The sequence below is a fragment of the Homalodisca vitripennis genome, chromosome 1, assembly GCF_021130785.1.
Source record: "Homalodisca vitripennis isolate AUS2020 chromosome 1, UT_GWSS_2.1, whole genome shotgun sequence".
Classification (NCBI taxonomy): Eukaryota; Metazoa; Arthropoda; class Insecta; order Hemiptera; family Cicadellidae; genus Homalodisca; species Homalodisca vitripennis.
Window position 1 is genome coordinate 251,439,107 of NC_060207.1, and position 72,089 is coordinate 251,511,195.

The window sequence follows — 72,089 nt, forward strand, 5'->3', positions numbered from 1 at the left end:
TGGCCTACACACCGCAGATAAGCTCATCCTCGACCCTTAACACAACACAAGAGTGTTCTACATGTACAACTGTATCTGATACCTGGTGGCCTACACACCGCAGATAAGCTCATCCTTCGACCCTTAACACAACACAAGAGTGTTCTACCTGTACAACTGTATCTGATACCTGGTGGCCTACACACCGCAGATAAGCTCATCCTTCGACCCTTAACACAACACAAGAGTGTTCTACCTGTACAACTGTATCTGATACCTGGTGGCCTACACACCGCAGATAAGCTCATCCTCGACCCTTAACACAACACAAGAGTGTTCTACATGTACAACTGTATCTGATACCTGGTGGCCTACACACCGCAGATAAGCTCATCCTTCGACCCTTAACACAACACAAGAGTGTTCTACCTGTACAACTGTCTCTGATACCTGGTGGCCTACACACCGCAGATAAGCTCATCCTCGACCCTTAACACAACACAAGAGTGTTCTACATGTACAACTGTCTCTGATACCTGGTGGCCTACACACCGCAGATAAGCTCATCCTTCGACCCTTAACACAACACAAGAGTGTTCTACATGTACAACTGTATCTGATACCTGGTGGCCTACACACCGCAGATAAGCTCATCCTCGACCCTTAACACAACACAAGAGTGTTCTACCTGTACAACTGTCTCTGATACCTGGTGGCCTACACACCGCAGATAAGCTCATCCTCGACCCTTAACACAACACAAGAGTGTTCTACCTGTACAACTGTCTCTGATACCTGGTGGCCTACACACCGCAGATAAGCTCATCCTCGACCCTTAACACAACACAAGAGTGTTCTACATGTACAACTGTATCTGATACCTGGTGGCCTACACACCGCAGATAAGCTCATCCTTCGACCCTTAACACAACACAAGAGTGTTCTACATGTACAACTTGGTTAATAGCCTGACAGAGTATACCGCTGTGAGATAACATTGTTTATACAGAAACTCCACCACCGGCCATACATATTTGACTGTTAATACTCCTATCAGTTCGTAGGAATGACTAGCCTGTTATAGGAGTAATATAATAGTAATAAGGGTCTTAGTATGAAGCCAAATCTCTGTGATTCCGAACATATGTAACTAATAACCTGACAGAGTATACCGCTGTGAGATAACATTGTTTATACAGAAAATTTGTACCGGCCATACTTATTTGACTGTTAATACTCCTATCAGTTCGTAGGAATGACTAGCCTGTTATACGAGTAATATAATAGTAATAAGGGTCTTAGTATGAAGCCAAACCTCTGTGATTCCGAACATTTCTAACTAATAATCTGTCAGAATCGAACACACTTAGATAATCAGGTTCTAGGAGTACTGACGCCGGTTCAAGGAACGCATGCTTAACTGAGTGACCTTGAGTTCCCTTCTGTAGAAAACATTCAGTTGATGATCTCAATACAATCGTGTATATTATTACGGTGCAATAAGTTATTTACTTTTATGTTTGAATAGTAATCTTTGATAAATCATGTGTTTAAAATAGACGATATAAAACCAAACATTACCTAGCTTCATAGTTAAATTTATTTGTGTAAAAATGTGACCATGTGTTTTTTTGCTAATAAAGCAATTTAAAATAGTGACATTGGAGGAGTTATTGCTATCGAGTGGCAGAGATGATGCTCGCTGTGGCAAACTCGATTGGTGATTTGCAGCAAGGGCGATGTCTTCATTTTTAGATTTTTCTTACTGAATTTTGATTTCTGTTGTATATTTTCAACCAGTATGATACAAAAATGAGACCATTCAATACATTTGTATGAATTTAGCTAATATGTATCTTTCCTTACCATAGCTACTTTATGTGTAGAAAACTTGGTTGCTCCACCGTGCTTAGATATCGTGTCAGAAACATCGTAGTATTTTGCATCTGATGAGACAATGAAAATATGTATCTTTCCTTACCATAGCTACTTTATGTGTAGAAAACTTGGTTGCTCCACCGTGCTTAGATATCGTGTCAGAAACATCGTAGTATTTTGCATCTGATGAGACAATGGAAATGCCTGTTTACGTAGTTTACACTATTAAACTTGGTTGCTCCACCGTGCTTAGATATCGTGTCAGAAACATCGTAGTATTTTGCATCTGATGAGACAATGGAAATGCCTGTTTACGTAGTTTACACTATTAAACTTGTCATTTTGTAGTCTAGATGTCTCTGATATCAAAGCTATGTAGGGAGTTAACTTTTGTAGTTTATTTTTCGCTGATTTTTCCTAATCTCTTCAGACGCGCACGACTCCAGATTCCAAGATTTAAGTACGTGACAGCGTCATATTCAAGACGCTGCACTAAGAGAAATGTGTACTGGAGCTAAATCAAACGGTTACAGAGGAACAGAGGAACAACCCTTCCTAAAATTGGTAAGTTTTTAAGTTGTGCTTGAAAATATTATAAATAAGTTCTTTCTGTTTTACTTCTATACTAACATTAAAATACACTGCAAACGGCCTGTCACCTTATCTCCATAGCTCCTTTTGTACCTCAATCATACCATTAGCACTTACCCTAAAAAGTGAGTATGTTCAGACTAAAGAAGCTTATGACGTAAATATCTTAATTTTTAATATACAATTAAGGAAAAGGGAGAATTCTTTTACAGATGTTATGTTCCCTACGACTCCAGTGCATAAAACCATTAGATTAAGGATGTCAAATTATTACTTGTATAATTTTAATATCGACGTAGTATAAAACACATAATCTTTTTATATCTAGTGTCTAACACTACTGAGGAATAGACTTTCAAATCAAAACTTACTAGTTTGTCAATTTCAGTCAACGTCAGGGATTTTGACTTCTCTACAAAATCCCTGCAATTTTCGATAAGAGTCAGTTTTTCCTACCAATGGCGTTAATATGTCCAAGAGGACTTTAAGAGGAATTTAAGAAAGTTGAATCGGATCTTAGAAGCAGTGAATACTCCCAATCAGTAATAGATATGTGCAAACGAACGAGTCAGAAAAACAGAATAGTGATAAATTTGCGTTTAAGTCAATCCCTTATGTGTCGGAATTATCGGAGAAAATTAGAAGAGTTGGTAGGTACAACATTACAACATTAGAACCGAGTTTAAAACACACGATACTCTTAAACAAAGTCTCGTAAAAACAAAACCAAAAATTGGCACACAGAATTCCAAGAACTGTGTTTACTCTATAAAATGTAGTTGCAATAGGAAATACATAGGCGAGACAAAAAACCATTAAACGTAAGGATAAAAGAGCACAAAGAAAACACGAGAAAGGGCTACACAGAAAAGTAAAAAAAAAAAATGCACACCATTGTTGTTCCGAAGACCATCATATGAATTGGGATGAAGCCAACATAATACATCGGGAACCACATTTCTTCAAAAGGAAATTAATAGAGGCAACATACATTGAATTGGTAGACCGACCAATCAGTCAACCATCAGTCGAGATTAGGCCGCTTTGGTTGCCAATTCTAAAAAATGAACTAAAAAGGAAACCAAAAGTACCAAACGGATCAGATATTTGTACTAAAGCAATGCGGAGTCACAATTTGGGTTTAAGAAGTTCATTTAGCATGAACCAATAATAATAATAAAATAGGCCCATTTCTACCCTCCTCCCTTTTTATTTCCGCCATCTTGTTTCTTTCTGACTTCACGATTGCCATTTGACATTTGGCCTCTGGTCAGTTGGAGGTGGTTAGTAGAGGATGCAGACGTATTGTCTTCTGTAGTTCGGTTTTAATGATTAGTGTTGTGTATAGTTTTTTATTAAATGGATGTTTTCGAGTTAGTGAAGTTGACACACACAACATGGGGGTTGTGATTCCTGACTTAGGTGTTCCACATCCCTTTGGTAAGATTAGTTTATTTGAACCTAGTTTGTAATTATGTATTAGGTTAGTTCTTTCCTGAAGAAGAGATCAGATTGCAGATCTCGAAACGTAGTGCTACTACTGATTTCTTCTTTCACTGAACGATGGCAAATGTCCGGGAAATCCTGTTTCCTTTTCATTTATCCAACTTCCCAAATTATTATGCACAAATTAAAATGTTTGAAATTACATTTTTCATTAAAATTATTAGATTACAATACAATTATATATAAAAACATTATATGTAGCAATATTGTCAGAGTTAATTTACTGATATATTAGTTCACAAATAATATTTTATTTTATTATAAATATAACATATATACCCAATTTCTAAAATTATTAGGCAAGAAATAAAACATTTAAATAACTTTTTTAATACAAATTATTAAATTGAAATGGAATCATGTATAATAAAATTAGTTCTGCCAATACTGTAAGAGTTAGTTCAGAAAAAGATTTCTATTTTATTATAAATATTGATGAATCTGTACACGTATACTGGTATAATGTAATGTATAATCTTATTTGAGTACTCGTTTTAAAATTTGAAAACGCTCTGTTAAAAATTAAGAGTTTGCTGTACTGGTAGCTGTCTTTGTGTTTTGCTCAATAATAAAAACGTTAAATGTCAAATACTTTAGGAAGTGTACTTTTAAAATAAATTATAATAACTAAATGCTAAGAATTGTCTTGGATGTTTTTGAACTAGCATAAATATGATGTACACGAATTCTGGCTCAAAATTAAGTGCAGTTATTGAACATGAATGAGATACTTCAATATAAGTAGTTGGAAAAATAAATATCCCAATAAAATGTAATAATGCTACTTAACGTGATTATTGAATTTAATCCAACTTAAGACACGAAGTTTTACAGATTAAGCAAGAGCTCGGCAAACTTTAGAATTCAATTAGCGTTTAGTGCTTGAACATCATCAGAGAGCAAATAGGCGAGATATTTGTTTGACCTGCGTGGAATGTTGCTACATGATAATATCTCTCTCATCAATGATATGCATCTTAGTAAGCAAGTTTATTCTAGTACTAGTTCTCCACTCTATTTGGTTTTATTAGTAATAGTGTATCTTTATCATTCCCTCAGAATTTCCACATTTTAGGGTAGACACTCTGATCAGGTTCAATACTCCCGATTATGATCCAATTATCTTTATACTCTTTATCTCGAGACCACATTATTTCGTTCTTCTATTTTGATTGTAACCTGATCACCCTCTTTGTGTGACCCTTGGGAAGGACTTTTGGAAGATGCTTTTGATGTTGTCAGTGAGATTATTAGATTTTTGCATGTGTTTCTGAGTCCAGCAAACCCGTTCATTTCTGTGTTTGAGGAAGATATCATTCAATTTTTCAACACTTCATAGGCTTGCCTCAAAGCATATTGCAAAACCACTGACCGTATTAGTTAATCTTTTTAAAGCAGTAATCTTTCTCTCTGTCCTAAAAGTTGAAAAAGTAAAATGTAAGAAGTAATCATCAATCTCCATTGCTCTTTATTCTGAGCTAAATATAAACAATTGTTGTCAAGATTGCTTATTTCTTCAAAAAACAAAACCGGTTTTTAAAAGACCAATTTAGTATCAGGAAAAAATCAACATATAACGCAATAGTGATTTTAGATATAATCATAATTTAAACGAATCCAGGTAGAAATAAATAATACAAATGTGTGTTCATCAGTTCGTTTCATAGCAATTCATCTACAAATAACATACTCATCTGTTGTATGTACGGGCTAATTGTTTAATTCATTACTTCAACAATATTGATTTTATACGAAAAAGGTAAAAAAATGTATACTTCATGGTTTGTTATATCATGACACCGGCATGAAGATTTTGTGAAAATTATTCATAATCGTAAGCCAAGAGTAACATTCAAACATAGATTAAAATTTTATAAATTTCACAATTTGAGTATTTATTTTATTATTGTATTAATATACTAAGTCAAGTATGATTGAAGTTTAAAAAGTAATTAGGGGATAGATTATATGTATTTGTTGTTCCAAAGTTTTTACCACCGATTATGAAACCAGTGTTATGAAAAATTAAATAACCTTTAACGTTTAAAGGCAATGCCTCAATTGACAATGTATTGCATTTAGGTTATTTCTTAGAGAGCCATAAATATTAATTACTGAAGGTTAAGTTCTCTTGTATGGCTTATAATGATTGCGTGGCTCCCTCCCTTTTTATATTTGTTTTTTCTAACGCCTTTATGAGTGAATCGCAGTTGAATCAATTGTAATGCAAATGGAAGCATTTAAATTATAAACCTATACTTTACTCTACTTTACTAATTGAAAGAATTTGTATTTAATTTTACGATGGTTAAGTTACGGTTCAAATAGTGAAATATTTAAATAAAAATTTAGAGCAATAAATACTGTAAAACTTTATCTAAACATGATGATTCTAGGTTCAAAATGATTCTTAAGTAAACTGGTAATGCCTATATCATACTCATAAAACATATTACATAAACTTATATCGTGTCTTTTCTAATATAATTATACGGAGTAAACAGTATGTGAAGTAAAGGGCCCTACAAACTTTTAACAAAAAATCCACTTTCTAAATTTACCCATTCAACTTCAGAGTCTATGAGACGATGTAAAAAAGTAATCAATAGAGAAATTTCTAGAAAGTTTATCATGTCAAACCCCATTCTACCTCCAACATATTTACTTTTTAAACCAGATTTAAAGAGCTAACACAATTCTCTTTATTTACAAAAAAAAAACAGATATGAATTTTTAAATTTACCAAAAAATATTAAATTAAAGATGATGAACACTTAGTATCTTTTGATGTTACTTCTTTATATCTTAACGTACTCATGGAGACTCCGAATCTTTTAATGCAAGATTGGCTTCAGTCTATACATTTAGCAAGTAAAGAAGTTGAAGAGTTCATGCTTGTAATTAATCTACATATGAATCAAAATTAATTTAAATTCAAAAACTTATTTTATTTTCAAACTGATGGAAAAAGCAATCGGAAATCCCTTATCTTTCTTCATTGCAAATATTTTCACGAGTCACTTCGAAATTTTAGTTAAAGAATCTCTACAATACTTTCCAAGAATTTGGATTCGATATGTGGACGATATATTTGCTGTGTTCAAAAAAATGAAAACCTTGATAACTTTATTAATCAATTGAATTCATATTACCCCAGCATTAAAGTTACTCACGAAATTTAATGCAACAACTCACTTCTATTTTTAGATATATTAGTAATCATAAACACAATTTCAAAGCGATTAGAGTTCGATATATATCGAAAACCAACCCACATTGATCGTTTTATAACAAATGACTCAAATCATCCTCCAGCACAAAAACGAGCAGTCTTCCATTCATTGATATATAGATTATTAAACACTCCTCTATCACAAGAAACATTTAAAAAAGAACTTCAGTATATAACAGATGTTGCTGTTTGTAATGGATATAAAACCGATTTAGTCGAATATATATTTAAAAAAGCTAAAAATAAACATGACAAAAAGTCAAAGACAACACTTTTGTCCATTAAAGACACAAACACAAATTGAATTTGTACTAAATGGACAAATATAACAAAAATTATTCAAAAACATACAAAAAAATGTCACTTATAAAACAACAAGGCACTTGAAGAATAAATTGAAAAATACAAAAAATGACGAAGAAATTATTAATAAATCAGGCATATACCAAATATATTGGACTGACAAGAAGAAAAATTCATGCACGATATAAAGAGCATTGCTCCCACATTAAATTGAACAGAAAAGAATAATCGGACGTCGAATACCACTGTATCAATACTGGACACACTGTATCACAGGAAAACCTAAAACTATTAAAACACGTTAACGCACTAAGATATTTAAATGCATGGGATTCATATTACATAAATCAAACAAATACAGAAGATTTATTTATTAAATCAAGAAGATGGACTTCAGTATTACAAAATTCAATATTACTTTCACGAAGGTTACAAAAAAAATATTTAAAGTTCATATAGTATAATTCCAGTAATGATTTGGTTTTAGTTACACACTACGCCACACAGGACAAATTAATATTATAATCACATATTAAAATCAAATTTACTTTTTTGATTTACTTTTGTGATGTGTCTGACGAAGATACCCTTGCTATCAAAAGGCTTCACAAAAATAAAAGTTTTAAATAATGGTTTATTTGTTTGAATGTAAATAAGTTAACAAAGGTTATGTTAAAAAATACAGTTTGTTTAATAATAACTCATGCTAATTTTCAAATCCAGCAAAATACAATAGAGTTAACGCCATGTTTGGTTTCTCTCACCAAAAAACAGTAACTTAATGAAGAGAAATATTCACATAACACGAACAAATAAGAAGTGCTGGAAATAGACAAATTTTTCAGGTAAAATGTGCATCATTATAATTTTGAGGGTGGATTCTGGTATTATTTATCTATGGATTTTGAACTGTAATATCAATATTCAGTTAAGAAAACGTGGCTTCCCAAACTCACAGTCTTAGATCAGCTGGTTAGACTTTAATAAGTGGCCTGACTCGTTATTCTGTTATTTTTATCGAATAAATTAATTGCTGTTATCAGAATGAATAACTCGATGTTACAATTTATTTAACGTAACATATGATCTTAACTTGTGAGTTACGGTAACTGTTTACGCAGATAATGAACATCAAGAAGGAACTAATATTTTCAGACTAAAACGGCGATAAATTTGAGGAGCTTATTTGATATATATCTCACGACTGAGGATATTTGTTTAAGGTGCTTAAAAATTTCGGTTCGGCTCCAAATAGTCCATAGAGAGAAATATTTTCTCCATTTCACAAAAGCGGTTATTCACTGCTACGACCTTTTTTTTAAAGGAGAAGCTAATCCCCTTTTTAGCCTTAATCTGCCCGTCCTCATGGGCCACTGGCCGGTGAGAGGATCTTGTCAAACAGAATAAAGGGGAGAGTCAATACAGAACAAAGTCGATGGTACTGATAAAAAGTGCAAGGGTCACAGACAGGATTCGAACCTGCGCTATCTCTAACTCAGATTCTAAGTCCAACGTCAATTTATAAAATTTTGAATTAGTTACTAACAGTTATTATCTTTACTTTTATATCTAGAAAGTTTAAAAATGAGTTTGAGCTGGATGGATTTGAAACAGTTACGGAATAGTCTAGACTGTACACATGTTTTGGGTAATTGCGTTAAGAATGTGTAGCACGACAAAACAAACAAGCCTAACAAACAAGAAGGCAGAGTTCTATAATCCGCTCAAGGCACATCTCGTACTGTGGCTGTTTAAGTCTTTGTGGGGCTTTGACTTGTAACTGATGTTTCACATACAAGAATAGACGGTCTGTCTGCTGTGTCTAAAACTTACCATCCTAGGACCACATCATAACCAGGGAACATACATCACACCTCACTTATTAAATTTTAAGTTTAATATATTATAAACTTATTGCAGTATGTAATATTTTATGTTGTAAGCAGTCATGTTCAATAATTGTGATTATGTGCCATTGATTTTATTATTACTTTTATAATTCAACTACGAATAGGTCCAGTTACGGTTTCAAAAACATTATATTTAAGTAATAAACTGAAGAAGGGTTTTAAACATACCTAACCTAAAAATACAAATTTATCATTATTAAACTGACAGGAAAAAAGATCCCAATTTGAAAATGTCAGTGAGCTTAAGTTTAAGCTCTAAGCTTTTATAAAGATAAGTTCGATTACAAAGTAAATATATTAGAGTGTAGGCGATCACGAGGAAGTTCGGCGTTTATAAATTCTCTAGACTGTCAACAGAAATATGAATCCCACGTAATGGTTACCATAAATACCATCGGTTCAATCACAGTAGAATGGACATAAATCTTTTTGCCATCACTAAGCTGAAATACATATAGAAAAAATAATGGTCGGTTCAGTCACAGTAGAATAGACATACATACATATTTTTCAGATTAGCCACATTGAACTGAAGAAGAGATCAGATTGCAGATCTCGAAACGTAGTGTTACTGTTTTCTTGTTTCACTGAACGATGGCAAATGTCCGGAAAAATCCTGTTTCCTTCACAATCCTTCTATCGTCAAAAATAACCTTTAAACAAAGGACATACATACATATTTTTCAGATTTGCCATCAACTAAGCTGAAATACATATAGCAAATAATAATGGTCGGTTCAGTCACAGTAGAATGGACATACATAAATATTTTTCAGATTAGCCACATTAAACTGAAATACATATAGAAAAAAATAATAGTCGGTTCAGTTACAGTAGAATGGACATACATACATATTTTTCAGATTTACCACCACTAAGCTGAAATACTTATAGAATAAAATAATGGTCACCAAACCCTAGTTTTACATTATCAAGAGGAGATATCAGTAAGAAATCTACAAGAATGCTATAACGCATTATAACGGAATACTACAACATTTTAAAGGAACAATAATGTTTCATAGAAGTAATGTTATTCGATCACAATATAAGTAAATTTCTCTAATTATCTTTGCTGATTACGACCAGATTTTGAAGTTTGTACCTTGATATAGCCATTCTCCCATGTATATATTCAAGTTTAATTATTATAATATATTAGTACTATAAATATATAAAGATATCTTGACTTGATGTTTACTGATCTTAAAACATTACCAGTGTCTTTTTGGACAAACATTTTAAGGAGACGAGCTACATTTTAAACGTAAAAACAATAAGACTGATAGGAAAAATCCCTATATGTTTATTATATTATGAAATCTTTAATTAAAGTTCATATCCTAAAGACAGTAGGTAGATTTTTTCTCTCGTTATATAACGTCAATTTCCATTTATCGTTATATACTCGTATCGTAAACAATTAATCTATATTAATTGTCGTCCTAATGAAGTAGTACATTTTACAAAAATTACGTTTTATTGTACTACTATCGTTAATCCCTCTCAAGGAAATTCATTATAAAGTATAGATAAAAAGTAAAATAATATCTAAATTGAAATAATTAAAATAACAATGAATTATTTAGGAGATAAGGTAATGTTATGAAACTGTCAACAAAGAAAAAGCAAATAAACCCGAATAATTTAATATTGTTACATATTTTTGTGATAATCAGTGTACCCGTGTTTCACTTACAGTGTAGGACGAATGTGTATCATAATTTAAATTTTAAATATAATAATTATATTACCAGTGACTATTTGTAGCAATACGAGTAATGATTGTAATTTTCCTGAGCACTGCACGTAGCTCTCATTCCATATAGTGATTATAACATTCCTTTTCAACCCTCTTTTCATGCGATAGTAAATTAAATCTACCAAAGCCTGGATGATGGATACAAACTATATACTACTACACTCCACCATTTAAACGTTACTTCAGGATATGCCTTTGGAATAGACCCAGATTATAGTTTCCTCATTATGTCTGTTTAACGTACCATTCTTCAAATTCCTCTACATTTATACAGGTTGTTTCACAGCAGATTAAAAACTATTTCAGAAATTGAATTAGTACATGGAAACAAGACAACTGTTCAATTTACAAAGAGTGTAACTAAAAATATGTTTTATTTTCCTACTAATTGAAGCTGACAGTATAACTTTGATACAAATGTCAATAACCTAGTTTTATTTAATGATACAAAACATAAAACATTATTTTATCTTTTATAAATGCCATTATTCTAAATATTAACGTCAAATTTTATGAATAGTTTAATATTTCACTACTACATTTATATTGGTACAATGTACAAACTTATAGTAAACAATAATTGATGAAACATCAGTATAAAGCTCAATATATTTTAAACAATAAGCTCAACACTGCTTATACTCCCAATAATAAATAAAATAATACTAAAAGTTAAGGTAAATCTGTACATATTCTGTACATAGCTAGGTAAGCTATGTTATATTTTAAACAATAAGCTCAACACTGCTTATACTCCCAATAATAAATAAAATAATACTAAAAGTTAAGGTAAATGTGTACATATTCTGTACATAGCTAGGTAAGCTATGTTATATTTTAAACAATAAGCTCAACACTGCTTATACTCCCAATAATAAATAAAATAATACTAAAAGTTAAGGTAAATCTGTGCATATTCTGTACATAGCTAGGTAAGCTATTGTCATGTACTTTGAACAGAAGTGAACGAACGTATTTCGTTGTGTTTATTTTCAATCGCTAGTTTTGCAATCTGCAAAACGAATAAAAGTTGTGTACTTTACAAGAAACTAGTATTTGTATATGGTTTTTTTCAATGACCATACTTCAGTAAATAGGCAATATCTAGATAATTTTGCTTGTATTACCACATTGCAGAGAATGGCAGCCCTTAGTAGAGGGAATATTTCAGAAGCTGAGGGCTAAGTGAGTTTGATTGTGTTTTAAAGTGGTTAACGGTATCCTATGCTGACTTTCAAGAGACACCCCGTATTTCCGTGTGCAAATGTTTTTGTCAACACTTGTTATAAATTTTTACTTTCTATCTTAACCTAATAAGAGTTGAGATTAGTCGCTTTAACCACTTAATGTAATTTAAACGACCTTGTATTTGATTAGAAATTACGAGGTTTTTACATATGTAACTGCGGAAAAAAGGGTACAAAACTCTTTTTTTATTTCCTTATAATCTACTATAATATATAATAATGTGTATTATATTATAGTAGATTATGTAGATTAAGAGGTGTCTAATTTATTTTGTACTGAGTTACTTTTGTTATCTCCAGTTTTAACTCCTGCATTTTATCATACATAGTTATTCGATCAAATTATTATCAGTGGTTGTGTACATGTAAAAACGTCATTCACGGCAGTCTTTATTGCATTTCAAGTTTTTTAAATTTAAAACAACCTGAGCTGAAAAATTATTTAAATTTTGGTTTTAAACCACAGTGGTTCTAAAAAATGGACTATTAAATAAAGAATTGTCTGTTCAAACTTGAGTATGACTAGCGGTTGATGTGCGGAAGTTAAAATAGTAGTAAAACGTGTTCCCAATATCTAGTTATCCGACCAGCAAACATTACCGGATTGAAATCCAACTTATAGTAAAAATGGACTATTAAACAAAGAACCGTCTGTTGAAAGTTGAGTATGACTAGCGGATGATGTGCGGAAGTTAAAATGGTAGTAAAACGTGTTCCCAATATCTAGTTATCCGACCAGCAAACATTACCGGATTGAAATCCAACTTATAGTAAAAAATGGACTATTAAACAAAGAACTGTCTGTTGAAAGTTGAGTATGACTAGCGGATGATGTGCGGAAGTTAAAATGGTAGTAAAACGTGTTCCCAATATCTAGTTTATCCGACCAGCAAACATTACCGGATTGAAATCCAACTTATAGTAAAAAATCTGTTCATATTTGGTAGTATCTGAATAGATTTTAGGTCTCCCTTATCATGTAACCTTTATAGGTGACTTCAGAAAGCAAAAAATACAAACAAATTCCAATATTAACATGAGTCTCATCTTATTGGTTTCTCATTTATAGATATGTTATTTAAAATAAATTATTATCTTTAAAATTGAGATTTGAATATTTTAAAATTTGCCTTACGCTGTTTGTGATAACAATAAAATATGTTAAATAATATCAAGAATCAAGAATCTTTATTTCCAAAGTACATTACAATAATAATTTGTTCACACAAAAATTTACATCAAAAAGTATATAAAAGTACAATGGATAGGCACCTCTGAGCTATTAGCTGAGTTGAGGTTGCCATCACTAATTAAATGTTAAGGCAGATTGGGCACTGGCAGCTCCTCTTTCAGAGTAAGAATATACATAATTAGAGTAATGAATACACCATACCAATATTTAAAACAAAGCACAAAATTAAGTTGTATTTCATAATGAAATTCAATACATTACATTACACACAACATATAAAAAATAAAATTACCACATAAATTCACATACACATACATACATATACATAAATCCATACACATACACATACAGATACATATTCATTTATACACAATTCACACATACATACAAATACACACACATAAACATAAATTTACAAACACATACATTACTGAAACATATAACACACATAAAACAAAACACACTACAAAGATACTTAGACACAATAGATAAAGATGTAACCATTACACACTCATACAATAAAAACAATTCTTCAACAAAATATCTAAATTTATGAGTCGCTCTACATCAACAATTGTAAAAAGCCAGCATTTCAAACTTCGTATGAATGTACCCAATGTTTTCGACGAGGACACATCGAAAGGTAATTTGTTATAGAGCTTCGGAGCTATGAATGTATAAAAACGCTTGTAGACTTCTAATTTAGGAAAAGGAATAGTTACTCGGTTTAAAATTTGTAACCTAATCGAGTGAACATTTAAAAATTTCCCCAGTGTGTGGCCGCCTCTTGAGAAAAATATCCTGAGTACCCTATAAATGTACAAATATCTAAGCGGAAATATTCCAAGCTGATATAAAGAGGAAAAGAAGAATCACGCCGATTAGCCTGACAATAACCTAATGATCTTGTTTTGATTTTATAATAATAGGTCGAATAATAGAATAATAGGCTCCTCCCCAACATGAAATACCATATTGTAATTTAGAGTTAATTATAGAATAGTAAAATAGTTTTCAAGACAGATATTGGACATAAATACTGAAGAAAATAAAACTTCCCTCAACGAATTGTTTAAATAGTTTTTCACATTCAAAATGTGTTCCCTCCAACTACACCTTTCATCCAGAATAACCCCCAGATACTTTATTTGTTCCACCCTCTCAGTTTTAAACGCAACCCTGACATAGATTTTCTCCCGAAAATTAAGCATTGCTTGCATTTAAAAAAGATATCTTGTTGTATGTCTTTTCTATTTCTTAGAGAAAAATTCATAAACTTCGTCTTTACGCTCAAGACCATCCTATTTCTAGCAAACCAGCACGTTTTTCAATTTGTCAAGGTCATCTTGCATTACGCTATACACTATTTGGACTATTTATAGTGGAATAGCAAAGGGCAGTGTCTTCTGCAAAACAAGTTAGGGAACACGATAGATTTCCATTACACAAGCTATTAATATAGACTAAAAATAGTATTGGACCCAAAACAGACCCTTGTGGTACTCCAAATTTTAATCGGGAGAGTTGAACTGACGGAGTTTAGAAATCTTACACATTGAGATCGGTTTGTTAGATAGCTCTTAAACCATTCATAAGGGATACCTCTAACTCCAGCTACCCAAAGATAGTCTAGTAAAATGTTGTGATCCACGGGCATCAAATGCCTTAGTTATATCAATAAATATTCCACTGACAAATTTACCACTGTTAATTCCTTCATAAACGTCTGAACAGAACTTTAAGAGAGGCATCTTCAGTAGATTTTTTTGCCCATAAACATAAATTGATTTGCACAAAAAACTTATTAAGAATCTAAAAACTGAACCAACCTGACTTTCATAATCTTTTCCATTATTTTTAGAGACAACAGATAAAAGAGAAATCGGTCGATAGTTATTGAGATCTTTATTGGAACCTTTCTTGTGAAGTGGGACAACTAGTGCAGTTTTTAAAGAGATAGGAAAAGATACCAGTTTCGAAACTAAGGTTAATTAGAAATGCCAACACAGGAGACAAGATATGATCCATTTTTTTCATTACATGCGCTGAAATACCATCAATACCAGGAGAACACTTGTTTAGACTTTAAACTGTTGATAACAGCTAGAACTTCTTCAGAACTAGTAGGATAGCAAAAAAATGAATTATCCTAAACTTAGCAGGAAAACATTGGATGTACATATGATAATCAAAGCCATCAAAACAGTCAGATTCGTTCATTAGGTTTTCAACTGCCATTAACGAAAAAAAGATTGAAATCATTAGCGACAGCTTGACAGTCTGAGATAAGTTCTTCAGGCCTGGATAGAGTAATAAAACACCTGGAATGTGATGTTTCCTCTTTTGCGAACCAAGCATGTTATTAATTGTTTCCCATTGCTTCCTGAAATCAATATTTATTTTCCTCAAAAAATATTCTGGTAATAATGTATTTTTTGTTCATCCAATATCTTTTTTTTTCAACTTTTTCCTATAATTTGTAAAAAACGATGAAATTTTGGATCGTTCAATCTTTTTTTTTATTTTTTATGCAATAAGTTACTAAAACCGCTGACGCTTGCAAAGATCAATAGTCATCCAAGGCTTTAACAACTTATATTTTAGAGGTGATTTTTGACTTTTATACATTGAATAGTCCACAGCCCGTCTCAATACATCAGCAAACAATGAAAACGATACATTGGCATCGTTTTCTTCACAAATAACTGACCAGTTGTACGTGCTAAGAAAACTTTTTTTTTTTTTAAACTTCCATTTTGACAAAATCTGTTTTATTTTTAAATTCAGGAGACAAAGTATCCTTCTCTTTTGACAAATTTTGGAAATAAAATATTACAAACTACTGCATCCATGGTCTTGCCTAAAAGAAAGTTAAAACATCCAGGAGATTCAAAGCTACATTTTATCTCTAGTTCTAAAAAATATATGATCTAAACAGCTATTTCCTCTAGTGTGTGAGTCAATCAGTTGATCAAGGCCATTACTTGACATAATCGCTAAATACTCGTCGACGAGCAGTGACCGCTTAAGCAAGCATAAGTTCATATCCCCGGTAACAACTAAATTCCGATCTTTGGATTCAGACAATAAGATATTTAATTCATCCAAGAAAGATGCAGTAGAATGTGAATGCAGCCTATAAATCGCCACGATCGCAACAGAAAGCCCAACAGACTCAATGTCAACAGTGACCTTGAGAGCGTCAGCTGATTGCATAATAGCGCCTGATCGTCTGGCTTCATATCGATCACTCACATAAACAATCACTATCCACCTGATCTGTAGCTATCATTACAGTTTGCATACTGGTTATACCCACTAATTAAATACAAACTTATTTCACACTCGTGTATCCAAACTTCTGTTAGTACAATTACATCTGGCAAAGAAGGCAACGTATTAAGATAAATTAAAAAAGAATCAAAGTTTTCTCTTAGACTAGATATATTCTGATGAAATATAAAATAAATCTAGTTTTGTCTCAAACAATATTGATTGTTAGTGTTCACGACTTTTTACCAAATAAAAACTTACTTACAGTTTTTTTCAATTTTGCTCCATTGAACTAACAATAATAAAGGGATCACCCTGAGCCTTCCTCAGAAATATTTTGCCATTTCTTACCCATAAATATGCATAATTCTTTTCCTGTTTCACACACCGATCGTGCAGCAGCCAGTAGTTTTCCTCTTGGTAGGACTGAGACTCTCGTTAACGTGGACAGGATTAGCAGTGGACGAAGTGTAACCAACGTCATGTGAGTTTAGGTTTCTTCTCGTCTGACGAACTTAGCTATAATTCCAGCAGGACGGTCAGCATCATTTCTTTTTTTTAGACGGTGGCAGACATCGATAGCTTCTCTGGAGATGTTTATATCGAGAGCAAACGCCAACCTTCTTCACAACTTCGTACACGTCTTCGTTTTTTGCTTTCAGGAATCCCCTGAATCTCGAGTGAGTTGCTGCGCATATATTGCTCATTGTCCTCAGCCCTGAGCTCCAAATCAGTAACCTTCCTCTGAAGCTGAATATTTTATCATCCTTAAATCTTTCAATAAGCTGAAGGTACTCAGTTAACTTAGCGCTTTGACTTTTGATTACGTTGTTTTTGTTCATTAATTTGTTCATTAACAAACTCAAACGATTTGTTAATTTCAGACTCAATTTCACTTACGGTCATCGGAAGCTTCATTGAGCTTTTTTTAGCACATCAGACAAAGCTGTTCTGATATCAGACTCCGGGCCACAAGGTGACTCTCACAAGACATACTCTTCCTTCTACTCACAGCACAAGATGGACAGCGCCAAATTTGCTTCTCATTAATTATATAGTCCACATATTCTTTGGATAAAGTAACACATGACGTATGGCATAGCCTCTTGCAGTCTGAGCAACAAATTTTATGCCTAGGTTGACCGGTAGCTTTTTTGCAAACAGATCAATCAGGACATAATTTTATGAAAATACTCACGGTCACTATATTAAATAATAGGCTATTGCAGATAATATACGGGTAACAGTAATGCAGATAGTAAAGTGCTAAAGCATTTAAACACGTAGAATATAGGCTATGATTCACTGCACAAAGGAGAGCGGGAGCGCCAGGCAAACCTGTCTGCACTGCTCAGCGTTTGACTCATAACTGACTCATATATTTTTTAGTATTATCTTTAATACTTTTCAATTACAGGCATTAAATTTATTTATTTTTTTTAATCATAAAATTTTACTCAAAGATTACAAGAACAAATTTTTATTAGAATCAATCAAAAACTTATTCCTAGTACAATTATTTAAATCAGATAACACACAGATCTGATATTAAGCAGATTTACTGTGACGAGACTCGGTTCCAATCAACAGCTATACCCTAATAGGTCCGTAAGTCATTGTAATGTACTCTTGATCTATGGTATTTCATGTGCCGTGGTAGGGTTTACATATGGTAAATATATGTCAAATTATATTTGTAGGGCATCAACATTAAAAATTAAAAAAATATATTTCTTGTAGGGTTCGAGTATTGTTTCAACCATTATTTGTGATTTATCTTCATGAAATTAGTTTTGATTTTCTAAGTAAGTAAAAACTTTAAATCGATTTGAAAACAATCATAGTTCACGGATATGAATGAAAATTCTTTAGTTTTTATTGTCACTTAGTTTTATTATTATATTAGTAGAGTATGCAACAATTTCTGAAATGGAAAGAGGGGTTTTTAAATGTTAACAATCTCTTTTATATATGTAGTACAATACACAGGAACTGGCAATAATGATAAAAAAATGTAACTCTTCAATAATAAGAGTCGTACTGAAATTAATTAATAACTAAAACTGTTGTTGTCACAGATTTATCATGGTAAAAGGCGTTTGATGGTCTTGACAATATTAATTAATTTCTTGAACAATTTCAGTATTGCCAGCATGCCTATCCGCAAGATATTTCAAAACGACTTGACATATAGACTTGAAATTGTGCATGCGATTTAATGTCAATTTACGAAACACTGATGTCAATGACGGTACACGTCACTGGGATTTAGCTGAGAGTTAGTGAATACCTTGTTTGGTTTCCAATCTTACAGGAAACCATGATGCAACGAGAAGAAGGTTAAGTAAATATATTTTTTCCAAAATCAGTATACTCATAGGATATTTTAATTAGACCAATAAATAAGAAAAAGTATGAGTTGTACTATGTATTAAAGCATAAACACGCACAAATTAAAAATGATATAACCATTCTATTTTCCAATAGATTTTAAACATTTGGTATTATTACTTTTTTCAAAAAAAAATGTCAATAAATAGTTATTTTTGTAATTACGTGGGATTATCAGTTTTTGGGATATCAATGTTTCAAAATGTTAATGCTGCTATTTAGAAATGGAAAGTACAATATATTTTTTTGAATATTTCTTTAATTACCTTAACATAACTGCCAAATTTAATGTTAATTGCTCAAACGGATTCTGAGATACGATTAAAAGAAAAAGAAAACCACATATGAACAGACAGGCACTAAACGAAGCGAGATAGGACATATGTTTATATGTACTTTTTTCTTGTTTTTATGTTTAATATGATATCCTAAGATTGTGCCAACCTCTCGAGAAATACCCTGGATATATATATATATATATATATATATATATATATATATATATATATATACATGTATATAAACATACACCCATAGTATATCCTAGGATGACCATCACCTTAAGTATTATATTTTCTATCATAATGGCGGTTCATAAGATACCACCATAACGCACAGTTCTTGGTGAAATCACTTGTCAGAGTCAACGACGATGTGTGGCAACATACATTTCTAAATTATTAAGGATTACCACTTTTACACAGGAAAATAAAAATTATTATGTTATAGGTTTAAATACATTTTTAAAACATTAGTTAGTCTTAAAATAAGTAATTATAGAAATTATCCACCAAAACGAAAAAACAGCCGAAAGAACTATTAAGAAAAATTAACTCACACCTTTCTTTGAATTTTGTAACTATCTGTTTGGTAACCACGCACCAAATTTTGGAGTAGTGGCTTATAACAAGACGAAACAAACGAGCCTAAGAAACAAGAAGATAGAATTCCATAATCCGCTCAAGACGCATCTCGTACTGTGGCTGTTTAAGTCTTTGACTTGTAACTGATGTTTCTCGTCCAAGAATAGACGATCTGTCTGCCATTTTCCTGTCACTTTCAAGTCTAAATAGTACCAGACCACCTTACATAGGCTTTTTATTAAACTGTATCAAAATATATAACGTAGTAGGTGTTTTTAAAAACAATATAAGCAGAATACACGGTAGCAGCACCCAAGACTATTTATCATGTAATAGGAATTTAAGTTTTGAGGCAATTTTCATTATTCTAACAACATTCTGTTCGGATATGATGTATACTACTATCAAGGAAAACTGCTTTTATCTAACTACAACAAAACATTCAACCAAAGTTTTCTGAAACTGTGCCAATGACAATAGATATAGACAATGAGAATAAATCTTTATCTAAATTACATTTGAGTTTGTGATCTATGTGTCGTGCCGTACGGATGCAAAGAGTTCATTTTAAGCTTCTTTGACGCCGACATTTTTATCTCTTCAGACGGATATTGATTCCAGATTCCAGGAGTCAAGTCTGTCATAGTGTCAAATTTCAGACGTCGCACAAAGCGGAAGATGAATTGGAGCTGAATTTAACATCCACAATTATAGAGTACTAAACATTTAAAGATTTTATAGATCCAGGGAATGAAGGAAGCTTTATTTCACATATTTGTTTTCAAGTATTACGTTTATCATGACAATTAATTAAAGATTCGTGGATTGTGTCATAGCCGTGTGGGCTACATGCGTTTATTAAATACTACCAAACACAAACAAATCGAAAACATTCAATTCAAATCTTACATCATGAACAAATTAACTAATGTTTCATTAGTTCACCGCACCAATTAGTTCTTGGTTTCATAATAAAAACATTGAACTTGTTGATCCATATTTCTTTACATCTGATGTTTGATGTCATAATTATAGGCCCACCAAATACACTGTTAGCTATCAACTCTAATCATTGCATCGTAATAATCACAGAAGAAATACATTTGTAGTCAAGCTAAGTAAAAGTGTATCAGGTTTTAAATGTGATATATTAACACATGGAGGTTATTATTGCAAAAAATGAAAAAAAGGTAGTGGAAAGTCATTGTTAAAAGTCGGTGACAAGATTTGACTTCAGCTTAATCTGGCGCTGTAGCACCCTCCCTACCTGTCCGGAATTCGGATCATTTAAACAATGCTATGAAACCAAACTCAAAGAAAAAAATGTCAATTTATAACGTGACAATATATCTCAAATCGTCTGTAAAAATTAGTTCTATGATGATGCAAGTTCAAGCTTGAAATTTCGCATAACTTAAGATTGGAAATGTAGACTTTAAAAAGGTTTGATATAAGTAGACAAGAATACAAAAGTTGTGACATCTACAGTACTATTTGTCCGCTGTGCTTATAGTAAGTGCAATACATGAAATTAATATTCCCTTATCCATGTGTGTAAGTAACTGTCTCATAGAAAGCAACTTCCCAACCAAACTTAAACCAAGTTGTGAAAGGCAGGTAATAAAATTTACCGGTATCTTCATTACAGTACTGGAATCCGAGTAACCGAATGCAGATGAAGCGTGTTGGAGATGATGAGGCTTTATCACGGTATTCCACTGTTAGCTTTATATCTGGACACAGGGACCACGTCACGTTACCGCTATTAATGGATACTATTGCGTAGTTTGGTATTATTATCTCGACTGGGTTAGTTTACTCGGTATAATTTACTTTATTTGGTACTAATGTCCTGCCTATCGCATCTAATCTTATCTCTTGTCATTTAGATCATTGTCTCTTGGAGCTTTGATGAGATGTGCGATCTTAATGTTTATAAATCTGATAACAAAATGATATGTTATTAAATATTTTTAATACATTAGTTACGAATATTAATCAATAATTAAGTTTTTCTACCCATTGAGTGATTTCAATGTCAATCCTTGAATTCAATTACTCACGGGAGGTATTAAGATAATACGAGTAGGAAACCCATCTTGGATTATTCCCCACCGATGATTTAAAGAGACTGGATACATAGGAAACTCTTCATAATAGAAAATTGTAAGTACTAACAAACATAATCCATGAGATTTCTCATACTCGTATATATATTTAGTTTTTCTGATTCAGAATGCTTTCTCTTCCCAATTAGAGATTCATTCCATTTTCCATTAACAATAATAGTACCATAACCTCTTAAAATCTTAGTAATCAATAACCAGGTGACACTTGTTATGGACATATAACAAAGTTACTCAATAAATAAACATTTTCTAACAGTATCATATTCCTATTCTAGTACAGGTTGACAAATAGTATTATTATATCACGCAATTTTGTATTCTTTTGAGGATGCATCACGAATTGTATAGAAAAAACAAAACTCATTTGGTTTTCATTTTCAGAGCTCCATGATATTACCTTCAATAATCAGAGATTTATGGTGTTGTACTAAATTCCAGCGTTTACTTCGTGTAATTCAATTGTGTTCATTAGATAACACGAAAGATATATCGTTGTTAGGTATTATGTTTAAGTGTAATAGAAACCTACAGAATCCGTTAATAAGGGGGGGGGGATTTCTTCCCATGATCATTAATAAATCGTTTATCCTTGGAATCACCTAAACATACAAAACATACACAAATCATTGTCTGCAGGAGCCCATATATTTCAGTATGGTGTAATAAGACTGTGTAGATTGTAGACCGGAAGATAGTTATTTATTCTGACAAGTATTGACATTGTTATGGTTAGAGAGACACTCACTAGACTCATGAACCCAGAAGGGTTCTTATGATGTAACTTATGATGTTACCAAATCCGTTCGTACCCAGAGCAGAAACCGTGAAAAAGAGTGAAATGTTTAATTAGTTTCGAAGTAAGGTGAGGTCGGTCAGTGATGGAGAAGAATGTCTCAGAGTCTATAAAACAGTGCAAGCTGCAGACACTTTTACAGAACCGCGCGAATTAACACTATTATAGTTAAAAAAAATTAATAACTGAAACGATCTTCTTGTAAGTCACACATTTAAAATGAAATTTACAGTAAAGGATAATTACTTAAAAAGAACTTATAGAATATACATTTTGTAAACCTTAAACAACACATAAAACATTGCAATTTGTATATATTTCTTACAGTTTGTAACTGGATGGTAATAATCGGTGTTAGGCATAAAAATATTCATTTCAGAGTTACTCATATAACGCGGTAGATTGTTTCCTGACTGCCAAAAACTAAAATATGTAGTAATCATTTAGAGGGTGAACCAAGCAAACTTATGTGTGCAACAATTTGCATATACTACACATCTAATTATTTCATTTAAATATTTTATTGCATTTTTTAATAACTACTCTATAAGTGAAAATTTATTTTTTATTAAAAATGAAAACAATTGTTTGATCAATTCACTATTGCGTAACATTATAAAGGAAATAATATAGCATTGAAGTACATGGACAGTACAAAAATACAGATGATTAAACTTACGTGACCAACATTATGACGAATAAAGTGCTCCTGTAATAATATTATAAATGCAATAAACACTGCAGATAACTCACAGAGAACAATTACACATTATTATCCTATGCACTAAACCTTAAACGTGAATACCAGCTGGGGTTAAAAGTTGGCAGCTTACATGAAGAAAGTTTATACGTTAGAAAATAAAGAGATATAGTTGTACAATCCGCTCACGGCAGATTTCGTCCTGTGACGGTTAAATCCTTTGTGAACCTGTAACTTGTAACGTTTCTTGCCTGACAGTGGAACTGGCTGCAATGTTACCAACTTTCCATCTATATCTCACAACTGTCCATATATTAATTTTAGAAAAACTTTTATATGTTTAATTCTTATTTTATTCACGAAAGAAATAAATTTGGGTTAATTATATTAGTTGGTTTTTGATAATTATCCTTGAAACTTTACATATTAACTGGAAAAGAATAAGCAAAATGGTTTTTTTGTATAACAGTGAAATTAAGTAACACATTTATGCTGCAGCAATTTACTGCATTCTGTATAAGTTATTTTTCTTTTTGAATATTGTTTAGTAAATAATTTGTTCAATTTATATAATTTTTGAGTCAATTTCATTAATTAAAGGTTTCTATTTAACCCAGAGGCAAGATTTTAAGGAAAAACCAAACTATAAAAAATATTTGTGCTACATAAAAAATGTTTTGTTGTACTAATAGGTATGTACAAGTAATATGTAGTCTATTATCATATATTGCTCCATACTGTACTAATCTATATTATATTTGATCAATATGAGGTTTGTATCCATATGGTAGCCAATTTACATGAGACAAGAGTTTACGATAGCACATGTCGTGTAACACACTTTGCTGATGTTGCGTGTATTATTTCATATATATATATATATATATATAATATATGTATATATATAATATATAATATATATATAATACGTATATATATATATATATATATATATATATATATATATATATATATACATCATTCTCGTGATGTCGTGCATAAAGTTAGACATACAGACAATTTTACAGAAACATTTTGACATTCCACTGGCAGACAAAGGTGACATTGTGACAGTAACCTGACAGCTAGGCTTCATTAACGCTCAGCCAAATGCTATAATTACACATGTAACATCATAGAACTCATTCTTTGTCTATGTAAATATAAATTTTTAATTAAAACTTAACATTTACAGTATAAATATTTCTAGAGCTACGTTCTAAAAACATTCTCATTTGTGTTCATTAAGTTAGGTTTCATAGCAGTGTTTATGAGTACATAATAAGTTACGTTGAGCTAGGGAGTGTACTACAAACGCAATACTGGGATGAAATCAAATCTTGCCATAAATTTCCAAGTTTGATTTTCCACTTTATTATGTTTTATTTAACTTTATGAATAAACATTTTACACGTTGAAATATGATTGTACTCACTAATTATATAAAACTTTATTTATGCTACTATTTTCTCCATGCCATTATGGACACCCATATTACCAATGTAAACAGCAAAGTCGCATGGAGTAACATGCACCATCATTGAACTCACAGTCGTGTATATAACATTTAAGCTTCTTGCAGCTTCTCTAGGTCAGACGGACAGAGAGAAATAAACAATTTAATAATAGGGCTTCACTAGTGCTCAGAAAACAACGATAAATAATTTGAAGCAATAATAATGATTATAGTGGATTCTGGTCATCCCTGGCATCAGTACAATGGGGGATATGAAGAACAGATGTGTTCATTGTGCTGGTGCCCAGCCGTCAGTCGTCTGAGACCTAGCCTACCCAATTCCCACGTGATCTAGTGACTAGAAGTCTAAACCCTCAGCACCACATAACTCCCATCTATATTCTGGTCATCCCTGGCATCAGTACAATGGGGGATATGAAGAACAGATGTGTTCATTGTGCTGGTGCCCAGCCGTCAGTCGTCTGAGACCTAGCCTACCCAATTCCCACGTGATCTAGTGACTAGAAGTCTAAACCCTCAGCACCACATAACTCCCATCTATATTCTGGTCATCCCTGGCATCAGTACAATGGGGGATATGAAGAACAGATGTGTTCATTGTGCTGGTGCCCAGCCGTCAGTCGTCTGAGACCTAGCCTACCCAATTCCCACGTGATCTAGTGACTAGAAGTCTAAACCCTCAGCACCACATAACTCCCATCTACATTCTGGTCATCCCTGGCATCAGTACAATGGGGGATATGAAGAACAGATGTGTTCATTGTGCTGGTGCCCAGCCGTCAGTCGTCTGAGACCTAGCCTACCCAATTCCCACGTGATCTAGTGACTAGAAGTCTAAACCCTCAGCACCACATAACTCCCATCTATATTCTGGTCATCCCTGGCATCAGTACAATGGGGGATATGAAGAACAGATGTGTTCATTGTGCTGGTGCCCAGCCGTCAGTCGTCTGAGACCTAGCCTACCCAATTCCCACGTGATCTAGTGACTAGAAGTCTAAACCCTCAGCACCACATAACTCCCATCTATATTCTGGTCATCCCTGGCATCAGTACAATGGGGGATATGAAGAACAGATGTGTTCATTGTGCTGGTGCCCAGCCGTCAGTCGTCTGAGACCTAGCCTACCCAATTCCCACGTGATCTAGTGACTAGAAGTCTAAACCCTCAGCACCACATAACTCCCATCTATATTCTCGTCATCCCTGGCATCAGTACAATGGGGGATATGAAGAACAGATGTGTTCATTGTGCTGGTGCCCAGCCGTCAGTCGTCTGAGACCTAGCCTACCCAATTCCCACGTGATCTAGTGACTAGAAGTCTAAACCCTCAGCACCACATAACTCCCATCTATATTCTGGTCATCCCTGGCATCAGTACAATGGGGGATATGAAGAGCAGATGTGTTCATTGTGCTGGTGCCCAGCCGTCAGTCGTCTGAGACCTAGCCTACCCAATTCCCACGTGATCTAGTGACTAGAAGTCTAAACCCTCAGCACCACATAACTCCCATCTATATTCTGGTCATCCCTGGCATCAGTACAATGGGGGATATGAAGAACAGATGTGTTCATTGTGCTGGTGCCCAGCCGTCAGTCGTCTGAGACCTAGCCTACCCAATTCCCACGTGATCTAGTGACTAGAAGTCTAAACCCTCAGCACCACATAACTCCCATCTATATTCCTGTATACGAAAGCACGCAAGCATTACTTAAATCCCAACCAGATTGTTGTAAGCAAATTGTAGATCGCACAAATGTACATCGTTCTTTATTTTTTCTTTTCTTTTCCCTTGGGGTGGCCTACTGGCATGCACTTAAGCCTCAAGGGCTTTTTTGCGCACCCCGAAAACACACCATGAAGCCTACCAGTCTATGATTTCAGCAGTTCCACAAACCGCCGAAAACAACCTATCAGGTCCTTCTAGGGAAATTCACCACCCTTGTCCAAACTACCAAAGATGGCATACCGCTCCCTTGCTATTGAAGGGCAATCAAAGACCAGGTGCTCGGCAGTTTCATCCTGCTCATCACACATTCTACAGAGCGGATCCTCCTGAAGGATGCCGACTCTGTGAATATGCTTCCTCAGGTGACCATGTCCCTTGATAAGACCAATAACCCGAGAAGACATTGATCTATTTAATGGGAGGAGGTCCGACGCCACTCTGGAGGAAGGCGACTGTAATACCATTCTGCTCATTCTCAAGCCCGGATGCAACATCTACCTTATCTCATGGTCCACACGCAGAAAAGTTAAGGGTCCGTCATAATTGACGCTGAGCCCCGGTTGGCCAGGACATCAGCTATTTCGTTCCCAAGGATCCCCCCATGACCAGGAACCCAACAAACGGTCACGTTGTTGATTCTGGCAACGGAGGAAACGGCTTGATAGCAATCCCAAACTAGTTTGGATTTGATCACACAAAAGTCCAGCACCATCAGTGCTGCCTGACTGTCCGTGAAAATATTAATCGTCGTGCTCCTATATCGCAAACGGAGATTCTCACTAGCACATTCCATAATGGCTGCGACCTCCCCCTGAAAAACTATATGATACGGACCCATAGGGACCATCAGCTCCTTACATGTTCTCAATCCCATAATTCCAACGCCTGTGCATTGCATTAGAGACCATTTCCTTCTGGCGATAACTCTTTCTAGATGAGGTCCCTAGTTTAGAACCCTATCTAGGATCACGCCTAGGTACTTGATCTCGGATTTAAGCTCAATGGAAGAGCCCCTGAATAGGAATGGAATATTAACGTTACTCCTAACCATAATATTCTACTCACAAGCACACTAGCACGTTACTCCCAGCCATAATACTGCATATAACATGCAACATGCAAGCATACAAACATCACCTTACTCCTTATTATATTGCTATACACGCAAGCACACAAGCATCACGTTACTCCTAGCAATAATACTGTACTCGCAAGCACACAAGCAGCACGTTATTCCCAACCATAATAATGTACTCGCAAGCACACAAGCAGCACATTACTCCTAGCCATAATACTGTACTCGCAAGCACAGAAGCATCACGTTACTCCTAGCCATAATACTGTACTCGCAAGCACACAAGCAGCACGTTACTCCTAGCCATAATAATGTACTCGCAAGCACACAAACAGCACGTTACTCCCAATCTTAATACTCTACCTGCAAACACACACGCAGCACGTTAATCCCAACGATTTAAACATATTAAATTAATTATATAGAGCTCGCTCTAAGAATTCAACCAGTTATTTAATTTAAACCGGTTCCAAAACTGATTATTTTGCTATGTAAATAAGTCTATGCATTTTTTTGAATTGCTTCAGTTAAATATTGATATACTAGATATGTATCAAACTAAATAATTTGATTTGCGACAAAAATTTTTCGTCTATTCAAATATAGCACACGAGGTTTGAACTTTAAACAAATTTAGTTAAGGTAAAAGAGACCCCTCTTTTTAAGGTCAATCCTGAAATTTTGATATTTTAATACATTTTAAAAAATAGACCTATAAATATCATTCAATTTTAGTTTTTATATCTTCAACGTTTCACAGATTTTTCTAAGGATATGTATTTAGTTTATAGTTCATTAACAGATTGCTCACAAACGATGTAGTATTTTTGTAAAGATTGACTCATTTGACGACAAAATATCGGGAATGACAATATCCTGTTTTATTCTATGCTAAATATGAATAATTAAAAACCCTGCAACAGTGATACTAATAAAGAAATAAACTTGACACCCGTCAGCCGAATTACAAATGACCTAATTCGCTTAGTCGTTAACAAACGCAGAGAGAGCTCATCGTTACAGCGCAGTGCACGTGAAATATATTTGTTAGGCTTTCATTCCATACGAAGGCTCATAAATAACGCTACTCGTTAGTTTTGCTATTTGTGTCATATTTGTGAAAATATAAGCTTTTTATTGTTAAATGCATCACAAAACTCAGTACTGAATATAGATATATAGATAGACAGATAGATGTGTGATTAAAGCACTGTCTACGCCACTGGAGTTGCCATAAAAAGCAAACCATATGCTATGAAAAGAAGTGAAATAAACCATTCTTTAGCTATCATTCGATATGCATTGTTTAAGGACTCTTAGGAAGTAAATTCCTCCATGCAACCTTTTACACACATAGTCAACATGTTTGATTGCAGTTCAGCTTAGGATCAAGTGTAGTTCCCAAAAGCTTCATCGTTTGTCAATATTTCAACTGTCAATTTTTCAAACTGTCAACTGTCATTATTTCCATGGGTACTAAAAGAAAAATACATTTTTTGTGTTTTCCTTACATTCATCAGAAACATGTTGGCTCTGTACCAGTTATTCGCCTGTACAACTAAACTTAACAGGCACCAAACATAGGCGTAACAGGCTGTTTATGTATGCAAGGATGTGATTAATAAGTGTGATGTGGCAAAACTATCATCAGCAAACATTGACTTAGAGCTTACACAAGAAATCAAATTATTTACCATAAAAATAGAAATGGACCAAGCACCGCCCCTGTGGTAACCCGTATTTAACTTCAGAATACTTAGAAAACTTTCCATTAGAAAAAAACGGTTTGGTACCTTTCACTGAGGTGTGACTTGAAAAGAGCGTGTTAACGGTCAATTACACCATATAATTCAAGTTTTCTCAGGAATTTCTCGATCGACACAGTCAAAGGCCTTTGATAGGTCATACAAGATAGGTAATCCCACTTCAAGGTTCGTATGGATGAAGGATATAAGCTCATCGACTGCATCGATCGTGGACCTACCCGGTAAAAAAACCAAACTGACTAGTGCTAAAAATAAAGATTTGTTTAAAGAAAGTACCCACCTCACTTAAGAACTAAAAAAATGTTGGAGAAGACAGGACCAGGGTGATCTATCCATAGCTGCCAAAAGTCAATGCTGTTACCCATCTTAAATTGGATCAACATTTGACACTTTAAGATCCACTGCTAAGGCTAAGAGATGCGTAATATGCCACGGTCATTCTTAGGGCTAAATCTACTATAATTGTTTTTTTTTTAATCTATTCAGACCCCCCCCCCCTCTAACGTCATAAGTTCTAAGCGTATTATACTTGAGGATGACTTATAAAGTAAAAAAGCATGACTCATGGCCCAAGAAACAATGAAATGTCATAAATAAATTATCATTGAAGTGGGTTCTAGTTTTGATAACCACACGATTAAAAAATGAATAAAACAAACCAATATCAGCTGCTAACCAAGAAATATTGTTTTTGTAAAAGTTACTATTTTAAAGTAACTAGGTTAGGAATATCAGTGCATGGTCCTAGATGTATTTTCAAGATCCATTTAGGAGACTTGTATCCCCCGCAAGTAGGCTGAGCGATCAATCTTCTAAAAGATCGTATATATTTTTTATAAGATCTTGCTAGCCGTTTAGGATCCATAATAGATCTCCTAGATTTGCGAAATCAATACCATCTAATGAAGAATCAGCACAGCGAAATGATTCCAGTTCGGTAAGAAGCACTCCCAGAAAATCACAAATAAGCGACACCACAGACTGAGAAGACACTCTCATGACTCATGAGCTATAGCCAAGCTATATTAGCTAAGTTCATAACTTGACCTTAGGAGATTTCCTCCTCTTAAACGCATGGTATTGTATGAGGAATTGTCAAACATCTATACCCGATTTGTGGTGCTTTCATATTCGTAAATATTATCTGGATTTTTTGTATATAGTGACAGCTATATTATTTAATTGTTTCTTATATTTTCTAAAACTGAACCTAAACTGTACATAAAAATATTTTGCTAAATTTAAAGAAAAGCAATAATACATGGACATTTATTCTGTAATTAATTTTTGGTTTATCAAAACAATTCTTACACTCATATAATCCTTTCAATATAGGCTATGTGTTATTTTTATTGGTAATTTCCATATAAACTTTAAATTTTCCAAGTTACTAAAAAAGCAAACATCAAAGATACGAATGTTTTAAAGTTATTAATGACCTATTTAAATGTCGTGTTTATTATTACCTACAAAAACGTGTTTATTTTTGTGTTTTTTTCCAAACCAAATAACATAGTGGTAATGTAATAATATTATTAATTTTAGCTAAAATTATTAGTGAATTAAACTTAATTTTCTTAAATTACATTAAATATTAAAAGTATGATTTTTTATATCTAAGTTCTTTCGGACTCGATGCTATGTTCCAATTTCTTTAATTTTGTCTGATCCGTAAACAAACCAACCGAGTGACTGACTGATCACGTACAGCCATCGACAACGTCATCACTAATTTTCTGGACATCTCGGTTCCTACTCTTGACACGGATTTTCGCGTCACTTGTGATCTGTCCATTTCGCACATGACACCTTAACTAAACAATTCAATCCTAAATTCGAGACCTCTTCAGCAAAATCTAAAAGAGATCGTAAAAACGAACACATTTAAATATTTAACATATTTTTCCAAAGAGAATATTGGTAGTATGTGGACACTGTTTCAACTCGTGGAGGAAGCACTCACTGAATTCTATGGATGTCCGAAGAGTTGAAAATGTTTTAGAAAATTTTAAGGAAATAATATTTGCTAAGGCGAGAGATATAAAAAGAAAGTTAAATCGGAAAATTAGTATATATATATATATACTAATTTTCCGATTAATTTATATATTTATATATATAGTAATATATATATATATATATATATATATTATATATATATATAAGTAGATAGTAATATGTCACTCCTAAACCACTTTTCGGGACAATACAACTTCAAATAAAAATACGGCCTAAGGTCAATAAATTGATCTATGAAAATAAACAGTAAATCAGTTTTGGGGACTTTTAAAAATCAAATGAAAATATACCTTCTAAATTGTAATTTTGAATCGTTATAGCATAACTTCCATGGATGGAATAAATTAATTTAAGAACGTGAATATGTTTAATCTTTTATAATATTATTTCTTAACTTATTCAACAAATTTAATCATAACACATTCTTTATCTTTTATAAGTTTTTTTACCAATAACCATTAAATATATATTATCTCTTTTATTCATTTCTTTGATCTTTTTATCATCTAAAACATTTAAAAATCTATTAGGCAAATGTACTTTATAATCTTCTAAATCTGCAATAATAGTCCAACCATATTTATCTTTCATTCTTTCCAAATTCAAAATTCTATATTTCTTATTTTCTTCCAATTCAATTAACTTCTTATACTCTTTAAATTTACATTCTCCAACATCATTTAAAACTTTCAAGAACTCCATTTAATAAGAACAAATTTTAACTAACAAAAATAATTCAGGAAAAATAATATAAAGTAAAACCTACAAACGTAAAAATTATGATTATACATAATGTATTATGTATAATCATGATTTTATGTGAGAATTAATATCATATTTTAATTAAATCAAAAAGGAAAATATGAAAATTTAAAAACTTTATCTTGAGAATTTAATTTAAAGGGAACAGATAATTTTTTAACACCAATTTCTTTATTTCTTTTCTCCAAATGTAATATAAATTCATTAAAAGTTTCAGGGTTAAAACTAAAATCAAATTCAATACCCAAGTAATGAAGGAGTAATGGTAATATCTTATCATAATAAATATGTTTATTTATACCAAAAAACCTAACATATTCTTTAAATAATGCATTGATTTTCTCATTTTCTTCATAAGATAATATAAAAGATTTATTCCTAGATCTAAAGTCCTTAATACATTTTGTTTCTTTTTTATCTCCATATTGCAAATATGTTAATTTATTTTTACATTTCTTAATCTTTTTCTCATATAATATTAAGTTACAATTTTTACAAACTACAAATATTTTATCAAGAACTTCTCCTCTATTACCACATTGATAACATTTTGAAATAATTATTTCCCCATTTCTTCCACTTAAATGGGGAATTCTTTAATAGAATTATTTATTCCAAGAAAGTACTTTGGCATTAATGTATTTATTTATATTTCAACAACTGAGATAACCAAAAACCAATGTCCGATGTTTTATGATTATAGAAAATTTATATTATTGTATAGTTATTTAGGATATTATGTTTATGATTATAAAGATTATTATGTTAGAAATCAAAATTTTTCAATTTCAAAAGAGTATATTATTGAAGTATTAGAAGGAATGAAAGAGAATAATATGAATTTAGCAAATTATTTTTCTTAAATAAAAGGATATTTTACTAAATAGTAAATTTGCCTTAGAAATTTTTTAGTATTAAATGGCTAACGAAAAGATTAACTGCCCATATTGCAACAAAGAGCTCTTTAAGAAACATCTTGATAGACATTATAACTCTAAGAAGCACTTAGAAAATAAAAAATTAAAAGATAATGAATTTAATTATTGGAAAGAATGGGCAAAAGATAATCAAATTTATAATTATGAAAAACTAAATTCAAAAAAATTCAAAGAATTTAAGAATTCGTATAAAGAAAATAAGGATAATCTAAATCTCTTTAATATTGAGAAATTAAAAGATATAGCAATAAAATTATCTCTTAGAAAGATTGATGATCTATCACGAGAAACTTTAATACATAATATAAAAAAAGTTCAAAAACGCCCAAATCGATTAGGTTTAAGAAATACTAGATATCTTCAAGATTTAGCAAGGAAGAATGGATTAATGATTAGTACAAAAACTAGAAGAGAATTAATTAAAGAATTAAATGAACACTTTGAATTACAAAACCATTTTCCAGATTCAAAAGAAAATATTATTGATATTCAAACAATATCATCTAAGAAAGGACATTTTAAAGAATTTATTCTTTCTAATTCAGATGAAAACATTGTTGATCTTTCTCCATATTTAGAAGCCCAAAGAGACGAATTGAAGAGATTAATCGAAAATATGTTGCAAGAAAATAAAAATATTAAAGGTCAAATATGTTTAGAATGTGAATATGAAAGAGAATTAGTAGACGGTAATCATCAATCAACATCAATGTATTTTCAATTAAAGACAGAAGATATTTTTAATGTTGATGATTTTATTTCAAGTCAATTCGAAAAAATTACATTACGTGAACAGAATAATCAACCAAATGCAGGATCTGGATGGACTTTAAAAAGATGTAAACAAACTATTTTAAGACTTAATAAACATAATTCTTTAAATGCTGGTTCTTATATTGAGTTACCTAGAGAAATACAAAATAAAAAAGCTTGTGTTAATTTTAAAAATGATAATGATCAATTTTGTTTTATTTATTCAATTAGATGTGCTGTAGAAAGACCTAAAGCTCATCCTGAAAAAATTAAACAATATCAGATTTATTTAAGAGATGAAATATTTTATGGATTTGACCATCCAATGTCAGTAAAAGATATAAAAGCTTTTGAAAAAAGAAGTTTTGATCCTAAGTTCAGGTATTCAAAAATGTCAATAAATATCTTTAGTTATGATGAACAAATAAATATAGTTCCGTTACAGATATCAGAAATTTATGATGCTGAATTAAATATTGATTTATTGTATGTTAAGAATGAAGATAGATCTCATTATGTTTTAATAACAGATTTAAATAAATTAGTAAATTCTCAAGTATCAAAAAATCATCATAAAAAGTTCATATGCAGAAGATGTTTAACACATTTTTATAAATCTGGAGATTTAAAAGATCACTTAGAAATTTGTAAACAACATGAAACATGTAAACCAATAATGCCTTTTTCAGGTCAAACTACAAAATTCTTTAATCATAAAAATAAAATTTTACATCCATACGTAATCTATATGGATTTTGAGTCAATTTTAGAAAAAATTCCGACATGTAAATATAGTCCTCTAAAATCAGCAACTACGAAGATTCAAAAACATATTCCATATGGATTCACATTATATCTAGTTTCAAATGTAACAAATAAAAAATATAAACCAATATGTTATAGAGCCAAAAATGACGATGATTTAGTAAATGTTCCTATGAAATTGTTCGAAGAACTTAATAAATTGTCAAAATATATAGCTAAAAAATATAATTCTAAAAACAAAAAACAAATTAATTTAACCGAAGAAGAAGAAAATTCTTTTCAAACAACAAACATTTGTCATATTTGTGAAACTGAGGGTTTTTATGATGAAAAAAGAATAAAAGTAAGAGATCACTGTCATTTAACAGGAAAATATAAAGGAACAGCTCATAGAACTTGTAATCCAAATCTTAAATTTCCTCAAAATATTCCAGTTTTCTGTCATAATATGAGTAATTATGATACTCATTTATATATAAAAGAATTAGCTAAACAATATGGGAATGTAGATTTAATTGCAAATACTGATGAAAAATATATATAAATTATTCTGAAAATTCTGGTTATGGATTTGATTTTGACAATGATAATAAACCTAGAAAATTCATAAAATTCTCATTTGTTGATACATTTAGATTCATGGCTTCTTCTATTGAAAAATTAGCAAAAAATCTTAAAAAAGACGATTTCAAACATACTAATAATTATATAAAAGATGGTCAAATATTGAATGAAATTTTAGAAAGACATTCAAATGATGAAGACGAAATATTTAAAATTCTATCAGGAAAAGGTATATTTCCATATGAATTCATTGATAATATTGAAAAACTTGATTATACAGAAAAATTAAAAATTCAAGATTTCTATACATTATTAACAGATGAGAACATTTCTGATAAAGATTATCAACATTATTTAAAAGTTTGGAATAAATTAAAAGTTAAAAATCTCGGAAGTTATTCAGATTTATATAATATTCAAGATGTTTTATTACTCGCTGATATATTTGAAAATTTTCGGAAAATATGCTTAAATTGTTATAAGTTAGACCCTGCTCATTATCTAACTGCTCCAAGTCTTGCTTGGGATGCTATGTTAAAATTAACAAAAATAGAGCTTCAATTAATCCACGAATATGATATGTATTTGATGATTGAAAAAGGTATTCGTGGAGGCATTTCTCAATTTATTAAAAGATATGTGAAAGCAAATAACAAATATTTAAAAGATTTTGATGAATCGAAACCTGAAAACTTCTTATTATATGTTGATGCAAATAATTTATATGGTTGGGCATTATCTCAAAAATTACCTTATAATGAAATCATATCCTGAGAATTTACATGAATATCATAAGGATTTGCCTCTTGCTCCAGAGCATTATAAAAATAAATTATGTACTACTCTTATTAATAAAACTGAATATGTTATTCATTCCAGAAATTAAAAATATTATTTAGAACAAGGAATGATTTTAAATCATGGGAACAGAGTTATTGCATTTGATCAGAAGCCTTTCATGAAAGAATACATAGATTTTAATACAAATATGAGAACTAAAGCTACAAGTAACTTTGAAAAAGATTTTTATAAATTAATGAATAATTCTGTTTTTGGAAAGTCAATGGAAAATCTTCGAAATAGATGCGACATTAAATTAGGAAACGAAGAATTTTCGAGGAAACAATCTAAGAAGACTAATTTTAAATCTTTTAAAATATTTGATAAAGACTGTATTGCTAGTCATGTGTACAAGCAGAAAGTAAAGTTTAATAAACCAATTTACATTGGCTTTTCAGTTCTTGATCTTTCGAAACTATTAATGTATGAGTTCTATTAGGATAAATTAAAAAAATATGATCCAGATTTGAATCTATGTTATATGGATACTGATCCATATTTTCTAGAAAAGAAACGTGATCCTTACAAAATTATTAAAGAAAATATAAATGAGTTTGATACAAGTGATTATCCTAAAAATCATGAATGTTTTGATGGTAAAAATAAGAAAGTTATTGGTAAGTTCACAGATGGGCTTAATGGAGAAATTTTAGAAGAATTTTGTGGGTTAAGGGCAAAAATGTATTCATATAAATATCAAGATAAGAATCCAGTTAGATGTAAAGGAATTAAGAGAAGTGTTGTAAATAAAACAATAAATATGAATAACTTTAAGAGATGCCTATTTGAAGATCAAGTAGAATTTAGAGAAATGACGTGCATTAGAAGTTATAATCATCAATTATATACGATAACAATCAACAAACTAGCACTGAGCTCGAAAGATGACAAACGAATTGTTCTAGAAAATAAGATCGAAACAGTACTATATGGATATAAAGGCGAAATTAAAACAGATATTTTAGAAGAGTTAAACAAAGTTGGAAACTTTGATGTATAAATGGAAGATGATTTAATACATTGTCACAAGTGTAAGAAAAAAACTAAAAATATAGATTCTAAAATTGTTCAAACTCAAAATGGATTATATAGAATTGCAGCAAAATGTTCAAAATGCAAAACTAAAAAAAGTAAATTTATAAAAAATCCTGAGGAAAAATCAGTTATAGTTAAAAAAGAATTAAAAGATAAAAAATAAATTGAGATTGAAGCTAAAGAAATTCATGCACCTGTTAGGAAGAAATTTATAAAGAGAAAAATTATAACATTAGGAATAGATGATTTATGGGCAGCAGATTTAGTAATAATGTCTAACTATTCAGATCAAAGTGATGGATTCAAGTATATGTTAAATGTTATAGATACTTTTTCAAAATATGTTTGGTCAAGACCCATCAGGAGAAAAAATGGAAAAGATGTTTCTAAAGCATTTGAAGATATAATCCAAGATGCAATTAAAATCAATCACAAAGCTCCAAATCTTCTCCATACAGATAAGGGATTAGAATTTAGGAATAAAGAATTTAATGATGTTTTAAGAAAATATAACATAAAACTTTATCATACTGAGAATGAAGAAAAATCTAGCATTATTGAAAGATATAACAGAACTCAAAATGAGAGAATGAAAGTAATTTTCGAGATTAATAAGAATTTTAAATGGATTGATATTCTTAAAAATATAGTAAACGATTATAATAATACTTTTCATAGCACTATAAAAATGAAACCAAAATATGTAAATAATGAAGCTGAAAAAGAATTATTGGAAACTGTTTTCAAGTATATTCCACCAGAAATTCACACGAAAACTAAATTTAAAGTCAATGATCATGTAAGAATTGTTAGTAAAAAACAAAAATTTTCGAACAAATATAAAAACAATTGGTCAAGAGAAATCTTTGTGTTTTATCATATTAATAACACAGATCCAGTAACTTATAGTATAAAAGATTTAAATAATGAAGAAATAACTGGAAGTTTTTACGAATATGAATTGAGAAAGTCAAAGCTATAAAAATGTATTTCTATATAAGTGGAGTCTCAAAAGAAATGTAAAATATGTCAAGAATTCAGAGTTTTTGAAGAATTTTCTAAAAATAAGAATACCAAAGATGGAATATACTATTATTGTAAGGATTGTAATAAGAAATATAGAAAAAGAATTATATGATAAAATGTGAAAATTATCCTTGGAAGAGAAAGAATGCACACGGTGTAAAATAGTTAAGAATATTTCTGAATTTAACTATTTGCATTATAGTAAAGATAAAAAACAAGCATATTGTAAAGAATGTATTAGAGAAATCTTTGCTAGACCAGTTCATTGCATTTGTGGAAGAGAAATTCAACAATTCTATAATCTTAAAAGACATTTACAAACAAACTATCATAATTCGAAAGTTTTATAGTTTAATTAGTAACTTGTAATCTTAAATAAATTGTTGTTTTACTCTAATTATTCAATAAATTTCCTTCAGAGGCTTGAATAGTTAGAACGATTTTTTGAATTCTTTTAATATTTTTTCTAATTGGAATATAATCGATTTCATTCGGTTTTTCACTGATTTTTGATCCATAAGCAACATTTGGGTAAAATGTGTACAATATTTCCTATTCATTGTGAAGATGTTCGGTATGATTTTCGAAACTAGGTTCAACGAGATTACAATGTACTTCAATTACATCGAACGGTCTAAATTTTTGCGTTTTATTTCCTAAATATACCTGATTTGGCTCAATAGTTTCTTGAACAAACCCTAATAAATCTACTATAATTGCTGAAAACATTATTCTTACTAGTGATTTTATTTTAATTTTGTTAAAGAGATCATTTTTTGCATTTCAAACTTGTTTTCGTCAAAGTTTAAAGATTTATCTGATTGTTTGAATGTTTTCAGATAATTTTTAAAGGAATTTTTTATTTGATCGAAGGTATAATATCCTTTGTTTAAACCATAGTATTTTGTTATGTTCTTCTCACTAAATCCTATACAATAAGGAGAACTTTCACTAATATTTATTACAAAATTATCAGAATAAAAACCACTTAAACCGATAAAATAATTTGATTCTTCCTCTAAATGAATAGGATGTTCTAAGTTTAAAACTAATTTAGAGCTTTCTGAAGTCAATTTGAACAGTTTCATTTTCGTTATTTAAATGAAGAAATTTTTAAAGCATAAAGATCAAATAAAACTACAAACTTTTGAAGAAAACAAGAAAGATCAACCAATCAGATTGTTAATTGTTGGTTCAAGTGGATGTGGAAAAACAACTTTATTATTGAATTTCATCTACAATAGATTAATTCCCTATTCAAATTTATATGTTTTTAGTAAATCTTTAGAACAAGATGCATACAAAAAATTACAAAAGATTTGAAAATATTGAGAAAAACTTAAGCAAAAATATCACATTTTTATAATGCTTCTGAGGACATAGTTCCATTAAGCGAATGTAAACCCAATTCTTTAATCGTTTCTGATGATTGTATTTTGGAAAATCAGGACGTTATTAAGGAATATTTCGTAATGTCTCGTCACAAAAACATATCTTGTATCTATCTTTCTCAATGCTTTTCAAAGTTTGATAAACAAGTTATAAGAAATAATTTGAATATGTTGTGTGTTTTTAAGCAAGACGATCACTATTCGAGAAACATTTACAACAATTATGTGGGATCTGATATGAGTTTTAACCACTTTAATGAATTATGTGATAAAAGTTAGGAAAGAAGACTATGGATTTTTAACTATTAATCTAACTTTAAAGCCTAAAAATGGTAAATATTTGAATAAATTTTCTAATATAAATGATACTCTGTGGTCTGACAAATTTAATCGATTAAATATTTGTTATAATTATTTTTACATTATCTTTACTTTTTATTTATATTATGAAGATAACTGAAAAGGGGTAAATCTGTTCACGTTTTACGTTCCACGTTCACGGTTTCACGTTCCACGTTTACGTTTTACGTTCCACGTTCACGTTTTCACGTTCACTTTTTACGTTCCACGTTTCAAAATTTTTCTAATTAAATGGTGAACGTAACTTCTGAAGAAGCGAAAAAATTTGATCAAATCGAAAAGAAATTAATCAAAGAATTTAAAGAACAGATTAGAATTGATGAAAAAGAACAAGAATTTCTTCAAAAAATTAATCAACCTGTAACTTCTGCAATTAAAAATGTTGAAGGTAAAATTGAAAATGTTTTAAATCAAAATAAAAATATGATGGATTTGGTTCCAGTTGTACGACAATTTGCTGATATTTCGATTCCAGAATCTGAAGTAGAAGAATTTGAATTACCAAAACTACCATCTTCTACACCATTTAGACCCCGAATCATTGAAGATTCTACAATAGTTGAACCAATAAGTCCTGGGACAACGGATATAATAATTGGTGAAATTGGTAAAAAATTTCTTCCTAGAGCAAAAGATGATAAATTTGGTTTGTATTGGGATAGAAAAAAGAAAAGTTTTATGATTGGAAATGTACCCGTTAATTTTGAACATAATGATATAGTAATTATTAATGAAAAAACTTATGACGGTACTCAAGGATTGTGGAGATTATTAACAGACAATGATGTTCCACGAGATGATTTATATTCTGAAGAAGATTCGAAAAAGTATACAGAAATTTTATGGAAATCTGATTCAATTTACAAAAATAATGATCCATCCACTAAAAAACCTAAGTCAAGTAGAGGTAAAAAATATATGAATTTAATTAAAGGAATTTGGAAAAATAAAGATCAAATCGAAGGATCAGGTGTGAGAAAATACAGTGATAATAAGATTGAATACAGTTATATCGACGATTTGACAAAACTTGATGGAATTATTAATTATATTTATGCTCAAGAAAAGGCTGGAAATAACATTTTTTTAAACGAAAAGAAAGCAATTAAAGATTTTATTTCGAACAAACTTGTTGAATTGATTGTAAAACCTGATGGAATTAAATATTTAAAACGAATTTTGCCTCAAATAAGTTCTCCAATTTTGATTGAAGGTAGTGGACTTTTGAATGATTTTATCAACAATTTACCTTTTGAATTACACGTACCGGGCTATCAATATCTGGGACCAGGCACGAAGCTTGTTAAAAGAATGAAAAGAGGAGATTATGGTATTAATAAATTAGATAAGGCTGCAATGGGACACGATATATTTTATGCAAATCATAGAGAAACAAATTCCAGACATATAGCAGATAAAATAAAAGATTTGCTGAACTTCCAACAGCTGTAGCAATGTTTTTTAAGAGAAAATTAGGAATGGGTATCGAAGAGAACTTGAAATTTTAGCTATATAAATGGAGGTGAACGTAAATTTCAGTAAAACTCAGAAAGAGAAAATAAAATCCGCTTTTAAGAAGAAAATACCTGTTAGTATTCAATTTAAAATAGATCAACTAAAATATGGCGAAGATAAGATATTTTTAACAAATAGACAATACAATAAACTCAAAAAACATAAGAAAAACAATAAAGGAACCAGAATAGAATTTTCTTATAATCAGTTGAAAGAACTTAAAAATGGTGGACTTTTGAAAGATTTATTAGATTTTGGAGAAGATATTCCAGTTGTTAAAAATGTTGTTCCATATGTTAGAAAAGCTGCTCCAATTGTAAAAAAAGATGTGATTCCTATTGTTAGAAATATTTTAAATTAGTTAGATAAAGAGTTGAAAGATGTTACAGGATCTGGATTAGATGAAAAAACTTTGAATTATGTTAAATCAAACATAAAAAAATGTGAAATCAAACCATTAACATTCGGAGAATTGGAAGAAATCTGCAAAAACATTAAACATTTTAGAGGAATTTTTATGCGTGATACATTACCTGAAAAAGTTAGGAAATTTGAATGTGGAATTGAGAATTTAGACTCGATTACGGGGAGTGGAACGCATTGGGTTTGTTATTATAAAAATGAAAAAAATGCAATTTATTTTTATTCATATGGAAGAATTGAGGACAAACCACCTATAGTATTGATTAAATATTTGAAAAAATCAAACGTCTACTACAATGACTCGCAAATTCAAGACTATAGAGATCCACCAATTTGTGGTCATTCATGTGTTTTTGTTTTGAATGAACTGACTGATGGTAAAGATTTTAAAGAAGTCGTTTACAAATTATTACTTAATAAATATGGATTCACAAAATATTTTTGATATTTTTGGAACACAAATTAGATCTGAAAATATTCAAAATGTAGATAATAGTTTGAATTTTGATAGTTTCAGAAATGAGTTTGATAACAAGTTAGAAAATTTATTACAAAACCTTCCAGATTCAGATATGTTTGCTGTCGAGATTGAAGATTTTAAAGCAGAATATGATAACAAACTTGTAAATTTCATGAGTTCAAATGAAGTAGCTGATAAAATAAAAACATTGGAAAAAGAATTTGAAGATGGTGCAAAAAAAATTATTTACCAATTTAATGTCTCATATCGAAAAAGCTGATAAAATTACTGAAGCGATCAAAGTTAAAAAGAATTATGTTAGTTTAGCTAATAAGAAAAGAATTGTCGGTGTTCGACCTGGTATTGACAAACATGATGTTGTTGTTAAAGAACAAATTTTAAAACCTCTAAAATTATCAGAAAACATCGATATTGTTGATTTTCATGATCCGAATGTTAAAAATGCTATAGATTTTAAAGGAAAAAGACTTAGCAGCAAGGAAGGGAATTTAATCCGTTTGATGTTATCGTAAAAGAGCAATTAGATGATCATATTAAAATGTTTGATGAACTGAACCAAAATTATGAGAATCATAAACAACATGTTAAAGATTTTACAACAGAAGTCTATGACCAGTTAGAAGCCAGAAATAGAAGATCAGTAGACGATGTTGGTGAAATTAATGAAAAAGTTATAAAACTTGCGCAAGACATTAATACATATAAAAATAATGTTAGTGAAACAGTTATAAAAATTCAGGAAGATTTTCATACATATCAAGAAAATGTTCGTGAAAAAATAAAAAGTAATGGTGAATTACTTGAAGGAATAAATGATAAACATTCTTTACATCTTGGTAAAGTAAATAAACTAGAAGAAAACTTTACTAAATTTAAAGAAGATGTTAATAACACTTTTTAAAATATTGATAACAGATTAAATGGATTAGATGGTTATGATGATTAATTTTAAATTTTTCCTTTATAAATGGCACTCATATACTGTGTGAGATGTAAAGAAAAAACTGCAACAAATGATATAAAATATTACGCAAATATCAATGGAGTTAAGAGAATATCTGGAAAATGTGCTGAATGTAACACTAAAAAGAGCCAATTTATAAAAACTTGATTTTGAAATGTATTCCTAATAAATAGAGATGGCGGGACATTACAGTGCTTTCAATCTTTTTATAATGCAACACGAAAGAGATTTGAAAAAAGAACATTGGGATGATATTTCTCAAAAATATGAATTATCCGAAGATATGATGAGATTATACGTAAACAAATTGAATTGGTATAACATTGCTAAATATCAAACTTTATCATCAGAGTTCATTCAAGAAAATATACATTATCAATTAAAAGATCATATGTCTGTTCTTTGTCTCTATCAACACTTGAGTATAAAGTTTTTTGATGAAAATAAAGATACAGTTGATTGGAATAATATTATAGATAGTGGTTACTATCCTGTGCAGATTTTATTGAAATATGTGGCCAAAATTGCAAAATTTAAGGAAGAGAAACCTGAATATGATGAAATTGATCACTAATAAATGGTATATATTGAATTTTTAATTTTATGCACTATTTTATTAAAACTTGTATCATTTCTTTTAAAAACTATGAATAAATTCTATTAAATTTTGAAATTTTTTCTATATAAATGGCTGACTACAGAAAGTATGCAAATGATATTGAGAAAGCAGAGTTTAAAAATTTTTATCCTATTAGTAAGCATCATTTTAATGAACCAAATAAACAAACAGAGTTTAATATTGATTTTGGAGATAATTTTTGCTCGTCTAACTTCCAGTTTTATATTTCTGGAACTTTAACAAAACAAGATGGTCAAGCATATCTTGGAACTGATAATGTTAGATTAATCGATAATTTTATACCGTTTTTATTTTCTAAGATTGAAGTAAGAAAACACAATAAATTGATAGAAGAAGTCGAAAACTGTAGCCAATTAAGCACTATTAAAGGAACCATTTGTTATTCAAAAAGTGATGTTATTTCTCAAACTTCTAATGGCTTTGAATCAGATTTTAAATTTGGTGTTTTTGAAGCAGTTGGAAATTTATCTCATTTTGGATTAGGATTTTTTGAAAATGTTAATATTCCGATCTATAAAGGAGGATTTTATCTAAGTTTTATAAGAGCAGAAGACGATGATGTGATTCTGAAGACTGCAACTGGAAATGTTATGCCTGTTGATGGAAAAATAACAATTACAGATTTTTTTATTAGAGTTCCAATGATTGATTATAAAACTACAAGTAAAATTCAACTGATTAATGATATTACTAAAACTCCAAATATTATGTTTAATTTTCTAGATTGGCAATGTATTGAGCAAAAAGGGCTTTCTGGTACAACTTATTCATTCGATATTACAATATTTATCGAAATATATTCAATCCTAAGTTCGTTATCATTGGTTTTCAAACAGATAGGCAAAATAATCAAGTGAAAGATCCATCCAAATTAGATAGTTTGAATGTTCAGAATATTAGAGTAAAATTAATGGTTCTTATTATCCAGATGAATCACAAAATTTAAACATTACCGGAGGTCTTTTCAGAATCATGTATCAGATGTATCAAGATTTTAAGAAAGTTTACTGTAATAATAAGGAAATGTATTACAATCCTAAAGAATATTTATCGAATAGACCTATTTATGTTATTGATACAACAAAGAGTTTAACCAATATTTATGGCTCAAAGAATGATATAATTATCAACATAGACTTTAAAAATGCTATTACTAACTCTACATGTTATGTGGTTGTGGTTTCTGAGAAATTTTTAGCCTATGATGTGATTAAGAACGATATTAAAGAAATTCAGTAAAATTTTAGAAAAAATCGTCTTATTTTCTATATTATTCATTGGATAATTTTACAACTTTACAGAATTGTTAAAGACATTGATAAAAACATTGAATTTAAATTATATAAAGAAATATTGAAAAATAGGGATGATATAAGGAAAAATCTATTTCAAGGTCATCTTAAGGGTTGGACCAGAAGTGATGATTTAAAAAAATACTTTAATATTTACTGATCCTATATACCAAATTTAATCAAAAAAGCTCCAATAGTTCTCGAGATATAAGAGTTTAAATATAAGGGATGATTGGGGTAGATTTTGAAAATTTTGTTATTTTCATGAAATTGTAAGTAGAACTCGCTTGTTTTTGAAGTTTCAGATTTTTCTGATATTTTTTTAATTTTTTTTATGATTTATTAAGAAATAGGGGATGATTTCACCCTTATGGATAAGTTAAGTCGAAAGAGTTAAGTATTTACTATATGTGTACCAAATTTCATTAAAATCGGTTGAGTGGTTTTTGAAATATAAAATTATTAATAAACTTGTAAGCTAGCACTCCTAATTGTAAAAGTGAGAACAACTTATATAGCAGAGATATATCTTATAACTTTCGAGACTCTCCGTAGCTCAGTTGGTAAGACGTTTGCCTTCAAAGCCTGAGGTTCTGGGTTCAAATCCTAGAGCTTCAGGCGCGCTTTTTATTGAGGAAGACATGGTTGTCGTTCAGTGGTTGGGGACAAGTCTTTACACGAGTGGCCATAGTGTAATGACTATAGAACAAGCCGAAGTAATGACAACTGTGGTTGGCGCGCCATTTGCTTCCTCACCTTTCCACTTCATTCCTTAATTCCTTCTCTTCCTTGATTCGTTCATTCCTTCTCTTCCTTAATTCGTTCATTACATTCATCATTCACATCGTTCATTAATACAACATTACACTTACAAAACACCCGACACAAATTCCCTAATTGTATATCTCCATCAACTTCTACACAGTAGTTACCACAGAAAATTGAGACTTGAAAAAAACTAGAGTCCAAGACCCGAATAAAAGCTCCTAGCCATTAACTTGGTTGGACAGTAGCAGTGCAGGGCCAAGTCTCTAAACAATAGACACCGTAGAAGTTGAATGTGATGTGATTCCCCATAGCGCAAACACGCACACTAACAACACTACACCAAAGACACAATCATTCATTTTGTTAATCAACGAAGTAATATGGTTAATATTGTACTGTATAATAAAGATTTTTTCATTACAGAGCAACAAAATATAGAATTTGGAATTTGGAAAGAATGAAAAATAAATATGGTTGGACTATTATTGCAGATTTTGAAGATTATATAAAGTACATTTGCCTAATAGATTTTTAAATGTTTTAGATGATAAAAAGATCAAAGAAATGAATAAAAGAGATAATATATATTTAATGGTTATTGGTAAAAAACTTATAAAAGATAAAGAATGTGTTATGATTAAATTTGTTGAATAAGTTAAGAAATAATATTATAAAAGATTAAACATATTCACGTTCTTAAATTAATTTATTCCATCCATGGAAGTTATACTATAATGATTCAAAATTACATTTAGAAGGTATATTTTCATTTGATTTTTAAAAGTCCCCAAAACTGATTTACTGTTTATTTTCATAGATCAATTTATTGACCTTAGACCGTATTTTTATTTGAAGTTGTATTGTCCCGAAAAGTGGTTTAGGAGTGACATATTACTATCTACTTATATATATACATATATAATATATATAATAGCAGTTACCCGCGGCTTCGCACTCATGTTCCTGTTGAAAACTTGGAAAATATATTCATGTATTCTTTATCTATGACATTATAAACACTCCTGAGATAATCGATAGTCACTCAAGGCTATTCCAATTGTAGATTTAAGTTTCAAGAACAGTGTTTTGGGGTCCTGAAGTTGTAAAGTGAAACAGTTTTTATAAGAATCTTATTCACTCTAACATTCCATGATAATTTATTGAAGTGCTCCGACAATTTCAGTAACAATAAGAGTTAGCCTTTTTATCCCAATGACGAAAGTGTATCGTCCAACTAAAAAGTCGCTGCGATCAAAATTCATTCCCGGTCTAATCTATTTACAGTTCCACAATTGATTTATGCTGTTGCACTAACCAAAACAATGGGCTCATATTTTGGGTTTGGAATTCAACTTAGATTGAATTTTTTTGATTAAGTGATTCTGATATTTTTACCGATCAATAAATATGTATAAGGGGTATATGCTTCTATTATAAGGGCAAGAGTGTGTTATCCCCTTTTTGTTTCATGATATTATTTGACATAAAATACAAATCTTGACTATCTGAGTTGTTTAGTGATTTAACTGCTCTTAATACATCCTCAGAAGTCGCCACTCTCCATTCAAATTCAGTATTACAAACATTGTCACTTCTTACTAAATCTAAAACAGTCTTACTAGTCGGTGATATTTATTTGTTTTATATTCCACACAGATTCAATGCAGAATTCATTGAAAACTGTAGGGGACACCTTGGCCAGAACATTAGGCCTATTATGAAAAAAACATTCATTCTTTATTAGACTCCAGGCCGCTTTACATTTATTAGAACTCTGATAAATTTACAAATTATTATACCTAAGTTTAGCCTCAGAAATTTTATGTTTGTAAAGCTTTTTCATCTCATCTAATTTACTTTTAAGACTAGGACTATTTGTCAAACGATACAAGTAATGGATATCAATTAATTTGTTTTTATAGCCTGCAACTCAGGTGTGTACCACTTTCTACTTTTACTAGGCTTGGCATTTTTACCACCTGCTGACTTTAACAAAACCAAATCCAAGATAACCTTAGTTACAGATGTAAAGAAAGTAGTAAACATTAAAGAACCATCTGAAATATGCTGCAACATAATATTCCAATCTACACTATTAAGCTTATCTACCAGTAACGGCACATTTATTTTAGGAAACACAAACCTAGGATTTTTACAAGCCTCGTGAGGGATATCATTTGTATTATCAAGGCTTCTGTTATTTTTTATTTTAACAACTAACCCATCATGATCTGAGAAAACAAAGTTTTTTAAAATATGACAATCAGTAATCCTATCTGTATTGTTGGAAAAAATATTATCCAGACAGGCACTTCCTCTAGTTGGTGTATTATTTAAACAGTAGCAATTATATTGTCTTAATATATTTAAAAAGGTCATGACACTTTTACGGTTGGATTGATTTACATCAAAGTCAGCGTTTAAATCACCTCCAACCACAATTGTATAATCATCCCATTTAGAAAGTAACAATAACAGCCTATCTAATAAGTCTAAAAACTCACCGGGGTCTGTACCAGGTGGATGATATAGGCTAACCACAATTAATTTGCAAACATCAAGTGCAATAACGGCCACTTCAAAGATAAGCTCTCTCCATAAATCACTTACGTCTATAATTCTAAATTCAATATTTACACGTATAAAAATTGCTGACCCTTCACGGATATTGTTCTTCCTACAAAAAGCACTTGCCATCTGGTAACCACTAGGCACGTGCAATGCCAGTTCATCCAAGTTGAGCCAGTGCTCGGAAATACAAATTAAAACTAAAGATGACTTACCTAGACAAGTCTTTTAGAAAGTGCTCGAACAGAAGTGTTTTGTTCCTCAGTCCCTGGATATTGAGAAACAAACATTCAAAACCAAATGAAACAGTGCATTTCAGCGGTAAGGGTAGTTGTAGAGAAATTAACTATCCTCTCCTATGGCCTAAAAAATGATCAGGCCTATTGTGTCTTCGTGGTGGAATATACTTTTTCACAAGAACACCTTCGTCCCAAAACTCAGGATCCAAAACAGTCTCGAAAACCTCTTCGCAGACACCAATCTTGAAGGACTTGTATGTGTCATACTTCGGTTTAATCTCTTCACAGACGACGTTGGTCATGTTATAACCAGACAGATAGGATTCAATTTCAGATTTGGTAACTCCTATATCTAACTTTGAAACAAAGATCCACGACCTTGTTGCAGCAGTTTTAAGCCTAACTTCACCTCCAATTTTAGTACCAAAGATAGGTTTGGATCGAGATTGATGCTTGCTTAGTCTCAGGCAAAGTTTGTTGTCTTCTTAGAGTTCTCTGATTTTTCTTTGATAAAATTACATCAAATTCGTCACCATTCTTAAGTTTACTACCCATTGAGTTTGACGATTCTGGATACATTAAAGTTTTTTTCTTCCAGGTTCTACTGTCTACGACTTTTGCATAGGTTTGTTCTTCTATGCTATTACTATCGTTTTCGCCACTGCATACATCTGATTGACCAGGCCTTGTATCATCGTTAGCACTGGTTATATTTTTTGAAGACAGAACTTCAGGACTATTGTTCTCATTTTCACCGGTAACTACGTCAGCGTCAGATATCTCTTCTGCCGTATAACCTTCGACATGATCAATTTGATTATTCGCTCCTCTTTGCTTGAGGGACACGTTTTTTGATTGTGACCTAGTAAGCGGTCTGCTAGGTGGAAAAGTTTTTTTTTACACTTACACTTCTGCTGACGTCTCTAATTTTGAAAAAATCATCCTGTTTATGGTATTTTGCAGGATTGGTATTGCAATCACTTTGAAAATTATTAAATTTGTCACAAGACAAACTGTCAAGTTTTTTGTTTATTTCAACATTGTCAGTAATTATATTTTTCACAAGAACCATAAGCTTACCGACCAATTCATGCAGATTCAAATATTCATCAGCGTTGATAACTTGAGACCTCATAGATTCTAACCTTGTTTCACATCGTTTACACACCCATTTAACTGAGTCTTTCAGCGACAGAATTAGTCCATATTTATCATCATCAATGTTTAAGCAGGCCGCGTGGTAGCGTTTATTACAAAATGCTTCGTACAACAGCACACTTTCACTAGAAATAATAGTATTTTCACAGCACTCACACACTGAAATACCAGTTCCCATTGCCACGGCCATCTCGATCACTCGAAACACTATCAGAGCCCGCTATATGAATCCACCAAGCAGACAAAGAGTTCGACACTTAAATTTTGTGAATTTCATGTACACTCCCCAACATATCGTATAATAAAAGAGTAATAAATATGGGAAGTAGATTCTAAAATAAATTTAAAAAAAATTGTAACTATATTTGTTGATCTCAACTGTGTTTTGGAATTAGCCTTAACAGTCCATGAACTATGCGATATTAATTTTAAGTTGCGGACGTATTGAAGATGGATGAAAAGATTTATAAATCAACATCGTTTAATAAATGTAGGTTTGTGATGATTTAGATCAGTGAAACAACACGTATTGTTACATCCGACAAGAGTCCATTAACAATTAAATGACGTGACTGGCTGTTATAAGTGGCAAAGTTCATTTGTCAGCCGGCATTTGACCCAACCACTCACCATTGATTCACAAATTCATCATTGAAAACAGGGAGGGAAGTTTATAACTAATCTTTTCTGTTTATTTTAGATGAAATCTTGGTTATTTTTTAGGGTTAATTAATATTCTACTTAAGCTTATTCATATCATTAATACTAGAAGTAATAAGGATATGGAAAGTAATATATAAGATGAGAAGTAATTAATAATAATATCAATTTTTGATGCAGTAAATAAATTAACAAAGATTTATTACAAACGCTATTACATAATAGTGATTAAAAATACATAAATATATCCTATTTTAAACTGCCATTAGAACAGTTAGTTCTATAAGTTACGGCGTAATACTAAGGATATATTTGTATTTTATATGATTCGGATATCAGAAAAGGAGAAATCAAGTAAAGATATAATGATAATATTCACTTGAGTGGCTCATCATACCTCAGTACCATCAGAGTAAAATGAATTTGACATCACAAAAAGTCATAATCGAGATTTAAATTTAACGGGTTCATTGATTCGTTTGAGATCTCTATATGAATTCAGACGGCAAATGTTCGAACAGCAAGTTCGGTTCTGAAGTTCTCCCTTCTTCTGGTCTCGTATAGATAGATGTCCTCGGCCTTAATCATTGCTCATTTCAATCGGCAATACAGGGTGACGTGGAGAATATAGTAGCTGGATAATATCAACATTCCAAGCTCAACGAATACGGTTTCACACGACTCTCTGGGTTTTAATTTATAAATTATTCTGACAGCATTCTTTTTTCATACTATATGAAATCTATATGATAGCTGCCCCATAGTCTCAATCCGTAGGCGAAATGTGACCAGGGTAGATTGTATTTTACATCCTACAAGTAGAATTTCGCTAGATTGCGTAAAGACATAATTGCTTGAGCAAATACTGTCAATTTGGTCTCCCTTGTCCTAGTGCATCCCTAGAAACCTGGTAAATTCGGCCTCATTTACAAAAGCTTCTACCGTTATCACAATTCGTGGTATTCGTCTTCTTCTTCGTAGAGACGAAAGTTGGTTACATTAGTTTTGGTACAGTTTGTCTTCAGATTTACTTAATAAACGCTTGATTCATTCATTTCGTTCAGTAGAGGCTTTGATTTCTAGAACTTTATTTGATTTCACTCTGCTGGAGAGTCATATTTTCCGCTTATTAAATCAACTGTTAATTGATGAATTCAAACAGTTGAAGGAGATGCGAAAAATATTGGCAATACAGTTGAACTCTGGGAAACACTAGAAAGGTACTTTTACTTTGCCTGACAGGGTGTACACTGATCTCTGCCACTAAATTACGACACAATAAATTTATGCCGCAGACCTTGGACACCATTTATTCATAACTGTTGTAACAATGTCACATGGTGCACATATAAATGTCTTTTAAATGTCAAAGAATATGCCGAGAACTTGTTCTCACCTCACCAAGCCATCAAAAAAATAGTCAATAAGTTTTGTGACAAGCATCTACGGTTGACGTCTTTTTTCCTGAATCCTTACTGTTTAGGATTAAGAATTTCGAACCGTTCAAGGAAATCTTCTGAAAGATGTAAGCCCTTATGATGAAAAACTATTAAAAAAGTAACCCAGGACCGTTAGGATTGAAACAGAACGATAATTACTTCCGATCATCCTTTTTAAAACATCGGAACTACTCCTGCTATCATTAAAAGCTCTTGGATAAAGGAAAGATTGAACAAATTAGAAGATAGCGTCTAGCTTTTGTCTGAAGCAACGCTTTATCAACCACACTGACTTTCAGCTGACCTGGTACCTCCTTCTCGCCCACAGGAAACAGAACCATGTAAGAGACCAGCCTCACAGGTGAAATATTCGTTAGGTCTTTCACTTCCTGTATCCATAGTCAAGAAAAGAATATTGAATTCACTTGCCACTTAAAAGGGATCGTCTGTCAATACACATTACTTATTTATCTTTATTTATAAATATATATCTTTATAAATAGAAACGGTGAACGGAGAGAAGTGTGGATAAAGAATGAACATGTCAGCGGTTGGTCGGCTGGAGTTGTGGGAAAACGAAATGGATTATACTCGTATGAAGTTCTTGCAGGTGGAATTGTAAAAAGAAAGCATTCAGAATAATTGATAAGACGTGTGGGTGCCGTGGATGAAGTTATATAAAAGGTTTGGGTAATTCCCTTACTGAGGTTTGTCAGAACCCACGTCAACCACTTCATAGTTCACATATAAATATCCTTTTCATAAAAAAGCCCTACAATTTTGAATCTGAGAGAAAAGTTCTTTTCGTCTTCTTAATGGCAAATGGTATTATAAAATGTAAATTCAAACAGTTCAGAAAATTAGGGGACAGGCTGAATCAAAGCTTACTATGAGTAACAAGTGCTACGAGAAACCAACAGAAACAGGTCACAAAACAGGCAACATGAAATGTGGAACTAAGATAGCATACTGGGAAGGAATAAACATCAGAGTTGTCACTGAAAATGTTTTCTGTTTTCTGATGGACGAATATGTATAAGTAAGTTTTAGTAACGAAATGGAAAGGTGTTACTAAACCTTTGACAGATAAATACGATAGCGTTTGCTCGTTACACACGTTAACATATTATCTCTCCCCATTCCATGAATGCATCGGTGGCGTTGAGAACGTACACGAAACGTAAGCTGTGAACAAAGGAGCCTCAGACAATTCGAAGTGTGTTGTCCTCTGGATAGGGGCTTCCGTTTTAGTACCGTTGCTTTTTCAGTGAGCAATAGTATGATACTGATGTCCTAAAACCTAGCACATAAGTTCCCTGTGCTTTTTATGAAACAACTTTGACTACGCAGGATAATTTGTAGGCTGTGACGCGACATCCCAGTATCGAGAGCATTGTTGTTGCACCAATCCCAATGGTTAGTCATTGTTATCCTTATAAAACAATAATTAAATCAAAATTGTGATCTTCCTCGATAAAAAGGACAATATTAAGTAATAGCGTATTATTTTTTTAATACAACGTTAAAATATGTAACTTATTGCTTTTTTAAATACCCGTAAAGGGATATAAGTTTTAAAAGTTTATAAAATTTGTATTAAGAAGTTCTTGTATTGTATATAAAGAGAAGTTGATAGACTTGAAATATAACAATATATTATATATTTATATACATCCAGCATGTATTAGTATATATAAAACACGAATCAGTTTATGTATTTATACACCTCATGTCCAGACTCCCACTCTTATAATAATATCTAAATATAGCCAAATATAGCTGGATGTATTTGCCCTACTAACAGACTGCTAAGCCGATCAGAGACTGTACCAAGCTTTGTAATCAGCTTGCGGAAACCCACAGTTCTGTCCGACTGTCGTCTGTTAGCTGACATTAGCAAATGGGATTCTTCTTGTCATGTTACTTGACATTTGTAACCAACTTTACTTCTTGCACTTAAAATTAAATTGGTTTCCTTGTCACTTTACACGTAACAGGAGCTCAGTATGAAATAGTTAACCTGAATCATATTTTCAATAAAGAAGTGTGTTCATATTTATGCAATGAACTATCATAAAACCATTACTAAGGGTTTCAACTAAGCGTGAACACATACAATTAAACAACTGCATATAGTTTGTAATATTCTTTTGTGTTATACACTTTAGTAAAAGAACCTAATTGCTTATAAAATTTGCATGATCAGGTATCTTTTATAAAACATAAGCAACTCAAACACATTTTTTACTTGCCATATTTTTGCTTTAACCTTTAAACATGATTTTCATTTATTACCTTGCTACGTATTTATTACTTACTTTATCTTAGTGAAAAAAGACATACCAAAATCAGTATAAACTGATAAAAGGGAAATAAGACATATAATAATCCGACCAATGTGGCTAAAACGTTTGTGAGTAATTCAAAACTATTGTTGGAAGTACTAACGCAATAAAAAAATGGCACTCAGACTTTTTAAACTGTGGTTCTATATTTTCTATGGCTTTTCCCATGTAACCAAAAGGGTTGTTGAGGTTGTCATAAAAAGTTTTAAAACAAGAAGGTATGCAGATGTTGATGGTGTTTCTGTGTGACTGTTAAATAATGCAATGATACATTTTTAGAATCTCTTACAGCAACCTTATACCTGTCTATCAAATTTAAACTATTTAAAATAATTCTTTTTATAAAAAACAAGGGCATTTGTCAAAATCAAAGAACTATAGACCTATATCTCTTTTTCCACCTTTGAGTAATGTTTTTGAGAAGTTATTTATGAATAATTTAATTAATTTTCTGGTTAAAAACAACATAATATCAAAGCAAACAGTATGGTATCAGAAAGTTATTATATACTCTTCACGCAATTAATAGTGTAATATAATTTGTAAATGAAGGCTTGGAGGCACCTAAGGTAGGTACTTATTATATTTCTATACATTTCAATGGCTTTTGATCGAATAGATCATGCAATTCTACTAAATAAGCTGTATAATTGTCAGAGCTAAGATATTTGGGAGCAGAATGGTGTGTGAATCAATTCATGTGAAAGAGTTTGAAATATGTGTATATGTATAATTGTGAAATTTATTGAAAACTTTTATATTTTTGAACTTTTATCATTTAGATTTTGACTTAATCATTTTTAATTTAAAATGTTTTATACAAAGCTTGTTGGCAAAAAAATGGGACTAGTGACGTATATCATACAGTTTTGTATAATAATTGTTCAATTAATGACAGTCAAGAATTGTAGAATTGAATAGAATAATTTATATTAATGTGTAGCTTTAACTTAATATCTATAAAAATTACATTTTAAATGTACTTTGCTTCATATGTACGTTAGTAACTAAACAAATTAAATATTAATTCGTTCATCTGTGAAAACTGCAACATTTGTGTTAAAAAAGTTAAAAAAGTTAGTATATGTCTGTGTTGTGTAAGAATATAGGTTGTGTAAAATAACGTTGAGTAAAGGACGTGAAATTTAAACAGTAGTAAAGCACATTAAAAACGAAATAATACTCAAAATAAATACAACACTCGTTATTACTAACACACTTTGCGTAAAGACCTTTATTGCAAGAGGCGTATATTCTTACTTTACCTCTACTGTAACATTCATTACCCTAGGAACTCCTGCATGATTAAAGTCCACGTAAGCGTATCAACCTCTGTGCTTGGGCAAGTCACGTGATTACGTTTCATATTTGTGTGCTTTGAGACAGCCTTGTTTACTATAAACTTTTCTGTATATTTCTGGTAAATATTGTTGTTGTACATATATTCTAGTGTAAATGGAAAATACATTTGTAATAGTATTTCGTTATATTAACTATAGTTGAAAATAGAGAAAGCTGTGGATATTTAACGTGGTTACTTACAATTAAGTTGCAAGTTCTTTGATAATGTTTGTCTTTGACGATTTAAGGATTGTGAAAGAAATTAAATGTTTACGGACATATGTCATAGTTCAATGATAAATAAAAAAATCATTATAACTACTTTTTAGAAATTTGCAATCTGATCTCTTCCTCAAGTGGATAATTAACTTAACACATAAATTTATTCAAGGTTAAAACAGACAAATCGTACCAGAGCGTTGTGACAGGCTTAAGGCAGGAATCACAACAGTCGTGATTTGTGACAATTCTCTGCACAGTCTCTCTAAAACTTATTAGAAACCATTATAAGCCTTTTTTATCATGACGAGCTTCAGTTCCGATACCCGATACTTAGTAATCTCGATCCTTTCTGCTCTGCGGGGTTTTCATGTGTGATATTTTTCCGAATGGTACATCTTCATGCATATTTTCCTAATTCATCTCTGACGATAAGTTGAAATATTTCCACCACAGCCCTACTTTATTCTCCCCTTGTTTCCTACCGGGCTCTGGCCCTGACCACTGTCTTCCTTATGTTTATCATAAGTGTCTGTATCTAAGGTTTCGTTATCTTCTGTCTTCTATTTGGTTGCTTTAATAATTTCATAAGTGAAGCCAACGCACTATCAATATTTCCCAGGGGACTCTTCATTATTGTCCCACTCTTCTCTATACACACGATTCACTCACCTTAGCAATGATGACATATGATGACGGTATTTCCTCCCTACACTTGACTATTCATTATTGCCCCACTCTTCTCTATACACACGATTCACTCACCTTAGCAATGATGACATATGATGACGGTATTTCCTCCCTACACTTGACTATTCATTATTGCCCCACTCTTCTCTATACACACGATTCACTCACCTTAGCAATGATGACATATGATGACGGTATTTCCTCCCTACACTTGACTATTCATTATTGCCCCACTCTTCTCTATACACACGATTCACTCACCTTAGCAATGATGACATATGATGACGGTATTTCCTCCCTACACTTGACGTCTTACTATCCTTTCACTTCCCCTCTCCACGCGTTAAACGTTTCTTGAATCACTCTTATTCCATCTTCCTACTCGTCTTATACAACTTCTAAACTTTGTTGTTCTTAATATAATACTCGAATTTGTAATTATAGTATAAGTAGAACCTATAAAATACCAAATAATCAACTACACGTTTCCATGCATGAATATCAAAATTTCAACTAATTGCTCACCTCTGGTCAGAGAGTGGACCCCCTTAGACACCGTTAAGCACCTAAGTTCCAAGAGTTAAAATATGCATATGATTCCTCAGCGAGATTCTTCCAATATGGCTCACTACTTTCGGCATCGTAGTGTTACTTACTGATGATATTGGTCCATTCTGGATGAATGTTATTCAGCATCTGCAGCAAGCATATTTAGTGGTCTACTAAGCATAGTAAGTCCCTTAGCATCCAAGATTAGGGGGAGAATACTCTGGCTGTAAAAATGGCTAGCAAAATGAAATGGAATCTATTCTTTTATTGGTTGTTTGAAGAATTTTTAGTATATGAAGTGGAAGACAGGTCGGGTAGGTGGGAGGTGAAACATAGTTTTAAAACAAATCAGTGGACAGAAGACAATCCTGTTATATATTGTATGCATTTGCTAATGAAATCACCTTAATATCATAAAGAGGACAACATAATACAGTTGTTAAAAGTGTTTTGGGTCCAGTGGAATTTTTGGACACCATTGTGGTACGAAATGTGTGGTACATAAAAATATCCATTAATTTCCGAAGATGGGTTCAAAGACAAAGAGAGGAGTTTTTGTAAGTAACTGCAGTGTATGGTCGCAGAGTATAAGGTTCCTAGAAGGTTTACGCTTACAGCAGCCTCGGAGTCATGCAAATTGAAAATTGGTGTCATCTGAGTGTTCTTAGAGATTATCCTACTTGGTATTCTTCCATATATGGGCTGTGTTTCCTCTCTGTTAGAATTTACCTATTAAATTTGCCTTTATTTGCAAGAGATTCTCAGTGCTTGCATTAAAAAAAAATCAATGTCAATACTAATAACCTAAAACTATTTAAATATTGTATATAGCTAGATGTACGGTCTAACCGGATATAAATGAAATAATATGTACAAACATTACTTTAAAAATTGTTTTGTCTTCTTCTTGGACCATGTTTTGATAAAATATAAACACAAAGTGCTACTGTCCAAATTCTTCCCATAGATATGACGCCAGTACACCTCTTCTAAGGCACATTTTATTATCATCTGAGGAGCTTCTTAGAGTATTATGATGAGTGAATGCTAGATATTTAACACAATGATTCTTATTTATATGTATAAGGTACTATAGACGTCGAACGACTTTTACGACTTTTTAAAAATCGATATAAAATTAAATTAATCTTTCAAATTCGAGATTAACATATTCGTCTGTGCCGTGTAGCTACACTAGACTGCTACGACTTAAATAACTGTGCTTAATGCCTTAATGCTCAGTGCTAATGCAACGTTAACCTCTATAAATTATAAGGGAATTATAAATTCAAGTTCACCCCAACACGTGATACGAATAACGACTCAAGTTCTCGACTCGGTGGGCGGTCTGGAGTCTTTGATATCAGGGAAGTATATGAAGTTATCTTTATCCTCAAGTTGCTTTGATATGCAAGTATGATGTTATTATGTAGACCGGTGCCCTCTTGTATCTATTACCTGCAGACCAACTCAAAGGTTAGCCCTGACATTAAAAGTAATGATTTTGTGGCTCTAAACACACAACAATAAATACAATAATACTGTAATTTAAATTTCTGTCCTAAAATATCTATTAATTTAGAGTGCTATAATGAAGTGAAGGATCAATTGTGCAGTTTAGTACGTAATGGATCTATATTGCATATTTTTATATTAGCAATGTGAACTACAGGACTATTATACTATTATTTCTGCTTATAATGTATCTCACGTTAATTATTCTTTCAATATGTAAGTGTGTTAGGAAGTCTTATGGAATAGCTATTAAATCATACACGATTTAATAGTGCTTAACGAATTTTCTTATCAATATACTGGGAGGCAGTATGATATACGTAGTCACTGAGTGCTAACACTATAAACATACAGAAAATCATGGATGTTTCCGTACACGAGCTAGTCTATACAATGAATTATTCGCCTTCTAGCGGATCCAGCGAACTTGATTCCACCTAGCAGTCAATGAATGGGCATGTTTAGGATTTTAAAATGATTACAAAATAATTCAATACATTTTTGTATTATATCAGTACAAACGGCAAATAGGTTGGGATCAAAATCCTTGGAATGAAAACTTTCTCACCTTTAAATTTTCGTAAAGCACATTGATCAACAGTTCATTTATCACCACACCCGTTGCAATTTGAATGAATGAAGTTTCACCTTTGATTCCATTCTGAACTATGAAGTTTAACTCATCCATATCTTTATTCTTAGCTACCAAAATTGATCGCTCACTCAGCTATTTATAACTTTTGTGGTCAGCAATTATATTTGGGAATAAGTTGTTAATAAGTTCGTCTTTCGATGAGACAAAAATTGCAGAGACTATGAGGAAATCAAATTAATCCACTCGAATCTTCGACAGGAACTTATCCATTACCGATAGTCAGCAATTACTCAGAGAAGTCTTCAGCAGATGTATGATTTAACAATGCAACTCTCATGTTTGTTGTAAGCTTAAGATTCTTCACATAGCGCCATAGTTTCGACGATCTGGGGGTGTTCATTTCATCGGCAACTGCAACCGCAATGTTGGAAGTTGCAGAACATGAAATTAATGACACGAGGAATATCTTACCAGTCCACCAGGGGCGTTCAGTAAAAATAACCCATCATTGTCCATCATCAACTACTTTCATTAATGTATCATAGACTTCTTTCTGTTTGGGATTCAACATAAGTACATTCCTTGGAATTACTAAGTTTAATTAATTGCGATCATTAATTCACGTTACCATTCCAGTTATGATTAAGTGCGTCATACATTCCACGATTGACTGGCATCCCTAAACTAACTAATAAACTTCCGCACATGACGTAACACATGACTTCCACCAAGAGCAAAGCCAGATTATGTGTCTCCTCCTTCATGTTGAGATCGGGATTTCTTGTAATGACTCGAATTTCATGGAAAATGTCTTCTAACATACTATCCTTTTATTTGTACCAAAGGTTACATGGGTTCGATGGGAAGACAGTGGAAATGATGTTAGCAGATAAAAACTTAGAGATGCAGAGATAATTCTTTCACCGATTATTATGTCCCAATGCGTACCTTTTTCTAGCAAATTGAGTTCTTGACATGCAGCACGGAATATTGGGAATATTGTACCGTTAACAGTTTTAAGTGAGTCAAATGTCGTTGGCCCACGCACATTTATCAGCAACAACCGCAAGTAGAAGCATTCGTCATTCTGTAGGTGGACTGTGAAAATACGACCAAGAGCAGTTGAACCACATCGCCTTGTTCGCCGTTGAAAATAATTTGGTCAAGCATTCCAACTGTAATAACGTGGCATATCCGAATAAAGAAACGTTCGTGCAAACGGATCGCTTTGTTAGATCGCAAAGAACTGGTCAATGGTGTCGCTGGAGGTGTTTCAGCACGTGGCTGAACAACATGCGAAGCAGTAAAATATACCTCTGCAGATGCACCGCCAAATGTACAACAGTAGAGTTTGACGTTCGTAAATAGGGAATGACAAAATACGCTAAGCAGGTTCGTTGCAGTTCACGTATCGACCATCTTAGCGCGGCCAATAACGAGTAATTAATCATTGGTATTGGACGTTTGGATGCCAAAAACCGCCAGATCGTTACCTTTCGTAACAAATTTGCAGATGTATTGATGGACTTTACAAAATTGCAATATTCAACGTTGCAATGTGTCTTGAAAGTTTTAGAAATTAGTGGCGAATATGGAACAATCCAAGTGTTATCATAAAACATTGCCTGTGAACTTACGTTAGTTCAAAACAGATTATAGACAACATTACGTGAACTGTTACTTGCGTTTTGTTATAACACATCACTATTATTACAAACTATTACATGATAAAATGTAATATTATTAATACTTATTACCCTATTTCTGACGAAAAAAATCTAAAATAAAAAAAAACAAAACAAATGGTATAGCCGTTCTAGAGTTGTTAACTAATACGACTTTGCTATATATATATATATATATATATATATATATATATATATATATATATATATATATATATATATATATATATATTATATATATATACTTTATAAATTATATATATATATATATATATATATGCTATATTTATAAGTAGAAGTAGATATGAATATGAGGGTTTTCTAGGCGCACTTTTTGGAGTAAACAGAAAACCAACGGAAAATACTGTCCATTGAAACCATAAACAAATCTGAGAAATCAAACAGGAAATCACGAATGTAAAATAACCGAATCTATAGCTGTTTTACTGTTCATTGTTTGCTTCTTACATTTTATAAGCTGTTTTAATGAAAAAATCCAGAAATCTTAATAAAAAATCTGTTATTCTACAAAGTTAATTGTAACACAGTCTTTATCTTTAATAGTCTTTTTTCCAGTAACAATCAAGTGTAATTTTTCATTTTTTGTTTAATTTCTTTAATCTTTTTTTTCATCCAAAACAGTCAAAAATCTGTTCGGCGGCAAGTTGTACTTTATAATCTTCTAACTCGGCAATTATAGTCATCCCAAATTTATCTTTCAGTTTCTTCTTCCAAACTTCAAAATCTTATATTTCTTTTTTTTTTTTTTTCTTCTAATTCCATTAATTTCTTTATACTCTTTGAATCTTAGTTCACCAACTTCATTCAGCTCCTTTAGTAGCTCCATTATTTAGTAGGAAGAAAATTTAGGTAACAAAATTGAAAATCAACATTTTTTAAATACAAAATCCCGGGGTTTTGACCTAAAAACACGGTTTTTTAGGGTCAAAATCGCGCATCTTAAATGTGCAAACACACTAGAGTTTTTTTTGAAAAATCCTTAAAATCTACTGAATTATTGCGGATTTTAACCATAAAAGTTGATTTTTTTTTTCCTTAATAAAAAAAGATATTTTTTTTACTAAATAGTGAAAATTAAAGCATTCAAAATTTTCCTTAATAAAATGGCGGGTGACAAAAATGTCATGTCCATTTCTGCAAAAAAAGAAATTTTAAGAAGAGAACTACTTCGATCGACATTACAACTCAAAGATTCACTTAAAGAACAAAAGACATTTACTACAAGGAATTGAATCATTTAAAGACAATGGGAAAAAAGAAAATCAAATTGACGATCACGAAAAAGATGTTCAATATTGAACAATTACGAGAATTAAAGAGAAATTTTCAAAGTTGAAAAGAAAAAAATCTCAATTCTATTTAATGATGAAAAAAATTAATTCAAATCGCTGAAAAATTGGCTATCGAAACTAATGATAAAACAAAGTCTGAAAATGATCGAAAGAAATTGAATAAAACACAAATCTGAAAATATCATTGATGTAGTAAGTTTTATCGTCTATACACGGTCTTTTCCAAGCAATACATTTTTTAACGAATTTAAACGATAAATTTCATGCCACTTTACAAATATCTTTCTATTTTGCGGCCAGAGATTAAGAGTTTAAATAGAAAAATTTCAAGAAAACTGTGAAAAACAGTAAAGGATATATCTCTTTGGAATGTGAATATGAAACGAACTTTTAGTGAACGGTGAAACGCAAATTTGCCCAATGTATTTTACTATAAAAGCAGACGAAATCTTTGACATAAACGACTTTATTACTAAGCAATTTAATAAATTATAACACATCGGAGAACAGACAAACTCATCCCAAATCGAGGTTCTGGATGGACATTAAAACGCTGTAAACAACTGATTTTGAGCCTTTAATAAACACGAATTTATGAACGCAGGATCATATATCGATTTACCAAAGAAAATCAAAGATAAGAAAAGCTTGTATAAATATCAAAAATTAAAGATGATTATTGCTTTATTTATTCTATCCGATGTGCTATTTGAAAAACCCGAAAGAAGACTGCGGAAAGATCAAAACAATATGAAAAAAATTTGTAAATGACGAGATATTTTTCAGGTTTCGAGTATCCAATTGTCTTTAAAAGATATAAACAATTATTTGAAAAACGAAGCAGTAAAGCAAAGTATAATTATCCAAAAATGTCTGTAAATGTCTATAGTTTTGATGAAAAAACTCAATATTGTTCCGTTGCAAAATTTTCAGAAGTTTATGTGACGCCAAATTAGAAATCAATTTATTGTATGTAAAACAAAGATGAAAATCTCATTATGTTTTGATAACAGATTTTAAAAAAACTTGTATTTTCTCAGTTATCAAAGTGTAAAAAAATTAAAAAATTTCTATGCAGAAGATGTTTAAGCCATTTCTACAAAATCTGGAGATTTAACAGACCATTTAGAAATTTTTGTAAAAATCACGAAGTTTGTAAGCCAATTATGCCGTTTCCAGGTCAAACAACAACATTTATTAATTATCAAAAGAAATTTTCTCATCCTTACGTTAATTTATATGGATTTTGAAAGCATATTAGAGAAGATTCCCACATGCAAAAAACAATCCGCAAAAGTCGACTACAACCAAGATTCAGAAGCACATTCCTTCCTTATGGTTTTAACTCTATATTTAGTAGTGTCTAATGTGACCAATCGTATGTACAAGCCTGATATGTTATCGAGCAAAAAATGAAGAAGATTTGCCAAATGTTCCTGCAAAATTGTTTGAAGAACTTAATAAATTATCGAAATACATAGCTAAAAAAGTATAATTCTAAAGAATAAAATACCTATGAAATTGACTGAAGAAGAAGAAATTTCATACCAAAATGCAAACGTTTGTCATATTTGCGAATGTGATGGTTTTGATAATCAAACAAGAAAAAAAGTACGAGATCATTGTCATTTAACAGGTAAATTTAGAGGTTCAGCTCATTTATCTTGTAAACTTGAATCTCAAATTTCCTCAAAATATTCCAGTTTTCTGTCACAATATGTCAAATTACGATTCTCATTTGTACATAAAAGAATTGGCACAAACCAGTATGGTAATGTTGATTTGATCGCAAACACCAAGATGAGAAAATATATAAATTATTCTGTTAAATTTCTGGATATGGATATGAGTTTTGAAGATGATAAACCAAGAAAGTTCATCAAAGTTTTCTTTCGTAGATACGTTCAGATTTATGGCATCGTCTATAGAAAAGTTAGCTAAAAACCTCAAAAAAAGGATGATTTCAAAACATACAAATCATTTTATACAAGATGGTCTGAACGCAATTCTAGATAGACAACCAAATGACGAAGAAGAAATCTTTAAAATTCTATCTGGAAAAGGAATATTTCCTATATGAATTTTATCGACAGTATTGAAAAAACTTGATTACACAGAAGAAATTGAGAATTCAAGATTTCTATTCACTTTTGACAGACGAGAGCATATCTGAGAAAGATTATCATACACTATTTGAGCGTTTGGAACAAATTAAAAGAGAAAAAATCTAGGAAATTACTCCGATCTCTATAACATTCAAGATGTTCTATTGCTCGCTGATATCTTTGAAAATTTTTAGGAATATTTGTTTGAATTGCTATAAACTTGATCCAGCACACTATCTAACAGCTCCCAGTCTTGCATGGGATGCTATGTTAAAATTAACGAATATAGAATTACAATTAATTAGTGATTATAATATGTATTTGATGATCGAAAAAGGTATTCGCGGAGGCATTTCTCAATGTATTAAACGATATGTGAAGCAGCAAATAACAAATATTTAAAAAGATTTTGATAAGACAAAGCCCGAAAACTATTTGTTGTACGTCGATGCAAACAACCTTTATGGGTATGGACTTATGCAAAATTTACCATATAACGAAATCAAGTGGATGGATCCTAAAACGTATACAACAGCAGAATGGAAAGAAACAATTTTGGAACTCACTGGCGACGAAGATTATGGATATATTTTAGAAGTTGATCTTGAATATCCAACAAATTTTTGCATGAACATCACAAAGATTTACCTCTTGCTCCAGAACATTATAACAACAATCTTTGCACAACTCTTTTTAAAACAAAACAGAATATGTTGTTCATTCTAGAAATTTGAAATTCTATCTAAGAACAAGGTATGATTTTAAAACATGTGAATAGGGTTATTGCGTTTGATCAGAAAACCTTTCATGAAAAATATATCGATTTTAATACTAGTATGAGAACCAAAGCTACAAGTGACTTTGAGAAGGACTTTTTACAAGTTAATGAACAACTCAGTTTTTGGAAAATCTATGGAAAATGTGAGAAACAGATGTGATATTAAACTAGGAAACGAAGAATTTTCAATGAAACAAGCTAAGAAAACGAATTTCAAATGTTTCAATATCTTTGACGACAACTGTATAGCGAGTCACATGTACAAACAAAAGGTTAAATTTAACAAACCGATTTACATAGGATTTTCAGTTCTCGACCTATCAAAATTGCTAATGTACGAGTTTTATTACAACTAATTAAAGACAGTTTGATCCAGATTTGAATCTGTGTTACATGGGATACAGACAGTTACTTCCTAGAATTGAAAACGAGATCCTTGTTTAAAATTATTAAAGAAAATATAGATGACTTTGATACGAGTGATTATCCAAAAGATCATTTGAATGTTTCACTACTAAAAATAAGAAGGTAATAGGGAAATTCAAAGACGAATTGAACGGCGAGATATTAGAAGAATTTGTGGTTTTAAGGTCTAAGATGATACTTCGTACAAATATCTAGACAAAATATCCAGTTAGACAAAAAATCCAATTAAGAGAAGCGTTAAAGGAATTAAGATAAAACAATAAATATCGAAAACTTGAAAGAGATGTTTTTGTTCGAAGATAAAGAAGAATTTAGGGAGATGACTGTAATAAAAAGCTATATAACATGAATTGTACACAGTTTACCATAAACAAGCTGGCACTGAAACGCTAAAGATGATAAGAGAGAATCGTTCTAGAAAAATAAGCATCGATTACAGTACCGTATGGCTATAAAAAATGAAGCAAAATCTGATATATTAGACCGAATTAAATAAAACTTGGAAACTTTGATATGTAAATTGGAAGATGATTTTAATTCACTGTCACAAGTGTAAAAAGAAAACGAAAAATATAGATTCTAAAATCGTTCAAATTTCAAAACGGATTGTATTGAATTGCAGCAAAATGTAAGACAAATAAGAGTAAATTTATAAAGAATCCAAATGAAAAAAAAGTAAAGAAAGAATCTAAGATATAAGGAAGAAATCGAGATTGAAGCTAGAGAAATTCATGCAACCAGTACGAAAGAAGTTTAAAAGAGAGAAAATTATAAACATTAGGAATTGACGATTTATGGGCAGCAGGATTTAGTTATAATGTCTAATTATTCGGATCAAAATGATGGATTTAAAGTATATGTTAAATGTTATTGATACTTTCTCAAAATATGCTTGGTCCAAGAGCTATCAAAAGAAAAAAACGGCAAGGATATTTCAAAAGCTTTCGAAGATATAGTAAAAGATGCCATAAGGATCAATCACAAAACCTCCAAACCTACTTCATACAGATAAGGGTTTAGAGTTTAAAAATAAAGAATTTAACGATGTTTTGAGAAAATACAACATTAAGATTTATCATACTGAAAAACGAAAGAGAAATCAAGTATTGTAGAGAGATATAACAGAACTCAAAATGAGAAGAATGAAAGTAATTTTTGAGATTAATAAAAACTTTAAATAGATCGATATTCTTCAAGAAATCGTAAAGGAAATATAACGATACTGTTCATAGCACAATCAAAATGAAGCCTTAAAGACGTAGATAAAGATGCAGAAAAAGAGTTATTTGAGACCGTTTTCAAGTATGTTCCACCTGAAATTCACACGAAAAACTAAATTTAAAGTCAATGATCATGTAAGAATTGTTAGTAAAAAAACAACATTTTCGAACAAATATAAGAACAATTGGGTCAAGAGAAATCTTTGTGATTTAATCAAATTAATAACACAGATCCTGTAACTTATAGTATAAAAGATTTAAATAATGAAGAAATAACCGGAAAGTTTTATGAATATGAATTTGAGAAAGTCCAAAGATTTTTTCTATATAAATGGAGGCCCAAAAGAAATGTTCAATGTGCAAAGAAATTAAAAGGTTTTGAAGAATTTTATAAAGATAAGACTAGAAAAGATGGAATTATTTATAATTGTAAAGATTGTTATAGGAAGTATCATAAAGAGCTGTATGATAAAATAGAAACATTAACTTTGGAAGAGAAAGAATGTCTTAAATGTAAAGAAACTAAAAAAATTTCAGAGTTTAATAGTCATCACTATAGTAGAGAATAAGAAAGACTCCATATTGTAAAGATTGTTGTAAAGAAGAATCACCATAGATTTATATTATGAAGATACTCAATGTAATTGTGGGAAGAACTATAAAATGGTTAAATAATTATCAAAAACATTTACAAACAAAAATATCATAATTCAAGAGTTTAACATTTTCAATCGTGTAATAATTTGTTCTATATAAATGGAGTCTCAAAAGAAATGTACAAAGTGTCAAGAAGAGAATAGAAAAAGACTGTTATTGTAAGGAATTATATGATAAAATGGACAAATTAACTTTAGAAGAAAAAAAGTGTTACTTTTGTAAAGAAATTAAAAATATTTCTGAATTTAATAACTGGCAGTATAGTAAAGATAGAAAAAGATTGCTTTTTGCAAAGATTGTGCTAAAAAAATTTTCAGCGAAAGTTATAAAAACGAAAATGCCTTGTGAATATGGAAAAAAGAATTCTACAATGGTTACCTAGTTATGCTAAACATTTACAAACAAAATATCATAATTCGAGAGTTTAACATTTTCATCGTGTTAATTTAGATATTCTATAAATCAGTCGAGATTCTGCCATATTTGTAGTAAAATGATTTCCGTTTGTATAAAATATTCAAAGATTCTTTCATTTGGTTGTAGAGATTGATAGAATTTGGTTCGTCATCAATGAACCAAAATCTCTAATTCAGGATAATTTTATTTTTTAGATGTTTTAATCGGTTTGGTATTTCTCGTTTCTGAGCTCCTGATAACGTAATAAAGGATATTCCCACATGTGATTCTTCTTAATTAACACAAAAACATGGTGTTTTTTCTTATCAAAATCTTTACATACCATATCTCTCTTCATTAATTCCATTCGCAATTCTTGATTCTCTATTTTCAAGGATTTCATTTGACCTGAAATTTGTAAACTGTTTTATTTCATCTTTTAACTGCTTATTTTCGTTTTTGAGTTTTGTACTCACCATATTTTCTAATGGAAGGTAATACTTCTTTCGTAACCCAATTTTTTAAACAATTTCGCTTCTGGTTTATGCGATCTCAAAATTAAAGAATAAAGTCCAGATTCATTAACGAAAACAGTGTTATTTTGGAAGTTTGAAGGTAAGCTATTTATAGCCCCCTTATATTTAGATTTAAAATAGAAGTTTTTATCATCTTCGTCAACGTTTATTCTGATCGTTTGCATAGTATTTTCATATTCTAGAATTTTTGCTACGTCTTTAGCCTTAAACCAGATCACATTGTTTTCGTCAACAATCGTAAAGATATGTTTGTTATTGAATTTTAGTTGATTATTGAGTAGGTCTACAACTGGCTCCATTTAGATAGAAAAAAAATTTAACAAAGCAATTATTATTTTGAGTTTTAAAGGTCGAAAATAGTGTCTGGATGTAATTTTTGTAAGAGTCGCGATTCGATACCCTTGAAAATGTATATCTTCTAGTCTTTTCTTGAAAAGTTTAAAGGTAGTCTATTCAATAGACCCCCTTGATTCATGTCCGTTGCTTCAACAATCTTAAATATATATTGTTGTTTTACTCTCATTATTTCATAAATTTCCCTCAGAGTCTTGTATAGTTAGAACGATTTTTTTGAATTCTTTTAATATTTTTTCTAATTGGAATATATATCGATTTCATTCGGTTTTTCACTGATTTTTGATCCATAAGCAACATTTGGGAAAAATGTGTACAAAATTTCATTTAAGATTCTTTGTGTAAATGTTCGGTATGATTTTCAAAACTAGGTTCAACGAGATTGCAGTGCACTTCAATTACATCGAACGGTCTAAATTTTGGCGTTTTATTTCCTAAATATACCTGATTTGGCTCAATAGTTTCTTGAACAAACCCTAACAAATCTACAATAATTACTGAAAACATTATTCTTTACTGGTGATTTTATTTGAATTTTATTATAAAGATAATTTTTTTGCATTTCAAAACTTGTTTTCGTCAAAGTTTAAAGATTTATCTGATTGTTTGAATGTTTTCAGATAATTTTTAAGGGAATTTTTTATTTGATCGAAAGTATAATATCCTTTGTTTAAACCATAGTATTTTGTTATGTTCTTCTCACTAAATCCTATGCAATAAGGAGAACTTTTCACTAATATTTATTACAAAATTGTCAGAATAAAAACCGCTTAAACCGATAAAAATAATTTGATTCTTCCTCTAAGTGTATAGGATGTTCCAAGTTTAAAACTAATTTAGAGCTTTCTGAAGTCAACTTGAACAGCTTCATTTTCGCAAGCGTTGCTTCAAGATGAAAATCTTCTATTTAAATGGAGAAAATTTTTTTAAAGCAAAAAGATCAGATAAAACTTCAAAACGTTTGAAGAAAATAAGAAAGATCAACCAATCAGATTGTTAATTGTTGGTTCAAGTGGATGTGGAAAAAAACAACTTTATTATTGAATTTCATCTACAATAGGTTGATTCCTTATTCCAATTTGTACGTCTTTAGTAAATCTTTAGAACAAGACGCCTATAAAAAATTACAAGAAAGATTTGAAAATATTGAGAAAAAACTTAAACAAAAAAAATATCACATTTTTATAATGCTTCTGAGGACATAGTTCCGTTAAGCGAATGTAAACCCAATTCGTTAATCGTTTTTTGATGATTGTATTTTGGAAAATCAGGACGTTATTAAGGAATATTTCGTAATGTCCCGTCACAAAAAACATATCTTGTATCTATCTTTCCCAATGCTTTTCAAAGGTTGATAAACAAGTTATTTAGAAATAATTTGAATATGTTGTGTGTTTTTTTAAGCAAGACGATCACTATTCGAGAAAGATTTACAACAATTATGTGGGATCTGATATGAGTTTTAACCACTTTTATTGAGTTATGTGATAAAATTTGGAAGGAAGACTACGGATTTTTAACTATTAATCTAACTTTGAAGCCTAAAAGTGGTAAATATTTGAATAAAATTTTCAATATAAAACGTGTGATAATCTAGTTTGTTTTCATGTTTTTACGTTCACGTTCCACGTTCACGTTTCATGTTTTCACGTTCATGTTTCACGTTCACGTTTTACGTTCCACGTTCGTGTTCTTCTCGTTTCGTGTTCAACGTTTCGTGTTCACGTTTCCACGTTCCACGTTCACGTTTTTTACGTTCCGTGTTCTCGTTTCGTGTTCACGTTTCCACGTTCCACGTTCACGTTTTACGTTCCGTGTTCACGTTTCGTGTTCTCGTTTTCACGTTCCACGTTCACGTTTTACGTTCCGTGTTCACGTTTCGTGTTCTCGTTTTCACGTTTCGTGTTCACGTTTCCACGTTCCACGTTTCACGTTTTACGTTCCGTGTTCACGTTTCGTGTTCTCGTTTTCACGTTTCGTGTTCACGTTTCCACGTTCCACGTTCACGTTTTACGTTCCGTGTTCACGTTTCGTGTTCTCGTTTTCACGTTTCGTGTTCACGTTTCCACGTTCCACGTTCACGTTTTACGTTCCGTGTTCACGTTTCGTGTTCTAGTTTTCACGTTCCACGTTCACGTTTCCACGTTCCACGTTTACGTTTCAAAATTTTCCTAAATAAATGGCGAACGTAACTTCAGAAGAAGCGAAAAAACTTGATCAAATAGAAAAGAAATTAATCAAAGAATTTAAAGAACAGATTCGAATGGATGAAAAAGAACAAGAATTTATTCAAAAAAATTAATCAACCTGTAACATCTGCAATAAAAAAATTTTGAGGGCAAAATTGAAAATGTTTTTAAGCGATAATCAAAATTTTGATGAATTTGGTTCCAGTTGTACGACAATTTGCTGATATTTCGATACCAGAATCTGAGTTTGAATTGCCAAAATTACCATCTTCAACACCATTTAGACCTCGAATCATTGAAGACTCTACCATAGTTTGAACCAATAAGTCCTGGAACAACGGATATAATAATTGGTGAAATTGGTAAAAAATTTCTTCCTAGAGCAAAGGATGATAAATTTGGTTTGTATTGGGACAGAAAAAAGAAAAGTTTTATGATTGGAAATTTGCCCGTGAATTTTGAGCATAATGATATCATTATTAATGAAAAAACATATGAAGGAACTCAAGGTTTATGGAGATTATTACCAGGCACTGATGTTCCAAAAGACGGTTTATATTCTGAAGAAGACTTGAAAAAGTATACAGAAATTTTATGGAAATCTGATTCAATTTACAAAAATAATGATCCATCAACTAAGAAACCAAAAGTCAAGTAAAGGTAAAAAATATCTCAATTTGATTAAACCAATTTGGGGAAAAACGAATCGAAGGGATCAGGTGTAAGAAAATACAGTGATAATAAGATTGAATACAGATATATCGACGATTTGACAAAA